The sequence below is a fragment of the Aulonocara stuartgranti genome, assembly GCF_965226115.1.
Source record: "Aulonocara stuartgranti genome assembly, chromosome: 17".
NCBI lineage: Eukaryota > Metazoa > Chordata > Actinopteri > Cichliformes > Cichlidae > Aulonocara > Aulonocara stuartgranti.
The window spans coordinates 11409495-11481583 of record NC_138953.1 but is presented as its reverse complement, the minus strand read 5'-3'; the positions used below and the strand labels follow the sequence as shown (position 1 = coordinate 11481583).

The 72089-nt window shown below is 40.4% G+C and overlaps 1 long non-coding RNA gene across 1 annotated transcript; it reads left to right on the top strand.

The window, feature by feature from the left end:
• The first annotated feature begins 21655 nt into the window (after positions 1-21655).
• Positions 21656-64927, top strand: LOC309692873. Its single transcript, XR_014272508.1, has 3 exons — positions 21656-21751; positions 55187-55294; positions 64631-64927. It is a non-coding gene; the product is annotated as an uncharacterized lncRNA (long non-coding RNA).
• The last annotated feature ends 7162 nt before the right edge of the window (positions 64928-72089 follow it).

Below are 72089 nucleotides of genomic sequence, written 5' to 3'. Positions count from 1 at the left end.
ACAATCATTTGCCAATGGGCCACATTTTTAAACACAAAAAATTTAATCATTACTTTTTTTGTTTGTTTTAGCTGTCGTGTTTTTCTCTAAAAAAAAAACATCTAGTAGAATATGATGAATATCTGCAGACACATCTACAAACATGTGTACACCAGCATAAATCCAAGTCCTGAAATGTAAGATTCTTGATCTGTTTCTGACTAATGTAAGAAGCAGAAGGAAGCCATTCTATAACACACAGTGTCCAAATGAGTTCTGAGGCCAACACCTTGGTTGCAGGCCAGTAACACCTATTGAGCATGTCTTTTAGGTGTGGGAGGAAATTAGAGCAACTTGGGAAAACCCACGCAGAAAAGAGTAGCACATGCAATTTCATACAGAGAGGGCTAGATCTTAGATCATTGGGCCTTGGTTGTGAGCCAAAAGCACCAACCACTGAAACACTATGCTGCCAAAAAAAAAAAAAAGAATACATAAACAGCATGGAGACAAAATCATGGCAATCCCCATAAGGGTTTTAAAAATGACTAAGATGTAAATAAATGTGCACCTTTGTCCGGATACATTCCAAAATAAAGTGTCAATTTCTTGGATGCACATTGTGCGTTGAGGCATGAGACATATGTTGTATACAGCTGGTGGGACTCCGGGGGATTTGTCTCCACCTTATGCACATCATAAAGTGTGTCCAATACAAACGAGACAGCTGCAAAGAGCAGCAGATTCACCATGGTGTACAAGATCAATAGGGTAACAATTCACAGGCACAACTGTCTCATCCATTTTCCTCTTTCCAAAAATGTCATCAGTATCAGGTGTCAATTGCTACTCCAGGCTGGTGAAATGTCTGCGTGATAGCTGGAATAGCGCATTTTTTTGCATATACACTGAACACTGATCCTCATAAAGCCACATTAATCTGGACGTGTTCTATAAATGAACACGTCAGAGGAGATTTGAAGATTAGTGAATGTTTCCTCTGTCAATTTGAATATTTGCAAGAGAAACAGAGATCGGTTTAATGATTTCTTTATGTTTGAGGAGCTTCGCATGTTCTCTCAACACCCACCACATCCTTCATCTGGTGTGACAGTTCTGCCAGGCCTATCCTGTTTAAATGCCACAGGACAGATTTCCTAATATAAGCTAATATAAACATTAGAGAAGATGTTTTTGGCAGCATCAGTCTTTGATTGAATGCCATTTAAACCCCTGAGTCAAAATGCTGAATCAGATGGGGGGTGGGACTTGGCAAAATTGGTACTGAAATTACCTTTGAGGATGGATGCTTCATTTGTACTTCTTCAGCAAGGCAGAGAGCAGCAGCGCCGTCCAAGAACACTTAAAATGCTCATGAACACACATATGGGTGTAAAGACTAGGGTTAGTCATTGACCAATATGGTCACAAACATTGAGGTGTCACTGCCTGCTAACTTCAATTGGCTCATGCTTGTAGCATATTGGTGAAGAGCCAGGATACATTCCAGCTCATAACAATGTTCCTCAAAATGATGGGACTTTATTCCCATGTGGGAGGGAGTCAAATGACAAGTATGTGCTTTGTGGTGGCCTCCATTTTATTTTGGTTTATAGAGCTGCTCCAAACAGATTCTGTCTCTGACTGCTTTGCTCACCACCAGACGAATATCAAACACACAGACACACACACACTCAAAAAAATGTATTAGCAGATGAAAATAGGCAAAAAAAAAAAGCCAGTTTAAAGGGACTACATCAAAAAAGTAGGTTTTTATTCTGAAGGTTTAGATGTTAATTAGAGACACTGTGGGGTTGAGCTCCCTGTTGATTCTTCTGTTTTCACAGGTGTCACATTTTTCATCAGACCTTATGACACAGGTTAGCACTTTGAAAACACGGGCTCCTGAGTGAACAGTAATTAGCACATTTGTCTCATGCTCAAGCTTCACTGTTTATGTTGTGACTCTGGCCTGTTTCTAATCTGCTGCAAAGCTGCTTTTGTTCTCATGTGTCGCGGCTGATCTTGCGCCACTTTTTGATTGTTTGTTTTCAAAGAACCACCAGAATGGCTTTTGTAGCTTCATTCAAAGTCATATATACTTTGGGCTGTACTTTGTATTGTGAATTGCTCACAGATAGAAACGTGGACTTGGGCTTAGTGCTGTTAAACAGCCCATCTATAAACATTGGGACAAAGAAAATATGATTCCATCACACACAGCAATCTTTCTAGACAGCATAAAAACCACGGAAATTCCTTGAACTCATAATCACGCAACAAACTTTCTTTGCACATGCAGATTTCAAAAGGAAAGCTGACCTTTTAAGTAGAATCTACAGAAAACTGGGGTCAGTCTTTAGCCAAAGAGACACTAGTTTGTTTTCTGTCTGTGTCAAGTTCAGTTAAATGTTTTTTAAGACAGGCATGATACAGTGTCCCTGATTCTCTGATGCAGCGTACACCCACAGGCAGCTAAATCTTCTGGGTCCCGTTAGTAACCTTTGGTGTAAAATAATTGTCTGGATGTTCAAGCTCCATACAAACTTTTGGATTAGACATACAACAGTGTGGAGGTAAACTATGTGAACCCACTCTCAGTTTTACTGTTGCATGGGTTACGCTGCTAAAACCTTCTTTAAACCTGCCACTTCATTAGCTGTGTTTAACAGTCAGATGTTTCCCTGAGTGATGGAGAGGGTGGGGTGGGGTGGAGGGGCTGACTATCACTAAGCGGAAATGTGATAATTGGTAAAGAGCTGGACTTTCAGGGAAACTGGCTGTGTTCCCTGTTTGGATCAATAATGCCTGCCCTAAGTTGAAGCTCATTCAGCCTGAACTGTTGAACGACTCTGCAATCGAATGACAGTTGGGTACAGTGTTGCATTCCAGTGGCTCAAAGGCTATGCGAACGCGAGCTGAACACGACTCCTCTGCTCTGCTAATCCAACTCTTTGTATGCGTGGAGAGGCTTCATGGCGATTCATGGCGACACAGAGCAGGAACCGCAGGAAAGCATATCACCTGTAGCAGAGGCTACAGTTTGACTCTGCCGTTGCCCATGTCCTGATTCACAGTGTAATCTCAGCAGATTCAAAGGATCAGAGGTCAGATGTGACATGATATTTGAATGCAAACCACAATGTGATAGAATACCCATATAAAGTATCATTTTCTAAATGAACTGAAGAAGAAGTTAAAGGGGCAAAGTAACATGATATTTAGAATCCTCACATATCATTACCTATGTGTCTATTTGTTACAATACAAACAATGTAAACAAGAAACAGCTTTAAATTGCTCTATATGGCATTATTTTAACTTTGACCTTCAGATCAATTTATTGACCTTGAAGGAGAGGTCAAATGTAACATGATATATTAAATCTTTATACGGTACTTTATACGATGACAGTCAGTGTTGGGAAGGTTACTTTTAAAATGTATTCCACTACAAATTACAGAATACACGCCTCAAAATGTATTCTGTAACGTATTCCGTTACGTTACTTAATGAGAGTAACATATTCTGAATACTTTGGATTACTTAACATATTATCATGCTTTTACAACTACATGAATGTACTATTGCTGTGATTTATTATTATTACTGAAGGTTACTCGCCATACCAATACCAACTCGATTTTTAAATCGTAATATAAATGAGTAACAGTAGGTGGACATTAGGTAAGGCTGCACTTTTTGCAGCGATCTTGTATGGAAAACTATTCCGCGCGTATATAAAACAGGTCCATGGCTCTGAACCGTAGTAAAGGGACCTCTGGCTAATACGTCAGGTTCCGTGTCGGGCTCGTAGCCGAAAACTAGCTTTACTTTGTTGTTTGGGTCAACTTTGCTAGCAAGAGACAGAGAGAGGCGTTGAAAGGCTGCTCCAACAGAACTTATTGTTTGGAGGAAAACACGAACACAGTGTACAGTCGAGTCTTAATAGCTTACTTACAACTGGGCTCGTCAGGCACTCTTTTTGGCTGCAGTGGTTATTATTATATTTACATGCTTCCAGCTCCCGTTTCTGGTCGGTGACAACTCGTACTTTTCCACTCTCCCTTTTCTCCCTCCTCGCACTCACAGAGACATAACGGGTATGGCGGTCCATTCTCCCTGCAGCACGGACTACACTGCCCATGAGGCTACATTGTTTAGGGCTATTCCTGTAACACTCTGACTATTGGCTTCATTTTAAATCATTTTTTGAATAATAATTTTTTAAAATATTTCTTCATTTCATTCTGCAGGCTGCAAGTAGAGGTGACATTGGCCGCGAGATTGAGACACAGGCATTAGAGCCTCTTAATGCGTGTTTTGTTTGGGTTTCCACCAGTGTGGAATTACCAAAAATAGAGAGGGCATAGCCTAACAGGAAAAGACCGCCGTGTAATTCTTTTATTTCAACAAAGTAACTGTATTCTGAATACCACCTTTTTAAACGGTAATACAGAATACAGTTACTCATATTTTGTATTTTAAATACGTAACGCCGGTACATGTATTCCGTTACTCCCCAACACCAGTAACAGTACACATCACACCATGGTGTTATAGTTTCTTAGTTATAAGTATTTTTTAAGACCTTGGAGAATGTAAGGCAAATTTTAATGGAATGTTAGCATGACCCGACACTACGTCCCCACAAAGTTTTATCAGAATTTATTAAAAAAACTTTTTGGGCTATTGTGTTTACAGAGAGAATGACATGCAAACACTAACAAAAACATAGCCTCCTTGGCGGAGGTAAAAATTCAGAAAGGAGATGATTTAGAACTGAACACAAGGTTCTTGTAATAATAGTCATCAATATTTTTAAGCAAAAAGAGTAACTTTAAAAGAACTGAGAACAAATACAATTTTATGCTTGTGGTTTGGGTTTATTCTTGTAAATGCTATAACTTGGTTAGAATAACCTAGTTAAGAAGCTCTGATAAAAAGGGAGCCTTGGGTTATGGTGACATTATTCTGTGAACAAATTCAAAGCAATACCATACAGGGAAAATAACACAGTGTAAGTCAAAGTGATTTTTTATATTTTTCCACATTGAACTGATGGTAATATTAGGTATTATTTTCTGTATCCAAAGCTTTATTCAGCTTCTGCAAGATGTGGCACATGCGCTAGCTTAAGGCTGAACTCCAGCTTTCAAATTTAAATTTAATTTCACACAACTGACAGATATTTGTCTTTATTTGGACATGTCATGGACCAAAGATTCTTTTGAAATCTCTCCACACACTCGTAAACCTGGCAGTATACGGTTGCCCTTGGTATACGGTTTCTGAAGAGTAGTTGTTACAGTAGCGTTTGTGCAGTTACACTGAATCAGAGGCCAAGCGAATGGTCACGCAAACCGCATTGAACCTCTGATGATTACATTTACAGCACTTAGACTAGAGTGGTTCTTCATGAATGTTCACGGACATAACAAAGGATACTTTCAACAGATCTGTAAAATAGCTAATGTAAAGAAGTATAATGTGGAGAGGTCATTGTACATGCTCAGACAGACAAAGCACATAGCATTACAGCACTGCATTGGTAACTTACCACAACCAGTTGAATTTGCCCTAAAATTCTCTGATTAATACCTGATGCACAGAAAGATATTTTAAAATATTATGAATACACATTTCTTTGCTGGTACAGGCTACAGTTTTCAGACTATGCAGTCTCACAGCAGTCTGTGAAATGCTAACAAAATTTATTGGTGTGACTGAACATGCACTTGGCAAGACAAGCTGTATGTTGTTTGAAAGAGTCATAGCGTGCCTTAACAGGTAGGACATAGTGACATAAATTACGTTTTACCTCTGTTAGTTTAGGTTTATGCAGACTACACAATATTTTTGACTGTTATGATGGTCAGTCACTGTGTCATATTAGGCAATCATATTCAATGGTGCTTAACGTCTTTGACAGCAAGTATATAGCCATCGGGAAAGAGAGGAAGCTTTCATAAAGAGAAAAGCTCTCATCCAACACCAGGGGGATCGGAGCCATATTGTGTAATCTGAATTTGAAATTAGGCATAAAAACTACTTTGTTAGCTTTAGAAAGTTGTACTATTTGGCTGAAGTACTACATTTACCACGTTTGAGAGTTCTATTTTCATTTCACTATTACCTGGATGGGGGAATCCTGTTTGAAGAAAAAAATAAATACAACAGGTATTTAAGGCACAAAACAGTTCAAACACATTCATTTTCAAGTCAACTGGGCAACTGTTGTTTGTGTACACAATCAAACAGGTCATAGATCACTAACAGACTGGACTTTTTCAAAATATGTCATACAGACACGTGTTGAGTGGCAGAGACAGCAGCAGTCTGTAATACTATACCATCAACTTGTAATGAGTTAATAAACAGTTCATAGAGAACCTCAAGAGACCAGTCATTCACCTGTGGTCATTGCTCAGCAACACCAAAAAGGGCAGATGCTGCACCAAATCTGATGTTCTGGAGGATTGTGATGGACCGAGCAGTGAAGGAAACTTAGGCACAGGTTAAAGTCCAAAAAATTATTTTTTATTTAACCCAAAAAACATAATTGGTTAACTCATGCAAAAAGAATCAAAATCTTGGGCCCATAAAAGAGGTCAAACTAACAAAACTCTACTCAAAGTTAACAACACAACTGATAACTCAAACAAACTGACCTAACTTAATGAGACAAAGGGGAAACTTAAATAGTGGCTGATCAGCCCACAAAAACAGGAAAAGGGGTAAAACACACAAAACCTAACTAAACCAAACATAATGAACTCCAATTCCCCCCCATGGTCCTGAGTTATGGCGTGAACCAATTTGTAGCCTTCCTTTAAAGCTCGCTCCGCCCCTTTTCCACCTCTTGGCTCCTTAATCAAGGGACTGGAACAGCTGCAACTAAGGTAACTCAGAAAACAAAAGATTAATCATACATAACAGTGTAAACTAACTAAATGTGCGCACTTATTTTAGAATGCAGTGTTATGTGGATATGTGAATTAACTCCAAACCAAAACCAGTTATTTATTGTCCTGTAAATAAATTCCTATATTTAAAGAAAGAAATGTGAATGCAATGTTACTTATAAGCCTCTACACTAACATGGTGGGTATTACCACTGTGTGGCTGTAAGTGCAGCCATCACAAGGATGAACTTTTATGTCTTGCATGCTGACATCTGAGGCCCACAGCACAATAAACTTTCTTCAGGCTGGTATATATAAACTGACAGGGGTTACCATAGTTAAATTTCAGTCCAATCCAAGTGCAACTGCAAAAATGTGTTTAAATTTTAATGTGTTGAATTTTGCAGGCTCTTTAGTAAGGCCTCAACAGTATACTTTCACTAAACATGACATTCTCTTAAAGTAAAGCATACAGGTTGAACCAGGGTTTGATTCTGGGACTGTCACAAAGATATTCACACACACTGCTCTACACAAAACAGAAGCCAATTATGCTACACTTCCCCATACACAATCATAACAAAAGGAACTGCTGCAGAACTGTAATATTTAACTGAAATGTATGTATGTTTAGAATTTTGGACATTAAAGCCACCGAATCCCTTAAAAGTTGGAAAAAAAACAATGGCTTGTATTTGCACATTCAGCAGGAAGTCAGTTAGTTCAGCCAGAGAAAGTCTCTAATGGGTGCTCTCCATGAGGCCAGATAAGCAGACGCCCAATAAAGCCAGAAAAACATTGGCGTATGGTCCTAGTATGTAATTGACGCTGGAACAACTGAGGCAGCATCTTGAAACACAGTATTCAGATTTCTTCAGGCGACACAGCCAAAGGAAAATGGGCTGTTAGTCACTTCATGTTGTCCTAATAAAAAAGACAGTCATTAATGAGTATGTTGACATGGGCATGAGGATCCTTGCTATGCGGCTTTGTGTCTTTTTTTTCGCTCTATCTTTTCTAAGAATGTGTATTAGATTCCTACTTGGAATGCAAGTACGAATCTAATCCCCACGTTCTTGCACAAAAACCTGTGGAGTTTACAAGCACCAACTGGCAATTTCCATATGCAAGTACAACTGAGGCACTTGACCTACTTGACCTTGTGCCCCTTTTATGTAATGCTTCTTTCACATTTTATTTTACTTTTTCATTGCCAAAATACAGAACTCGGCTTGTTCATCGCTCCAAAAGTTAGATGCTTTGTACTCAGCACAATGTTTGTGTTTACCTTGGTTCATGCCATGCATACACAGATAGGTGGCAGCGTTCAGAAATATAGATAAGATAGTATACAGTATCCTAGTTTCTTTCATAGCACTGTGGCTTTCATATGTGCCTTTCAAAATTGAGATAAGGCGTAACAAGGTTTTTTGAATTTCGATATGACCCATGCACAAAAACAAGATACTCCACACCAGCCACGCAAATGTCCATGTAAAGCAATTTCCAGCTTTCCAGTTATCAGACAGCCCCCCAGAAGAGAAAAATAGGCTGTCCTCCACTACATGCCAGTTACCATCACCCCCTTTGCTTAGCCAACATGTAAGATAGTTATTGCTCTAATGAACTACTCTGGATTTTTACCACTATTAGTAAAGCATGAAGTATAGCACTGCTTGGAAACACCACTTATGCTTTTTAATAGTGGGTCCCTCAAACTGACATTGGAAATAAGTTTTGATTAGGCAGACATTGTATAACCTTATCCAAATATCTTGTTCAGAATGCCAACTGAAATGACCCTGAAACTAACGACCAATGGATGGTTAGGTAGCTACTTAACGTTAGCTAATTAGCACACGCCGCTGCTTTGATAGTGAATAACGTCATGTCCTTCACCTCCCAAATGGCAGAAAGATTGAGTCATCCGGACTGAAAATACATACGATCATTCTGCTATAAAGGTGTATGTAGGGCTTGTCATACAGTTCAGTGGCCTATGTTGGAGCAGCGATGACTAAGACCTATGAATGCAAATCAAATGTCCTGCATTACCTGAAATCAGAGTCTGTTGAGCTGAAGGTATTTTTATCCATGTGCACAAAGAGATTTCTAATGATCAAACACAAGGTTAGAGAAGCTAAAAAATGAGGGCGATAACAAGCAAGAGATGACAAAGGGAAAACTAACTAAAGTGGAAGGTGAAAAGTGCCAATGTTACAACAAGCTTTTAAAAGTTACATAGCACAAGACACACTGCTGGCCTCGGGGCTATTCTCAACTCCAACACAGCAGCCTCAGACCGCAGCTGATGCTTTGCAGTGAAGCCTGTCATAGGTTCTCTGAGTTGGCTTCTGTGTTTCACTGAGGGGGCCTTTGTTGCATGTGGCATGAGGTAGCCTCAGTGCGGCAGTCTCGAAGAGAGCTCTGAGCTCCAGGCTTACTACATCCCCTCCCTGTTCTGAAGGCCTGACAGGCCTATTAGGACTGAACGAGGAGGAATTTGCCTTACCTTGGCAAAAGATCTCTCATAGCCCCTGACAGCTATGGCAGCCTGTCATGGCAGCTCACTGATGAGAACTCTGCAACCCCCTTCCCATGTCACCGCCACCGCTGCTGCCATCACCAGCCCTCCACTCTGCCTCTTCATTCCTTCATTTAGTATACTTTTTTTCTTTTTCTGACTGTAAGAACAACAAAATGGAAATATATAATACTAAGAGAACACTGGATCCACAAAGCAAAGAAATGGAGTGAGATGACTGATGGCAAGGGGTTGAAAAGCACATAAGGCAAGGCAATTTAGAAATTTAGATTCAATCTCCCTCTCTATTCGTGGAAACCCAAACTACACTACTGGCATCCAATTTTTTCTGGCTGTCATGCCATGTGAAATTGATCAATAGGAACTTGTCACCTCCAGCCGACAGGAGCGGAGAGAAGGAGCGACAGGTAACTCGACGCACAACAATCAGCGAACCCTGCGGAGACAGTTATTGTTTACTTGTTTTAGTTTGAAGTGTTTCACTATACTGGTCTCAAAGAGTTTGTAAAAAGCCCTTGAGACAGCCTCCTATAGTTAATAAAGATATCAGCATCAAACTCACAACACACCAAACTGCAAATAGCATGTGAGGCACTTTTATGACATTGAGCTGTTGGACACTTTCCTTCCCTCACAAAAAAACCCCAAAACACATGATGGTTGGTGATGATGTCAATTTACAGCTGAATTCAAAAAGTAACACTTTTGACAATCCCAGTATCAGACTTGTAAACGAACAGGGCAGACGGCCGATGATTAACCATGGGAAGTGAAACACAAGAATGCCAAGTATGAATAGCTCGCGGCCATCTGGTGGTGATGAGCAAGTGCCCCTTTCCCCTCCCTGGCCTGTCGACTGGGACCAGTGGAGACAGAAATCAGTCAGATGTAACTGATGTGGACATCAGGTGGAGGATCCACTTACAGCTCGTCTCGCCTGAGCTCCCTTTGACTGCTGGTGCACTCCGATACGCTGCCATGCCTCTGCAAGACAGTTCTATTTCTCCAGCCTCCTGAAGGTGTTCAGCAGTGACTAAACACTCCCAAATGACCTTATCAATTGTTTTATTATTTCAGGTGTGGAGGGGATGGTGGGAGACAAGGTGGCAGAAACACATTTTCAGCTCCCAAGATTTAGTAAGAATCCTGCCCACCCTGTGGGAGTTCGGCGCTCAGTGATTATGCAAAACCTCCAGACGTATCTCTGACTCGAAAGAAAGTGAACAAGGGCTTTGATCATGCTGCTGAGGTTACCTTGATTTCAAGGTCATTCTCTTAATCCATATTCTCCCTTTGTTCTTCATCATTCAAGGCCTGTAAGCACCATCTTTGCTGAATAAATTATCACAATGTGCGCAGTGAGATGTCAGAATACCCCCAGAAGAAGTGTGCACATGCAGATTTATTCCCACAGAGTCGGAGAATAGTCACAGCTTCAATTTTCCACCATCACATTGGGATCTTCCAGTGAAGGTGAAGAGGAAATACACTGGCATTCCTTCTGGGTAACAGGTGCTAGTTAACTTTCTACAGCTGCTCTGCTTGTGTTGCTCAATGCAAGCAATAGGGTAGTCAAAAAAATTGAGACCCAGATAGTAAAAGATACTAAAAATGCCCATCAGATTAGACAAAAGCAACAACACATCATCAAAACAACCATCACCTCACCAGCAGCTTTGTTAGTTGTTATTCACAACATTGAACAACATTTTATGAAGCATTTCAATAGCTCAAAAAAACTTAAACTTAGCTGTTTAAATTTGTGGAGTGGCTGTAGCTCAGTAGGCGGAGAAGGTCAACTAATTATAAGATTGATGGTTCGATCCCTGGCTTCTCCATTCTCCAGCCTGCATGTCCAAGTGTTTTTGTGCAAGATACTGAACTTGCTCATCTCAGTATGAATGTCTGCAATTCTCAGATAGAAAAAACTTAGGTCTGAGACATGAGACGTGTTTTGAGTGTTCAAGTAGAAAGACCATAAATAAGAACCAGTCTATTCACTGTAACTATTAGCATCTACCTGACCCACACTCTTTTATCATTTATGCAATGGCTAACTGCCAGAGCCATAACCCAGGATTTAAAATGACTGAATTCCAGATTTTTTTGTCCTAGTGGATCATATTTAACATGTACCAGATGTATAAAGCTGTCTATACTTTGTGTATTGTCATGACTGTGTGCAGGCATAAGCAGGCTCACAGAAGCAGAACTTAAACTCAAAAACCACAGCTTTATTGCTGCCAAAAAACTAAACAAAACCTAAACTGGGACAATTAGAAACAGTGCATGAAAACAGAACACTTAGGCCAGAATGAGGGATGACGCGACAACGAACGGGAACACACGCAGACACTAAATACAGGTGGGGAACAGGGCAGAGAGGAAACAACTGGGAAACACGTCAGGACCATGACATGTATAAAGAAAATGGAAGATGAAATGAAACACAATACTTTCCATCACAAATTAAAAGAACACAAAAGAACACCCTATAGTGGGGCCCATAACGCTGTAGGGTTTTTTTTGTTTGTTTTTTGTAAAAGCAGGAACCAATTAAAGCACTAAAAAATTACCAAGGTTGCAGCCTCTTTAGCTTCATAGCTGGCTACAGCCATGTCTATGGTCAATGATTAAAAAGTAACATTAATAACAGAGTTAGGCAACAAATGTAATTAGTCTGGCTCATCTATAATGTTAAGACAGCATTAACTCAACAGGATAAGACAAATTATTTGCGTCTAAAAAATGTTGTTTCCCTTAAAGTTTCAGATTGAAGCTGAGAAAAATCAACAAGCAACTAGAATGCAAAAGTTCCAGTTTACTTTATCAACTCTCTTTGATTAACAACAAATATATAGCACTGCCTCGGACAACCTAAAAATACAGTAGATAAATTTACACTACTAGATATTAAAATATTTGACTCACATTTTAAAGTGATGCTAGTGTATTACTGAGCACATTAGAGAACCTAACATTGTGTTATTTATGTTATTGTTTAGATTGCTCTAACATAAAAAAAAAATGCCTCTTAGTTTTTTGTCATTTTTTTCCCTCCATGTTATTGAAATTGTATTGGGTATTTTGTTATTGATCTTGAGTTTGAAATTTTAGTATTGTGAAAACCATATTAAAGGTCAAAATTGAATAGCATCTGACTTTTTTTCACTTCAGATGTATTGCCACCTGCTGGTTATTTTACAGAATGCAAACTTTAGTGCGTTGTTCATATTTGTCTACAGTTTATAGATTTGTCCTTAACATTGTTTTACAGGCTTTATTAATTATGGGTAAGATTATGATAAAACACTTTACTGTTGTGTTTAACCAAAAGAAATTGTAATATGATTACTGCCTATTTAAAAAAGTGATACCTAGTAAGTTAAAATACTAAGCCATTCATCACATCAAATTTCACACTGTGCTATGTGACGTCACACTATTAAATGGATTGGCACTAATAGTCATGCACAAGCATACATTTATGTACTTCCAGAGGCTTCATACACACAGTCACAGACATAGATACACACATTTACCTCAACCACACACTTGGATACATATAAAGTCATGACACATTCATCCAAAGAATGAATCCAAGCCCAGAGCAACTTGCTACAAACGCAAATCACACACACAAAAACTCCCACGCTGCTATTCATGTGTGGTATGAATAGATTTGCAATCCTATGTCACTGCAGTTCAAAGATAAAATGTTGCAAATGTACATAATTTTGGATTAAAGAGTGTTCTTTTTTTTACACTCATGGAAAACATTGCATATTTCTTGTTGTCATCTCTTAGCATTTATCTGTCATACACCAGTTTTGACCTGTAGCATAATAAATGTGAAATTACGACATTATTATCAGAAGCTAATCTGAGGATTTTGAGAGTGTTCAGATGCTAAATGAAAAGAAAAATCATTTTGTCATGGCTGAGATATAGTAATACAATCAATTTCATCATGAATACAGTAAAAGAGTTCTATATGGATTCTTCAGCACAAACTGCTGAACACTTAAAAATTCACAGCGGAATAGTTTAAGTGGCAATGTAATTAAAGGATCTTTGTAAGTTCCCATCTTTAAGTTTGAAGGTGATTGCAGTGGCTGTATATTTGCTGCTTCTAAGCAAAAAAGTGGAACTGTACCTCTTAATCTCTTGAATAACAAGTTCAAAAGAAAAAAAAATATTTACTTACTATCTTATGAGCTTTAGTTCATATACACAAGTGATTTCATGCACCCCAGGTTGTGTACCCTTCATGGAAAAGTCTACTGTTAGAACTAGAAATTAAGGGTCACATTTCCTACATGGAGCAAAATGTGACCACAATCTGTGCAATTTAAGGCAAGGTCACAAACTACGCGCTTTGGGTAATTTACTAACAGGACAGGTGCCACTTGTTAATTGTAAACAGAAAAACATAAAAATACACATTGTATTCGGAAAGAAGATATTTGGAACCATGAGAACTCTCCCTCAAGCTGACCGCCCACCTGGCCAATCTGAGTAATCAGATGGAATTAGTCACAGGGTGACCAAGAGCTGGATGGTGAATCTGGCAGAACTTCTGCATTGCTCTGTGGATAGAAGAGAAACTTCCAAAAGGTCAACCATTTGGCCAGATCCACAGTAAAAGGCCAATGACAGCCCGCCTGGAGTTTGTCTAAAAAAGACTAAAAGACTCTCAGATTGTGAGAAACAAAACAAAGGTTGAAGTCTTTATTCTGAATGCTAAGTGCCATGTCTGGAGGAAACCACCGGTACCTGTCATCACCTGGCGAATCCCATCCCTACAGTGAAGCATGATGGTGGCACTATCACACTGTGGGGATGTTTTTCAGCATCAAGAACAGGGAGACTTGTCAGAGTCAAGAGAAAGGTGAATGGAGAAACATAGAAACTCCTTGACGATAACTTACTCCAGAACACTGAGGGTTGGACTGGGCTAAAGGTTTATCATCCGACAGGACACAACCCAAAACACACAGCAAAGTGGTACGTGATTTCCTCCAGATGACACTTGGCATTCAGGCCAAAGAGCTCAATCTTTGTTTCATCAGATCACAGAATTTTGTTTCTCGTGGTCTGAGAGTCGTTTAGGTACCTTTCGGCAAATTCCAGGCAGGTTTTCATGTGCCTTTTACCGAGGAGTTGGTTCATTTTGGCAATTCTACCATACAGGACAATGTTGCAAAAAGATAACAAAGCAGTGGACCACTCTGTGAATGTCCTTGCGTGGCCCAGCCAGAGCACTGACATGAACCCGAGAGAACATTTCTTGAGAGATATGAAAATGTCTGCACACAAATGTTTCCTATCCCCAAGTAGAATTGGGGTAACTCCCCAAAACTAGGTGTGGCAAGCTTGTAGTGTCATACTAAAATATTTGAGGCTGTAATTGCTGCCAAAAGTACTTCAACAAATTGCTGCACATTAGCTGTGAATACTTATATACAATATATGTATGTATATTTTATTCTCCTTTTTTAGTAACACATTGCAACTGGCACATTAATGACACATCTGTGTCCACTCCTTTCATCTGCAGTAAATGATGATTCCTACAAAGAAGTGAAAGGTTAGGGGAAGCCCACTGCTGCTAGAAAGTCCATGTGAAATATTAATGAAGAGGAGCCTAGTATGATTCAGCCTATGTATTATTAATGATGACACTGGGAGAATCAAACTCGCTTCAAGCTAAACTGACATTTTAGGAATTCATATATATATATTACTTTAATTCTAATTACTTCTAAGTCTAATTTGTGGTTGGAAATGTAAGATACAGAAATCATACATCTATTTAAACACTGAGCAACAGAGAATTTATGAATTCAATGAAAACAGGTGGTGGCAAGACAATCTGGGGGGGATTTTTTGGTGTATTTTGTTTTCTAGAACTAATACCACAAATGTTAGATAAAACCCATTTGATTATGAAAACAATGTGTGGCTCAGGAATAACTCACATTATTTGGGTAACACCAAATATCCTAGATCAGGGGTGTCAAACTCAAATACACAGTGGGCCAAAATTCAAAACTGGAACAAAGTCGCGGGCTAACGTTAATATTTATTGAAATATATTTAATCCTCCAGATATAAGCATGAATCTTTTCTAATGGACTCAAACACGTTTTGCTGAAAAACTGAATATGGAACGAGCAAAGCTTAATACTAAACAATATATATATTAGCTGTATAATGCCAGTAGGCCAGCTCTATAATAATAATTTGGTATGGCTTCGCGGGCCAAATGTAATTAGGCTGCGGGCCAAATTTGGCCCGCGGGCCAGAGTTTGACACCTATGTCCTAGATTACAGGAATATAAATTAACCTGTATTGTGTTTAATGGATTTGTGACAGCAAATAAAGTCCATGCATAACAAGTTGCTTTTTGTTGAAACTTTTCAAACATTTTTTTTGTTGTTTTACTTGGGGTATGTTTGTATTTCCTGATGAGCAACTTTTTCAGCGTTGTCCAATATAATGATTTAGTTCTCAGCTCAGATAAAATAATTATTGTGGGTGATTTTAACATCTTTTTTTTTCTTTTTTTGTGTCCCGTTTGGATCTTTAGCCATCAGAATTGTTGTCTTAAGGCCAAGAAAGATGCCAAGCGGATTTATTTTACCAAGTGGATCATCATGGCCTTGCCATATTGGTCCATTTGATTGACCTTTATTATAATTATGAATTTATTTTATTTTCAGTTGCTACAAACGGGACAGACATGACTGGGGGACAGGACAGGGAGAAAGAATGAAAGAAAGAGAGGGAGAGAAAGAAAACCAAAGGGGAGAAGAGACGGTGAGAAGGGGGGAAAGAAAGAAAAAAAAAAAAACAAACAAAAAAAACAAAACACCTGGGTCACCTGTATGGAGAAAAAAAACAGAAGAGAAAGCAAACAACAAAGAGCAAAAAACGGCACCATCACAATAAACTAGCTAGCAGTAGATATCAGTAGATACTAAGTAATAAACGATATTGTGCAGCACGCAAGATAGACAGCGCACAATGTGCTTTGAGGCAGCAGCCAAGAAAGCTGTAGTCCGCGTCTGTGAATACCCATGTGTACACCTGTGTGTATACCTGTGTGGATCAGCATGCTTGCATTCCAAAGGTTTCTCCATGTAATGATCTGCTAGGGAGTGTGGGGGAGCCACAGCCCCGTCCTCCAGGGTATGAAGCAGGTATGGAGGAGATCAAAACTCCAGACATCCAGAGGCCCCCAGAACACAAGAGACCAAGGAAGACCAACAGAGGGGCAGCCGCGCCACTGTCCCAGTAAGAGCTGAGGAGAGTCCCAGATGAGGGCTCACTCAGCAGCCGCGGAGCAGAAGCCAGGGGGAGTTGCAGTGACGCGCCCGTGAGCTCCGCCGACAGCCAGCTGTGCCTGAGTGACCGACCCCAGGCCGAGAGGCCGGGGGCACCCCACCTCCGAAGTGGCCCGAGCGAGCCCCAGGCTCCAGGCCCCGATAAGCGGCCGCCAAGGAGTGAGCCGGTGTGTACCCGGACGCCCACCCCCAGACACAAAGAACCACCAACGCACCGATGTCTGAGGGAGTCCGCCACTGGCAGGGGAAGTGGTGGTGGGTGGAGATAGGCCTCCAAACCTTGGAGGGCCTGAGATGTCCCCAGAGAGGTGGCGCCTGACACCCAACCTGACACATAGACACAGACATACAGGCACACACAGATACAAACATCCATTCCCACCCTCATGCTCTCATATGCACTTACTCCACACTCAACCAACGTGGAGACAGACATAAAGAGACGCTGTACACATGATCACACTCCCCAAGCGTACTCTACAAACCGGGTCTAGGTACCCTTGCCCCTGGAGGGGGGAACTGCATCCAGACCCAGGTGGTGTTACCCTTTTCCCTGCGGTGGGGAGAGGCAGACCGCCCCGACTCCGCAGCAGCAGGGAGGCTCCACACTCCAGGCCCCACACTTTTAACATCCATGTAGATGCTAAAAATGACAGCCTCAACATGGCATTTAATCTGTTATTAGACTCAATTGGCTTCTCTCAAACTGTAAAAGAACCCACCCACCACTTAAATCACACTCTAGATCTTGTTTTAACATATGGCATAGAAACTGAACATTTAACAGTGTTTCCTGAAAACCCTCTCCTGTCTGATCATTTCCTGATAACATTTACATTTACAATAATTGATTACACAGCAGTGGAGAGTAGACTTTATCACAGTAGATGTCTTTCTGAAAGCACTGTAACTAAGTTTAAGAATATAATCCACCCACTGTTATCATCTTCAATGACCTGTACCAACATAGAGCAGAGCAGCTATCTGAACGCTACTCCAACAGAGGTCGATTATCTTGTTAATAATTTTACCTCCTCACTATGTACGGCTCTGGATACTGTAGCTCCTGTGAAAACTAAGGTCTCTAATCAGAAGTACCTGACTCCGTGGTATAATTCTCAAACACGTACCCTAAAGCAGATGACTCGTAAGCTGGAGAGGAAATGGCGTGTCACAAATTTAGAGGATCATCATTTAGCTTGGAGAAATAGTTTGCTGCTTTATAAGAAAGCCCTCCGCAAAGTCAGAACATCTTTCTATTCATCACTGATTGAAGAAAATAAGAACAACCCCAGGTTTCTCTTCAGCACTGTAGCCAGGCTGACAAAAAGTCAGAGCTCTTTTGAGCCAACCATCCCTTTAACGTTAACTAGTAATGACTTCATGAACTTCTTCACAAATAAAAGTTTTATCATTAGAGAAAAAATTACCAATAATCATCCCACAGATGTAATATTATCTACAGCTACTCTTAGTACCATTGAAGTTAAGTTAGACTCTTTTTCTCCAATTGATCTTTCTGAGTTAACTTCAATAATTACTTCCTCCAAACCATCAACATGTCTTTTAGACACTACAGCAAGAGTACTGACAGGGACTAGAAAAAGAGAGCATATTTCTCCTGTTTTGGCTTCCCTCCATTGGCTTCCTGTTAAATCCAGAATTGAATTCAAAATCCTGCTCCTCACATACAAGGTCTTAAATAATCAGGCCCCATCTTATCTTAATGACCTTGTAATACCATATCACCCTATTAGAGCACTTCGCTCTCGCACTGCAGACCTACTTGTTTTTCCTAGAGTATTTAAAAGTAGAATGGGAGGGAGAGCCTTCAGTTTTCAGGCCCCTCCTCTGTGGAACCAGCTTTGTGTTTGGATTTGGGAGACAGACACTATCTCTACTTTCAAGATTAGGGTTAAAACTTTCCTTTTTGCTAAAGCATATAGTTAGGGCTGGACCAGGTGACCCTGAATCCTCCCTTAGTTATGCTGCAATAGACGTAGGCTGCCGGGGATTCCCATGATGCATTGAGTTTTTCCTTTCCAGTCAGCTTTCTCGCTCACTATGTGTTAATAGACCTCTCTGCATTGAATCATATCTGTTATTAACCTCTGTCTCTCTTCCACAGCATGTCCTTTATCCTGTCTTCCTTCTCTCACCCCAACCGGTCGCAGCAGATGGCCGCCCCTCCCTGAGCCTGGTTCTGCCGGAGGTTTCTTCCTGTTAAAATGGAGTTTTTCCTTCCCACTGTCCCCAAAGTGCTTGCTCATAGGGGGTCATATGATTATTGGGTTTTTCTCTGTAGCGATGAAGCGCCTTGAGGCGATTTTTGTTTTGATTTGGCGCTATATAAATAAAATTGAATTGAATTGAATTGTATGTAAGATTGACTATCTCTGTGGGTGAGGTCACTGAAGCAGTTAAACAACTCCTTGGTGGCAGAGCCCCTCGGGGGGATGAGATCTGCCCTGAGTTCCTGAAGGCTCTGGATGTTGTAGGGCTGTCTTGGTTCACACGCCTCTGCACTGTTGCGTGGAGATCAAGGGTGGTAACTGTGGATTGGCAGACTGGTCTGGTGGTTCCTATCTTTAAGAAGGGTTTAAGGAGGGTGTGTTCCAACTATAAGGGGATCACACTCATCAGCCTCCCTGGGAAAGTCTATGCCAGAGTGCTGGAGAGGAGAGTCCGTTTGTTAGTCAAACCTCAGATACAAGAGGAACAATGCGGTTTTTGTCCTGATCGTGGAACACTGAACCAGCTCTTTATCTTCTCGAGGATACTTGAGGGTGGATGGGAGTTTGCCCAACCAGTCTACATGTGTTGTGTGAGCTAGGAGAAGGCATTCAACCGTGTCCCTCGGGCTGTCCTGTGGGAGATGTTTTGGGAGTATGGTGTGTCATTGCTACGTGCCATTCAATTCTTATACAACCGTTGCAAGCATAGCCAGCAATAAGTTGGACTCGTTCCCAGTGGGTGATGGACTCCACCAGGGCTGCCCTTTGTCACCGACTCTGTTCGTAATTTTTATGGACAAAATTTGTAAGCATAGCCAAGTGGCTTTCACGTGGGTGGTCTCAGAATCTCATCTCTGCTTTGTGCAGATGATGTGGTTCTTTTGGGTTTATCAGGTGATGGCCTCCAGCTCACACTGGAATTGTTCGCAGCCAAGTGTGAAGTGGTGGAAAAGAGAATCAGCACCTCCAAATCTGAGGCCATAGTCGTCAGCCGGAAAAGGGTGGAGTGCCCACTCCAGGTCAGGGACGAGTTCCTGCCCCAAATGGAGGAGTTTAAGTATCTCAGGGTCTTGCTCATGAGTGACGGGAGAAGGGAGAGAAGGGAGCGGGAGATCGACAAACGGATTGGTGGTGCAGCTGCAGTGATGCGGATACTGTACCGATCCATCGTGGTGAAGAGAGAGCTGAGTGTAAAAGTGAAAGTCTTAATTTATCGGTCGATCTACGTCCCTAACCTCAGCTATGAGCAAAAGAACGAGACTGCGGATACAAGCTGCGGAAATGAGCTTCCTTCGAAGGGTGGTTAGCCTCTCCCTCAGAGACAGGATGAGAAGTTCGGCCATCCGGGAGGGGGTCAAAGTAGAGTCGCTGCTCCTCCAGTTGAGATGGTTCGGACATCTGATAAGGATGCCTCCAAATACACTTTTAATATTTTTTTAGAGAATGCAAAATATAAGGATTTAATCTTAGTGTAAATTTTGTATTTATCTTGTATATTGGTTTTATTCTGATTTTTAGTGTTTATGTATGAGTGCAGTTTTGATTTGCATGATTTTATTCTGTTTATATTGCATGGTTTTTAGTGTTCTATTTTGACATGGTTTTAATCCACTGTGGACTGGCTGCGCATGGGACAAATTAGTTGATAGGGATCAACTGCTGAGGTATGGGTGTGTCCAGAGGTGGCCTATCGGCTGTGTAAAGACCTTTTAAAAGCAGGCTAGCTGAGCACTGGGAGGAGAGAGGCCTCAGATATGAGGAGGAATGTGTGAAGGCCAGGTGAAAAGAGGAACCCGCTGCCTGATTGTATGGGTGCGACGCCTAATCTGGAGACGGAACAGCCAGCATGACGTGGTAACTGTGAGTACAAGAAAATAATTATTATAATATGATGTGTTAAATTTGTTTAGATCAGAGGAATAAGGAAGGATTGGTCTGTTTTAGGTTGGCTTCGCTGTAGGCCTGAGAGTGTGTGTAATTGTTTAGAGGGAAAGGAATTTATGGACACTGGGGGTCTGCCTGCCATAAAAGGAGACAGGAAGCTACAGTTGGAGGTTGCTGATGCTGATGCTTGTACCTTTAATAAAACTCATAATTGTTATAAACTTAGAAGTAGGTTTGTAGGAGACTCTCCACCTTATCTGTAAATGTAAGACAACAAGGCCAATGGCCCAGTGGATGCAGAGTGGGGGTCTCAGTGTTTGTAATATGTTAACTGTGTTTTCTATGTTGTGTAGAGGAATTTGGTGTAGCTTGGGTGAGATTACTTTTATGACCGTCAGGAAGTCACGTATGCAGAGACACACACTCACACATCCACACGCACACTCACTCACCTGCACTCACAAAGACACACGGGTACGCGCATACACAGGCACTCACATGCTCGTGCACACATACAAACACAGAGTTTGCAGCACACCATGGGGGTGTGCTGCAAACACAGACAAAGGAGTGAAGATCTGCAGAGGGACACTGGCCTTGCACGTCTCCCCTTCTAGAAGATGCATGCTTAAATGAAGATGAATAAAGATGAATAAAGGTTTTGTGAAAATGACTACTGAGTCCGGTGCCGCCTCTGGATGCTTCGAGGAATAAAAAGAACCGGGGTGAAACTGATTTCGCAACAGTTTTGGTGCCGAAAACCCGGGATTCGCTCAAGGCTCAGAGAGGACGAATTGGCAGAGCTGAGATCGTGAAAACGAGGCGAACAGAGAGCTAGCTCAATCATTTAAAAGGTAGGCACCACCTGTTTATTTTCGAAGTGTGCAAATTGAATAAAGTTTAAATTATCTGTTCGCTAAGTTGAGCGTATCACAGTGTAAATTCACTCAGTAGAATAAAGAGGCGGCTAGGGCCCGTCCCAGTGCGACTAAAGCAAGAGACTTTTGCTAAGAACTTCAGTTTGATGTTTAGTGTGCCGTAAGAAAATCTCAGTGCGTTAAAGCAGGAGACGTTTGTTATGGATTTGTAAGTGGTGTTTCATCCGCGACGGTGTGTGATCCGTCTTAGTTATTAGGAAAAAAGTGGCAGTGTTGTGACCCGTCCCCGTGCGTTAAAGCAGGAAACGTGTGTTACTATTAGTAATTAGAAAGCGGGGTTTAAGGCCTCGTCACCGGCTGAGGGCCGTGTGTGTTCCGGGCTTGGTTGCCCCACCTATTCTCGGACATGGGAGTAGGACCTGTGGGACAGGAGATCCAGGCTGGTAACCTGGGGATTCGGAACTCCTAAATAACTAAGTCTGGGTTGAAGTCCCTGTCGCAGTCTGAAGTATGCATAAAAGCAGGATTGCTTTGGCCGGTTAGATTCCGAGCTGAGTTGAACCAGTGCCTGATGCAGAAAGAGGACTGTGTAATGTGTGTGAAAGCGCAGTTAGAGTTTGTGTCTTGTCCGAAGTAATAAAAAGAATTTGTGTGTGTTTGCGGTGTGTAGAAATCGCGGCAGGAGGCCATGTCACAAATTGTTGCAAACTGTGAAGTCAATTGGGGGGTTGAATTTGGTTTTATGTTTTGGGGAAGAGAAACCACGGTATCAAGTCCATGGCGCAGTTTGAATAATTTGTGAGGTGTACAAGAGCGGACGGCACCCGCTCTGTGTGCGGATCAGGGCGTTGTCCTGAATCAGCAGAGGAAGTGTCTCGCAGAAAGTTTGAATGGGACTGCGAGAAGTATGAGGTGTGTGAGCCAGCCTCAAGGGGCGGGTTCACAGGTGGAACAAAGGAGGAGTAAAATGTGTGTGTGTGTGAGAGAAAGAAAGGTGGGGGTGAGTGACCAGGCTGTGAGTGTGTGGGTGAATTCCTTGATGACAAAAAGGGAGACAAAGTACATCAGTTGATTTTCTGTGAAATAATAATAGTCAAGAAATCAAAGTGATCAAATAGGAGAAAATGAACTAAAATAAATAAAGAAAAATAAACAGTGGATTAGTGTTAAGTTAATGATAAATAAATTGATAAAATTAACAGTGACATTTAAAGGTGACCAAGTACTCAAGGATGATTGGAGAATTTGATCGTGGACTGCATGAGAACTGTTGGGGAGAAAGGAGAATGAGGTTGGAGGAGTGAGTTAACAGGTTAACCCTTTAAAGCCGGTCGGAGCGGACACGCTCCGTTTTGCATAACTATTTTAAAATCCCGGTAGCACTGCAACCACGTAAGCTAGCACAATAATTTTTTTTGCATATGAAACCAGAGGAGTTGTACTTACATCTTATGCCATCAGCTTGTCCTAAGTCACGGTTTCCTTCCACATATAGCTTTGCAAAAACTGCATAAAAAGCGCTTGCAGCAACAAAAATATAATATTCCAGAAAAACGCTTTGCCGATTCGATCAGCTGTTTGTAACACTTCCTACGTCCATCAGCACGAACTATCGCAGGTCCGCCATGTCCTGCCCGAAACCGGAAGTGACGTCATTTTGCGGAAATGTAGTTTTTTGTCTTCAGGGCCTTATGAGCCTATACTTGTGTTTTTAAAAGTTATGTTTGACTTTATGACTTTCTGTATAATTTCTGGGATGCTTAGGACTCATATTGAACTGCTGGAAATAGTTTATTTTGATGCATATGCTGTTATTTTGCAAATTTGCATCTTAATATTTATTTTCGTTTTTCCTGCAGTGTATAAAAATTGGTGTATTTCAAAAATAAAACTATAAAGAAACTCAAAATAAATTTCCTGTGATGGGAAACTATTTTTTGCAACTTTTTTGTATTTGCAGTTTTGAGGGATAAGCCTCTTAAATTTCTCTAACTAGAAATATATGTTAAAAAACAAAAACGATTTTCAATTTTTTTGTGCTTTATTGCACTTTTTTGAAATTCATGTAATTACTATGCAATTAATGCAGACATATTATTAAAATTTGGGCTATAATGGTTGTATTGATGCATAGCATCTTGAAATGCTCCCAAAAATGGCACTACAGCATGTAAAAATATAATATATGCTCTGACGGACTTGGTTCTATGGTCTTAAAGGGTTAATGTGTGGGTGGAAAACAATGGGGTAAAAAAGAAAAAAAGAAAAAAAAAGAAGAAAAAAGAAAATAAAAAGTGTGGAAGTGTGAGTGGGAAATTGTCTCCAACTGGGGGCAGCAGTGATACTACAGGTCACCTTCTTCCCCTGCTGGACACAAAAGAAAACATAAATCAGAGTGTTGTGGATGAAAATAATTAACAACAACATCAAGAAGATTTTTGTGTTTGCGGTTAAGAACAAATAAAAATTTCATTTTCGGGGTTTAAAGTCAGTAGAGTTCAAAACAAAATAAGTGGTGATGTGTTGCTTTAGCAGTGATTAAAATACATATGCAGTGACAGTGAATAATGAAAGTCACTCAGTCTGTCGATTACAGGTGGGGAACGGACCTGGATCAATTCTCCACGGGCAGCAGTCGGAAGAAAAATTATAGGTTAAGATCATTAGAAACACACAGCCCGAGTTTTTGGCTGAATTGTTTTGCAGCTTCCCATCCTCATCCTGAACAAGCAAGCTCCAAGGAAGCTAATCTCTCCTTGAAGACGAGGAGTGCAGTTCCAGAAGCACAACCATGAACATCAACAGTGGACAGCAGTCCAAGAGACAATACCAGAGTCCTGACCAGAGAGGTGCAGCAGCGCTGTGGGCAAACGGCATCAGAAAGAAGATCCATCATCTTGATTGGATGAATGGAGATGCATTTCCAGCAAGCTGCAACTTCACTGTGTGTGAAGGACTTTTGAAAAGACTGTCTGAGTTTGACATTTGCCATGTTGGGAGCGAGATGGCAATGAAAGAGACAGTGGGACAAAGAGATACACGGGACAAAGCTGAAGAGAACTGACTGCCACTGGACTGCAAAGTGGAAGAAGAGACCAAAGTGAAAGAAAGAGCAGGTGAGGACACAGAGGAATGCTGTTTTAGTGTGGGGAATCAAATTGGGTTAAGGAATCCGGGGAGACAAACGACTGCCTTGAAGTGGAGGACTGACACAGTGTCCAGACCACCACAAAAGGGGGAGGAAGACAAGCACTGAGGTATGCACGTGTACTGTTAGAAAAAATGGAAAGGTGACACCACACATGTGGTGTCACCTTTCCATTTTTGGGCGACCGTGGCTCAGGGGGTTGGGAATCGCATCTGTAACCGGAAGGTCGCCGGTTCGATCCCTGGGCTCTCTGTCCTGGTCGTTGTGTCCTTGGTCAAGACACTTTACCTTACTTGCCTACTGGTGTTGGCCAGAGGGGCCGATGGCGCGATATGGCAGCCTCGCTTCTGTCAGTCTGCCCCAGGGCAGCTGTGGCTACAACTGTAGCTTGCCTCCACCAGTGTGTGAATGTGAGAGTGAATGAATAGTGGTATTGTAAAGTGCTTTGGGTGCCTAGAAAAGCGCTATATAAATCCAATCCATTATTATTATTATGTACTAGAGGTAGCATAAAATCATACACAAAGTGGCACACATCAAAAGAGGGTATTTGTAGAAGGGGTTAACAACACACAGCATGGTTGCTGATGGTAACCTGCAAGCATTTGGGGTTTAGCTGTGCCTGACTATGACAGAGATTTTCATTTAGATGTTTCTGAAACAAAATTTGGAGTGAACGGAGTTTTGTTTCAGAAAAAAGGGGGAATGTGAATAAAAGGATACACAGAAATAGAAAATGCATTAACCCGACTAACACACACACACATGTAATGAAGCTCATTAGGATCAAACACAATTTTAAGTAGGCAATACTGTTACCATCATCCTGTCTGAGAAGTGATACATAGACAACTGAATTAGTATTATTTTGGGGAATATGACTGAATGATAGCAGGGGTGAACAGAATCCTGCAGCCAGAGTTAAAATGAGTGAAACTAGCAGATTTTTAGTTTTTTGTTTCTGATGTATGGGGAAGGTTTTACCGTGGCACACACCTGGGGACAAAGGAAGAAACTGATCATTTCAAAGAATATTGCGTTTGTGTGAAGCGTGTGGGATGGTTGGTGAAAGTTTTGGGGATTGGCTGAGGCATTTTTCTTTTTCACCAAGTTCTAGATTTGGTGTGTCTTTACTTTTTAGAGAAAGAATATTCTGGGACAAGTCCTAAGACCGGGCTTCTGTATTTTTATTTTTCATTTTGATCTGTTATTTTTATTTTATTTTATTTTTTGTTTTTGAACAGTGCACTGGGAGTTTTGTTTGAGAGTTTCTTTTCTTTAAGCAGATCTGCACGATGGGAATTAAAAGTGCTATACGACATGTCAATAAAATCGTTGCAAGTGAGTTTCTCCAAACTTACAATGGCCTCGGGAGAAAGCCACTTATTTGGGACAATGAGAGTCCCTGTCAAAAAGGATTCAGCGAGTTAATCCGATCTAAAGTTCTTCTTTTTCTTTTTGAAATGACGTCATTTTGCTGAGGGTGGAAATGAAATGCGACGATAGTTTCCACTATCAGCAAAGAAGTATTACAAAAGAATAGTTCAAATTTTTTAATTTTTGCAAGTTAAAAAGCAAGATTTGGAGCAGTTAAAAAAACTAATTGAGCTGATTCAAAGTCCTAAAAAGACATTTTGTCGCATTCACCAAAAAATGTTCCCTGTTGGAGTTGGAAGATTACAGGGTTATAATGGGAACTCTTTGGAATCAAATTCCTTGTTGTAATCGAAATAGCATCAGCTCAGTAATTGATTAATATCGCATCAAATCACAACAACAGTTTATTTTATGTACTTTGCCTTTTAATCTTGATTTTGATGCTTAGAAAGCCTGTTGTTTCAAATTGTGTGGGACTGCGGACTACAGGACCACTCCCAGCTGCCACACTGTGGTGGGACCAGGCCTATATTTGTATATTTGTACGACTGATAACACTCAGGTGGGATGTGGGCTAGAGTACCATAGAAGGTCCTTTACAATGAAGTCTTCTTTGTGAAGCAACTGAGTCCAAAATCAATGAGCCTTAAACGCGGGACATCTGTACTGGTTTCTATCAAGATATTCTCCAACTTAATGTCCTGGTAGAAGATGTTCTTGTTTTGAATCTGGAAAAAAGCAACGGCTGGCAGGGAAGAGACTAAAGCGAATGCAAAGAGAGAGATTGGGAAGCATTCTGACTTGGTTTAGAAAGATAGGTGGCCGGAAGGCAGTCTGTATGTGAGTAGGCTGGTTTCCGAGAGTGTTGCAGGCTGGATGGTGGAGAGTGGGCAGGCAGATAGGTTGAAGGTACATACTGTGATCCACAGATTGATTTCAGGCTTGGACTTGCACACAGTAATGATCCAGCTGCGACTCTTGCACTCCAGTAGGGACTAGAGGTAAGTATCTTGGCAACTCTGACAACCTAGGCAAACAACTAGGAGGAGACGAGAGAAGACATTAACCAAAAGAGACATTGGAGAACACAACAAACAGGAGGACCAATCAGGTGGTAAAACACTGCCACAGCTGCTCCTTTAATACGACCATGACTTACTAAAGGGCTCTGGTAATGGATAGATGACTATCATTGTGTTTGCACAATGTTTAAATGTCTTTTAAGTTTAGGTAACATGACCGACTGTGCTTGCCATATGATTTAAAGTCAACTTTATTAGCTGCATTAAAAAGGGATTTTAAGGAAACACTCAATGTATAAAGGCTAATTTGCACCATAGAGTTGTTCTCTCATAAACTGATATAGATGGAACACTTCTGTAAGTACAGAACGTTATGTCACCGGATTGCTTGGTTGGCTGGTGCGCAACCAACCAAACAAGCAATCCCCTCCACACTGTTCTCTTTTATAAAGTGCTTTACAAACTGCAACATTGTGGCTCACAGGTGGATTTTCGTCTTTTTAAGACATTTTTAAGAGCAGGGCTTCATGGTGTAAATTAGCCTTTATACATTGAGTGTTTCATTTCCACTTTAAGTGTCCTTCTGGTCTCTTGGCTGTCTGAGATGTAGTTATTACCTTTATTGCATTGACTCATATTTCTGACCATGTTTTTCACAACAACATTCCCAACATTATTTTGAGACTCTAAACATGACTTTTCATCAGTCTGCTCTGATATGTGCTGATTCAAAGGCAAAACGGTGGGGTGGTAGTCGTTTACGTTGGCCTGCATACCACAGGCCCAAGTTTGGGTCAAAATCTCATAGATGCTCACAGATCATTTCTAGGATTTTTTTAAAACATTTCATGCTTTTTCAAAATATGTGTCTGTTGTTTAGATGTAGAGATTAAAAACAGCTGGGTTAAGGTTGAATATTAAAACCTACTGCGTTAAAAAGTTGATTTGGGTTCAAATACAGTTGTTGCCACATTATTTCAAACTATGTTTCTCAGTTTCCATGGTGACTTCTCGCTGCTTTCTGTACACCAAATCCACGCTTCTGACCAGGGATATACTTCCTGCTGCATTACGTACATGCTTGTGCTCACTTGCTGACATGAAAAAAAAAAAAAAAAAAAAGAACAATCTGTGTTCATGAACTATGTCATGACCTGCTGTGAGACGGGGTCCTATCTTCAGATTTACAGCATGTCATGTCGGAAACTGTGAACTGCACTAACTTATGTGTAGGTGGTCCCAGTCCTCAGCACTTAAGAGTTTTACAGCAACTAATGATTATTATTACAAGAACAGCCCGATATTCAGACTGTTCCTATGTGCAAAAAAGGCTTGTTTAATCTATTAAATATAAATATATAATGTGACCTGATGACAGTTTTAGCAGGAGCAGTTTTGGCTTTATCTGATGCTTTTCTCCTCTCCCCTCCCCTCCCCCTGAACTAATGGAACTGAAGCATGTGTTTCAAAATCTGCAAATTCAGCACTGAGTGTGACTATGAATAATAAAAATGAGAAAATTAATGAAAAGTCACCACTGCTGTGTGCCTTTCAGCTCAATTGGGGCCAGAGAGACAGTGTATTTACAGATGTATAACAAAAAGAAATACTACAGTTTCACACTCCACTGCAGTACACACATGGGAACACACACAAAATCCACAAATCATCTTACTAGCTTATGCAATATTAAGAAGAGCAAAGCCTCCCCCTGGCTCACCTGTAGTTTGCACCCAGGCTTCAAGGTGAAAGGCTTGTGTGTCTGAATATACAGATGTATCCAGTCTGTATAACTTAATCAAAGCACGGGAAGTAATAATAAAAATAACAACAGGGAAAAAACTGTATATCAGAAGCCTAATTTGCAAAAGTACAACACTTTCTTATCAGGTCCAACATCTAATTCACTCTGAAAATTCATCATCCCACTATGCCAGGCCCATCGTTGTGTGAGCATGCGTGTCTGCCAGCACAGTCCACAGGCACAATATGTGTTTGTGTTCTCATCCAATCCAGCCAGATGTTGGCTTTTCTGAGTAGGAGGTGTGTGATGCTAGGCAATCCATGAAATATGGTGGGAGAAGAAAAAAAATCTATCAAATTTTATAACTGACATTCTCAGGTGTACAGCCGTGGAGAAACACATTGGCATTTTCCCCATTTGGATAAATGCGCTGGCATTTTCACCAGTTTTCGATCCAAAATACGCAATGTGTTCATTGATTAGGAAAAATGAAATGAATCAGTATGCTCAGCTAATATGACTGACTTCTGCTTGCATTGTCCTTTTAGAATCATTTCTTTCAAGCATTGTATTTGGTTTTGGTCTCAATGAAACTTTCCCCCATGACCACTAAATTACCAGAAATGTCTTCTGACTGAACCCCCTCATGGTTCTTCACTCACTTTTGATTTGAGCCAACTGTTGGTGTCAGGGATGTCAAAGATCCCTGAACCGGCCCACCAACAGGTCCAAATCAGCCTCATTGATGGCAATGTAAAGTGTGGGGAAAAAAAAGAAAAACACAGCCCTGGTCTATGGGATGGATTGAACTGCAGTTATAATAACTAATATTCAAATCAGTATTAACCTGTTGAGGTCTATGTCATCATCGTAACCCTAGATTTGTATTTTTTTTTAAATAAATTGCATATTCTGATAGCTTAGGATTAGAATGTGGATAGATGTTACATTACAACTTAGAAATCCAAGGGTAAACCCTAATGAATGGAGATCCTGTGATAAATCAATTTTCTTGTAGACTCCTGGTGGAGCATAAGTCTGCAACAACACCACGCCAACGGACTCTGTTCTGGGCCGTTCTCTTCAGCTGTGTCCACGTCATTCCGGCTGCCTTCACTTTGCTCTTGACAGATCTTCTCCACGTCTTTTTGGGTTTCCCCACTTTCCTTTTTCCTTGTGGGATCCAGTCTGGTGCTTGCCTTGTGACGTTGTCGAATGGTTTTCGAAGTGTGTGGCAAATCCAGCCCCTTTTTCTCTTCTTGATGAGATCCTGTGACAGTCCTGTCTATTTAGGGACAGGTTGTTTGAATATCCTAATTAATACTGAATGCACTGCAATAAAATTTTTCTTTGGATTTTGCACATCAGCTAAATTTCATACATGTCATTTCTTTAGTTTTCGGGAATACTTCACCAGGCTTATTGAAGGACATTCAAAGGTCTTCTTTGGACGTTGGCTGCCTTTTGTTCTTTTTTTCTGTCACTGCCAGGATTTTAATAGTTTTGCAATTTTCATTAGTTTTTATTTTTATTTAGTTTTGACTTCAGATTTTAAAATTTTATATCAGTTTTAATTCGTTTTTACCATTTGTTTGTTAGTTTAGTTTTTATTTTTTTGAAACTAATTAGTTTCAGTTTAGTTTTGATTAAGAATAATAAGAATAAGAATAACTGTATTTATCCCGAGGGAAATTCTTTTGTCATGTACATGCTCAAAGCAGCAGGAGAGACAGAGGAACAGATGAATAAGATATACAATATATACAATAAGAATAGTAGTATACAGTAACATACAGTAGGATAGTGCACGACATAGTATTAAATAACTCTAACGAAGTAATATATATAACTATATCCTGGATAATAAATAACTTAACTATCAGTGCAGGCGATTCTAGAAAGTGACATAGTATTGTGCAATAGAATAAAGGGAGTAGCAATGTATGATGGGGGGGATGAAACAAATATTCAATAAGGTACTGTTGGGTAATATTGCACGGTCTGAAAGGGAACAGAATAACATTGGTAATAGTCTCAGGAAAATCACCTACAGAGTGAGGAAGAGTTATACAGTCTTATTGCCACTGGCACAAAGGATTTACTGTGGCGGTCAGTTCTGCATTTTGGGGCAATGAGTCTTTTGCTGCATTTGCTCCAATGGTCCATCATGGGGGCGTGCATGGGGTGACAGGGGTTGTCCATGATAGAAAGAAGCTTTTTTTAGCATTCTCCTTTCAGACACCTCGTCCAGGTTCTCAAGTCTGACACCCAGGACAGAACCAGCATTTTTAATCAGTTTGTTCAGCCTGTTGGCATCAGCTGTCTTCACCCCACTTCCCCAGCACACATCTGCAAAGAACACAACGCTCTCCAACACCGAGTGATAGAATATGGTCAGCATTTTCCTACCAACATTGAAGGACCTAAGTCGCCTCAGTAGGAAAAGCCAACTCTGCCCTTTTTTGAAGATAGCATTGGTGTTCTTGGTCCAGTCCAGTTTACAGTCCAAGTGTACCCCCAGCTACCGGTAATCCTCAACGATCTCCACATCAGCCCCTCTGATAATGACAGGGTTAGGAGGAGGAGCCTGCCTCCTAAAGTCCATAATCAGTTCTTTTGTCTTTGTGATGTTAAGTTGATGTTAAGATTAGTTTCAGTTATAGTTTTAGTTTGCAATAATTAAGTGTAACAAAATCCCAGTTTCATCATATCAGTCATTCTCTTCTGCTTATCCTTGGGTATGTTGCTATTCCAGCTACCATACCCTGCACCCTGGAAAGGTCGGCAGTCTGTCGCGCAGGACTAACACGCAGAGACAGACAACTCACATTCCCACCTATGAGGAACCTATAGGTTCTTTAAAAAAATAAAAAATTAGGGCAGATGAACAACCATTGAACTATAAAAGATATATCTTGGCCCCAATGAGACTCTTGCAGCACTGGGTGTTCGTAATTTTGGTTCAAGTGAATTGTTAAACTTTTTGAAGGCAATTGACTCACACAGTTGTGTAGATATTCCAGTCTCAACAAACATATACACAAACGCTTCCTCTCGCTTGTGATGTTCCTGCGAATTGACCAACCAGCAGCCATCGGGTCACCGTTGGAAGCACTGCATTAATGTTGTCTTGCGATGCATCACGCTGCCTTGCCTGGGGTTAGCTTCTGTTTCTGGGGATGAGGGTTGGGCGTGCTCACAAGAAGGTTAGCCTTCTTGTGCGAGCTTTTCAAGTGCACTTTAAGCTTTGTGGGATTTTTTTCCCTTTAGAAATGTCCCGCATAATTTGTCTCTTTCCACTACGAGACACTTGCTTTGTCTAAAACACAGTCATATTCAAAGTAATCCCAAATTGGACTCTAGCGATTTCTCCCGACTTTTGCTGACATGATTCTGCGTGGGACGGAGCAGCAACACAGACGACTCGACTAACGTACTGCCACCTGCTGGCATAATGAGACACAGCAAGAAAAAAACCTGGAAGCTACACTTCATTTTCACCCTAGACTATTGTATGACACACACACATCAATTAAAACTAAACAATTTTTCGCTATAAATTCAGTTAATTTTAGTTAGTTTTGTGACCACTCATTACAGTTTTAGTTAGTTTAGTTAGTTAGTTTTGCAAAGTCTTGTTTTTATTTTTATTTCTGTTAACGAAAATGTTTTTTCACTTATAGTTTTCGTTATTTCATTAGTTTTCGTTAACGATAATAGCCCCTGAGAAACTCACTCTTGGACCTCGCTCCTGGCCTCCTCTGTACATATTGATGATGATTTGAAACAAAAATTCCAAATTTGTATTTATCCCTCTATAAGACCTGTTGCCAGTGACTCAGTTCAGTTCTTATGTAATTTGACATGCCTCCCAGTCTTCACTTAGACCATTTTGAAGGAAATTTCAGGGAAAAATAGATGGTCCAGATGCATCACTCAGGCTTTGTGTCAGGTCATTGCTGGATTTTTTCCTATTTTTTAAGCACATGACTTTCAGACAATGCATCTACTGTAGACCGTTCGTTTGGGCCTGACACTGAGACTTTTGTCCTGCACTTGTCAAATTTCTTTATTTTTTTTTAATTTTTAAAGACATGCTGAGACACACCACATTTCCAGCAAATAGCTTTTTTGTAATTAACCCTTTACAGCCGATCGGAGCGGGCACGCTCTGTTTTGCGTAACTATTTTTAAATCCCGGTAGCTCTGCAACCAAGTAAGCTAGCGCAATAATTTTTTTTGCATATGAAACTGGAGGAGTTGTACTTACATCTTATGCCATCAGCTTGTCCTAGGTCACAGTTTCCTTCCACATATAGCTTTGCAAAAACTGCATAAAAATCACTTGCAGCAACAAAAACATGATATTCCAGAAACACGCTTCGCCGATCCATCAGCTGTTTGTAACACTTCCTATGTCCATCAGCGCGAACTATCACATGACCGCATGACCTGCCCGAAACCGGAAGTGACGTCATTTTGCGGAAATGTAGTTTTTTACTATCGGGGCCTTATGAGCTTGTGTTTTACTTGTTATGTGTTTTAAAAAGTTATGTTTGACTTTATGACTTTCTGTGTCGTTTCTGGGATGCTTAGGACTCATATTGCACTGCTGGAAATAGTTTATTTTGATGCATATGCTGTTATTTTGCAAATTTGCACTATAATATTTATTTTCGTTTTTCCTGCAGTATATAAAAATTGGTGTATTTCAAAAATAAAACTATGAAGACACTCAAAATAAATTTCCTGTGGTGGGAAACTAGTTTGTGTAACTTTTTTGTATTTACAGTTTTGAGGGATAAGCCTCTTAAATTTCTCTAACTAGAAATATATGTTAAAAAAACAAAAACGATTTTCAATTTTTTTGTAGTTTATTGCACTTTTTTGCAATTTATGTAATTACTATGCACCTAATGCAGACATATTATTAAAGTTTGGGCTATAATGGTTGTATTGATGTATAGCAACTTGAAATGCTCCCAAAAATGGCTCCACAGCATGTAAAAATATAATATAAGCTCTGGCGAACTTGGTTCTATGGTAGGTCTTAAAGGGTTAACTTGTTGATGGAAAAATACTATTTAATACCAGTCAGGCTGTATAATCTGGCATTTTCTTAGGTTTGACAAAGGTAATAGGAAAACACCGTTTGTTTTTGGGACAGGCGTATGGTAACAAAATTGGTTCTTTGTTTGTTATGTGTAGATAAAACACTGATTCCGACTTTGAGTTTGATGCCCTTTATTTGTTTAAATGATTCATAGTTCAGTGTTACGTGGCTTCCCCTCAAGAATGGTCAGGTACAAGGCACTCAAAGGAATATTACTGAAAAAGCATCCAATGTCCAAAGAAAATCTCTAAAAGACTTTCAGAAATACAGAAGAAATATTGCTTAAGACCACCTTAAAGATTACAAGATCCCACTCCTTGGAAGGAAAATATAAAGAAATGTGGGGCTGTAGAATTTTGCACAGTATTGTATATCGTTACATACCAACCAAACCGACATTCAAATCAAAGCACAGCTGTATTTTGTGATAACTGCTAATAAGGAACTATTTCAGCATTTGAAAACCAAACCAAAGACGATGAGCATGGGGAGCATTAGCCAGCTAAGCATAAACACACAGTCTTTTTTGCTTTTCTCTCCTGTGTTTGAAATAAGGTACGAGTCTTGAGTTAAAGCTTCCCCAAAGATTACACTTCTGTGTTTTCTGTATTTATTGGTGCAGGCATGCTCTGCTTCTGCTAACTCTAATGTTATTTGCACTCCTATTCATTCTGGCGGTCTGCCACAATTCAGTTGACTTTCATTCATCAAAGGGCTGTCTGCATAGGCTACACAACTGAGCAATAAGATGTTATTGTGACCCAAATACTGTACCACCAGGTACCTTTCCAGAATTTTATTACACTGGAACCGACTGGCAGTGTTTCTATGAGATGATTTTATTATGAGGCACAAGAGTAAAGCGTGAAAGGCTCTTGAAAACCCAGTGTTCTTATAAAATCTGAGTTTTTCAGCTGTGAGAGTGCTTGACTTTCAAATAAAGGCTAACATTTACGTATGAAAATGTATTGATTTTCACCCTCTGCCTGCTAATGAGAAGAATAAAAATATATTATTAGGGTGAAGCTGAGGACATGTTTAGGAAAAAAAGGCTATTTGTCATCTCCTCTGACCTCTCTCCCTAATCAATGATTTCAATTTGTGCATTGATAAAAGAGAACAGGCTTAATGCAAGGACTAGACAAAATGCTTCAGGGGTCACATTAAAAATGCAAAGTGGGAGCTATCTCCAGCGCCCTCACTGGACGTTGTCCAAATATAATATTGTACCCCTGCAGCAATTATAGGGATCGCTGGAAGGGTGGCGACTGCAAGGAAATGAACTCAGGATCAATCTCAGCACTTATCAGGATATAAGTAAGTCGGCCGAGGTTCAAGGAGACTTCAGGAATCTATCTGGCACCTGACGCAGTGCAGCTCTGGCTGGGAGAGGACGACTGCCAGTCGGGACTCGACTTTTCAGCCCATTTAATTATGCTGCGTCTTTCCTTACACGTTCCTCAAATGTGAATTCAACTCACTTTCAAAGATTCATCAAGTGTCACTGATATACCTATTGTAAGTTTTAAAAGATGCATTGCTTTCCATACAGTCCTCCTCTTATGTATGCTGTAGCAGGGGCGCATAATCAGGTACTATGATACAATCTATTTTCAAAGTCAAAGGGTGATGTATATCTTATATTTAATTCTACTGGCACTCTATGCAGCTCATATTCCCACCACTGGCATCTGGCTTGCATTATAAATGGGAGCCGTCCCGCTTCGATCAGTTACAACAGTCAATAAACATTTAAGATTAATTTCTAAAAAAATGCGCGTTGACTGGCATGACATGATTGCTGTGATTTTCAGTCTGCCGAAATCAAATTTGCTTGGCATTTTTAATCATAACAATACCTATTATAGACCTGAGGGCGTCCACGGTTGTTAAGGATCTCTTAACACACCTCTCGATCTAAATCAATGTGGTACATTGTGATGTAAATTGCCATTTGGGCTTTGAGTTTTCCGCTCAGTGATTGAGAGTTCAGGCAGTCTGAATTATGTGCCAGGTCTTTCTAATGGTGGCTCATAATTTCACAGATCAATGAGCATTATCTATAGCAGTAAGAAAAAAAAAAGTTGAATTTGTAATGGGGCCAAACTCAATATTCTACACCCATTGTTCAGCAAGGACACGGCCTTTTGAATCCTGCTGTGCTGCCAAGTACCACCTTTGAAATAACCCACTTGTCTGATATTCCATCTGAATTGAGATTTTTCTTCGCCTCATTTCTGACACACTTAGTGTGCAGAACACTGAGGCTGAACTACCAAGAGGACAGCTGTGCCCAGGGGCCCGAAACCCCGGGGCCCAGGAAAGAAAGTTGACTAACCAACCTGCTATGCATACCACTGAAACACAGTCCACAGAGAGCAGATGGAATATAAGGTCAACAGGATTACTGCAGCGTTTTGGAAAATAAATATATATCTTTTTTACAGAGTTAGATGAGAAAACAGATATTACTGCACATGCCAGTTATATATTAAATGTGAAAATGGACCTTTAAAGGACTAAGCTTATTCAATATAAATAAAGACATGGGAAACAACCGTCTAAAGTTATAATAATGTGGCAAGCAACACTGATAATGTTACCAATAACCCCCACTGTCAAAAATAGCACATGAACTACGGGGGTGCTTGTTCTGTCAGGGTATGTGAATGAATCTGAAGTTAGAAGTGACCTATGTCTGAATGATGGAATACTATCACTTTAACACACTGATGGAGGACAGAGTTGTTATGTATCCAATTGTCTTCATCCTGACGACAGCTCTTCAGGAAGCCATTTATTCCTCAGCTTTCTATCTTTATGCAAAGTAAATCAACTTCTGACACCTTTTCTACTAAACAGACAATTCAGTTTAATTTATAAAGTGCCAAATCACAACAACAGTCACCCCAAGGCACTTTATATTGTAAGGTAAAGACCCTGCATACATCCAGAGAAATGATCAGACAGATTGTGTTGCAACAATTATTTTTAATCCATCATCATGATAGCCTCATAGTTAATTGCTCACATTAAAAAAGGCTGGTCATGGAATAAAAACTCCAAGAACAAGCACAGTGAAATTGTTGCTTTATTATCCTATTCTTTAAACTGTTCTTTTAGAAAGTTTAAAGAATATACTTAATCTTGCTATGTAATTCTTCAGGACCATCGATATTGGGGTTTATCTCTATTTAAAGCCCCCATGTTAATTGGATATGCCTGCTGGCTTTTGTGTGTAATCCAACCAATAAGCCCGCAAGCTAAATAATTACATCATCCAAGCATTTCCAGTTTTAAAGAGGACATGTTACAGTGTGATCATTTCCAGCTACATTCCTTATAACGTGCAAGTAGCTTTGCATGAGTTCAAAACAATCTTTATTTATCAGTTACTGGGCCGTGCACCTCCTCACCTCTGTCTGAAACAAGCTGTTTTAGCTCCTTTATCTTAGGTCAATCTCTATTCTGATTGGCTGCCCCGTACAAACAGAACAGAATAGAATAGCCGTTTATTTTGAAAGGCTGAACAGCAGGTGGGAGGGGGTGTCTGTTCTCACAGTTGTTGCTTTAGATCAGCGGTCCCCAACCTTTTTTGCGCCACGGACCGGTTTATGCCCGACAATATTTTCACAGACCGGCCTTTAAATACAACAAAATAAAACTAGTACCGGTACCGAAAAAAGAAGATTTATTCATAACACACGTGAAAAAACCAAGGAAAACCGAGTAAACGATAAAACCGATAACAAAATAACGCTGAAAACCGATAAAAACCCTGAAAACCATACATTTCACACCTGAGCCTCAACTCTCGCGACCCGGTACCAAACGACTCACGGACCGGTACCGGTCCGAGGCCCGGGGGTTGGGGACCACTGCTTTAGATGACCTGTGATATCACACAGAGCAAAAAGAAGATTTCTGACAGAGACCATTTAGAGCAGTCTGTGCTCTGAATGCCGTGTTCACACTGGCACTGCTATCTGATTGATACTAGCACGACAGACGTGATTACTTGTTTCTACCATCTTAGGTCAGAGGTTGACTTAACACTTTAGAGACAGACACATTTACATTCCAGGTCTCCAACAACAACAAAAAAAGTTTCAAAATACAAGATAGCTAAAAGGTGTGTTTTTTATTTTATTGACTAATTATTGTGGAAAATAAAAATCCCAGTGATTTAGTGGCCATTACATAATCTGTCTTTATAAGGTGAGAGTGTAGGTATCTGTATTGATCTCGACATTAATGGTCCTGTATTTATTGGATCAATACAAGCACCACCTCTGGGTCCACTTTTAGGTTTTGTTTCATTCACTGTTTGGTTAGGCTTATGCTGGGCAGACACTGTGCGATTTTTTTCAGTCGCGCGATTCAGCTCCTGCTCAAACTGTACGGTTGACTCGCAGGGGTTAGAAGTTCATAGGTCACGATGCAGGGTCTCACACTATACAGCCCGATGCTCTGATGCGACCTGAGTGCTCACACTGTGCGTCCATAAAATGAAGGTTAGAACAGAAATTCTGTCGCTCGCTCTCTCTCTCTGTCTTTCACTCACACAGACACGCACACCACCACCATCAACTTTGCTAAATTGCTAATGAAAAACATTGATCAGGCAGCTGTGATTGAGCAGCAGTGTAAATCCAACTATTTTCAAGGTTGTTGTGTCGTGATAATTTTGTGAGGCCACATCGAAAAGGCTCGGATGAGCTTTCCAAAGTTCTACAAGTTGTACCTCCATCGCTTGTGTCCAGATCACACGCTGCACAGCCGTGCTGCGCCGTCTTTTTCGCTGACATTTGTGTTTGCGCGTGCGCAGTGTGACAAACTGCGGTGACACCCTCGCGACCAAGCGATTGATGATCGGGAGCTCGTCGTGAGGTGTTAATCGCTTCTCGTTACCCCACGTATACTACACAATGCACGACGCACGATGAAGGCCAAAATCGGGCCGATCGCCAAAACGGTCGCACGACTCAAAAATCGGCTCAAAATGGGCCAAAAATCGCACAGTGTGAGCCCAGCATTAGCCACCAAAACTGTTTGGTTATGGTTCTGAAAAAAGCACACTTTCAGGTAACATACAGCCTTTAACAAAACGTTTGACAACACATTACAAAAGTTGTTTTTTTTTATGTTTAATCATCTTTTAACTTTAATGCATGAAAAGTAAACTGTTCTCTGGGGAAGAGACTGCTGCAGGGTTAGATGACCGAAACTATGACAAATACTTCTTAAACAGGGATCAGCTGCGCATGTTTGCCCGAGAATCATCTAAGAAGTTAATCCACCAGTTAGCAAGCAAAAGAAAGAGCTTTCCTGGTGATATTAATCTTTGCAACGTTCCAGCTCTCATGCTGTAGCTGCATTTATGCTGCTGCAAAGACGCTTTATTCACATATAGAACAGGTTTGTCGAGGCAACAAGGCCGGTGAAGGATTATGTTGCAAATGTGCAATTCATAACATCATAACTCAAAAGGATAGATACAGGTTACCATTCATGCAATCTGTAAACTCAGCACAACATTTAACAAGCTACAAAGGTGGCAAGATCCATCCCAGAATAACAGATGACTCCGAGCAGCCTTCTCATAAAGAGCTTAAAGAGCATGAAATTCAAACACAGGTAATAGAAGCCTGGCTGTATAATTATGCTCTTGTCTCATGCAGTGGTGCCTCCGTTTCTCTCTTTGCTCCAGGCCAGTTTGTGATCCAACAGGAGCTTCCAGAATAAGAAATGAGGAAGGGATCAGCAGTGTTGATGCAATTTGCAGCAGGCAAGTGCATTCATAGATATTTGCCCAAAAGACATGAATGGGTTAAGCTATTATGATCTGTGCGGGGCTGATAAACGGAGTCCTGCTGGGTACAGAGAAAAAGAAAACACCACTTTTTCTTTAAGGTATGTCTACACAGCCTACGGGGTGAGCATGCATAATCAGGGTGTAATTCAATTAATACGTTGCCTCCAAATATCCCGGGCGAAAAAGCTGCTATTTATTTGTAGTACGAGATGATAAACGGTGCGGCTCACTGAGCCGAAAACTGGATGGACAATAACTAAGATAAGATGAAATCGTTTATCGATTTGAGATGATGCTGAAAATTCAGATTTATGGACGCAGGAGGACTAATACTGGGCCCGGAAAGGACATCCATCACCACAGGCATCCACATGGCCCAATAATATGAGGCAGCTTTATGGACACATTATGAGCAAGCTGTCTTAGGGTTTTTAAAGCAACATCACTCAGGATGTCAAACCCATACTGGTGTGCATGTACTCACTATCCATTCCTCAAAGACGTCCATAGCAGCAATAATCTGCGGTTTAGACGGGCACGCCATCGTCCAATAATGCCCCAAAGCTCTGGACATTTGATGCACAATCGCCTTGTGAATTTGGCGGTAAATGCTGTAAGCCTTTCTGTTATCTTTCTTTCACATGCTGCCCCCCCTCTCTGAAACAATCCTTGTTAGTTAGAAGTCCCAAAGATGCCAGAGCAGAGAGAGAGAGAAGACGCATCAAAGTGCCAAGTATTGTGGTGGATGTCTGCAGACCCTGCTGGCTTCACAACCCAACCCTGTGTTCACGCCTACGCTGCCTCAAAAAGCAGCCACAGTAATTGCAGAGAGGCTATTGTTTTGGGTTTTTTTCCTCTTCTTGTTGTGCTTTTTTTTCTCCCCTAACTGCTTAAATAATTGTGTTGACAAATGGTTGGAGGAAATTTGAGACTTGAAGAGAGACCATGGGGTCAGATTGGAAATGACAGTCGCAGAAATTTGCATTGTTTCTAGCAGCGACTTGCCTTTTAAACGCCACAGCGTGTTGAATTTCAGCTTTCACAAAACTCCAGGTGCCTCTTCTTTACACTAGAAAAAAGGGCTTAACAAAGCGTGGCATTATCGCAATTTTATCGATGCCTCTAAGTCTTCAGACAGAGACAGCCTTTACTCTTGCGTTTCCAAGGAGGACAAAGACAGTTTCCGACAAAATTTCACAAACATCTGCTGTTTTTGTTTATTCCTCACAAACAAATTAGTGAAACATGAAAGCAGGACGCTTGTTTTTTCTGGGGGGGTTTAATTTAAAACACCCCAATATTTTTAACATATGGCAAAATTTTGACTGAAGGAAATTATATCAGCTGAAATCCATCAACGCGGCCCTCGAGGACAGGTCGAATGGGAATTAATGCTTTTAGCAAAGACTAAAAATTCAATTTGTGTTCTGTTAATCAAGTGCAAGAGTAAGATAAGTTTAGCCTCGGCATAAGGAGTATTGAAATTAGGCCTCCAGAGTTTTTTGAGCAACAACTTTACAGTCTAGGATTATAAACTCCAGAATGTCAGCTAAAAAGAAAAAAGACAAGCCCACACGCACACCTGCTGTGCACACCGAGCTGTTAAAATATATTGGAGCCAAACTCATGAGAGCTATAGATCTAATACGAAAACCACTCAGAAATTTATAGTGTAGCAAAATATATGCTGCTCATAAACCTGCGGCACCTATAAGTGCAATGTAAACAGTGGTGTTTGACTTGGAGATGGTCAATTGTGTCCTGCCTAGCTAAACAGAGCACAGCAGATCTTTGAGAGGTGCTTTTGGCATTATTATAAGCAGCCAGGGAGACGGGGGAAACATACTCATCCTTCATCATTTCAGGAGTCGAGCCCTGCCAGGTATTTAGAAAGCTTATTCCCTGCTGAGTTGCCCCGCAATTTAATCCAGAAGCTCCAGTCAGAGAAGACAGATGAATCGTGTCATCTTCCAAGAAGCAAGAGAGTTGAGTGATCTGAAATCTCAAGTCAAGAAATAAAGAGAGAGAAAAAAGCCCCTCATTTTGGTCTCTATAAGAGGGGATTAGGTCTAAGAGACATATCTCTAGGTGATAGCTCGTTCCAGTGATTTAAAAAGCTGCAAATTAAGAATTATATTATCTCATATCTAAATTATTTTAAAAAACCTAAAAGCCTTGGCTGTGACTATACGGTTTTTCACATGCACACTAACTATGAAGTTGGTGAGACAAGGCACATAGATAGATAGAAAGATCGATAGATAGACAGATATTTCAGCATTGCAGCAGCAAATTAACACTGATTACAAAACACGTAAAACACAGTCACACCTTAAATAATTGCTTTTAGAAAAAGTACACACGGTAATTAATAGTTATAAACTAAGAAAACCATAAAAAAATCAATGTGATTCAGTAGAGTCAAGTCACAACAACAGTCACCTTAAAGCAAAATTTGTGTGTGACAAAAACTTTTTAAAAGTTGTGCGCATGATTTTTTATTATTTTTTTTTGCTTTGTTTCCCTTCTTTTGTATCTTACAAGCAAAAAAAAGGAAAAAAATACAGTGTTGGCAACACACCGCCTGTGAAATCTCCTTGGAATAATACTGTAACTTATCAAACTACTTTTTAAAACGGAGACATAGCATGGCAATGTGCAAAAGAGATTAGGCAAATACAAATACAAACAGTGTATCCTACCTAACATACGGCCAAATAGCTCCAGGGCAAAAGTGCAGTGGTTTCACTCCACAACCCTTCTGCATTCCTTTGTGCAGTTTTCTGGCTATATTTTTCATTACATTAGCAAACCTCCTCCCCATTGGCATCCACAGGCACTTCATCCATCTCTTCCGCCCTCACAGTAAGACCACTTTGACTGCTTTCAAACAGTAAAACCGCACTTCTTGCTGTACAAAACGTACACCTTCAACAGTACAGCTGTCACAAAGAATTATGTTTGAGCAAAAAGAATGTGTAGCATAAATTCTTTATCAGCATTTGTAGTACAAGATATTTTGAGATAACTTTGGAATAATTTTTCAAAAGCGGTACAGAATGCTAGACGGCTCACTAAATTACAAAATATCTTTCCTTCACACAAATAAAGACTTTTCTAAAGTTAAATTACACAGAACTGAAAAGGTAAGCTAATTCAGAACAACCTCTAGTTGTTGTTTGAAACTGGTTTCCCACGGACTCCCATGTTTAAAATGGCCAGCTTCACATAATTAAAACATATATTTACTGTCTGGAGCAAAATGCTTTAATAGTTTTGGTCTCAATGTATAGTATTAACATTTTCACTGTCACCATTTTTGGCTTCAAAAATCTGAATGTGGTGGTAAAAGTGTTTTCAGAGTCCAAGATAACAAGCTTTCACATTGGTTCCTATAGGACCAGAGGTCTTTTTGTAACCACAGCTATCACCACCTGATGGCCTTCAGATAGAATTAAGGTTTAAGGAACTTCTGCATTGGCTTAATGTTTTGACTCAGAAGGCTCGGCCATGTTTTATATAGTCTGTAGCTTATGAATTCAGCTAAAGTTCAACATCAGTAACATCATAGCACTCACACAGCTGTAGAAACTCTGTCATGCTAGCTAGCACACAGTACGAGTTATTGTAACTGACTGTAAAAAGTCAGCACAACGAAAATAAACTACACCTAAACTTGGTTTATATCTGACCCAGATAGACTGCAGGTCATAACTTCTTACCTGAAGTTCAGTTCACCTGACACTCGAACTGGCGGCCGCCTCGGGTCTCTCCTCCTCCTGCCTCCCCTTCTCTTGTTGTGCCAAAAAATGATTTCCAATGTTTCCGTGTTATTTTTATGTGTAATATCGTAACGTATGCTGCTAAATAGACTTTGGTGAAGAGGTATTACAAAGGGGTTATATATAAAATTTAAAAATTTACCTGTTTCTCAATTATCTTTGCAACTGTGTTATTGTACTTACATTATAATCAATCATCTCCCTGTTGTCCACTTAAAATATGTTTACAGAACTATTTTTGCATTTGTTGCAATTTCAGCTGTCCTCTTGGCCACATTTAAAGTCAACAATGATTTTTTTTTAACTGCATAAATAAAGGATACATAAAAGTCACTTCCAAAAACTGATGGCTTCTACGTTGTTACAGGAACGTTGTTTGTTGCTCAAGATGATGTGATATCATTCATGAGTGATACATTTGACATATGTTTCAGATATTATAGACCAACAAGTTATTTATAGCAGTTTAAATACAAGCAATCAGTTTTTGGCAAATGCCGGAAATCTGTTTTTGGCAGACAATCACTTTTTGGCACAACACCCTCATCCACCTGCTGGCCTCTGTGGAAGCTCCACCACCAAACAACTTTGGTGGTGGAGCTTATTTTTACACATCGGCCAGCATCTGGCCAATCCACCACCTTTCATTGTTTATACCGTTACAAGAAAAACCCCCATCGGCCCATAAGAATGAAAAATCACCATCGGCCGACCGGGCCCGGTGGGCCGATGGCCAGTCCAGCTATGGTCGGTATGAGGGAAATTTCTTTTGCAGTTCGTCTGACTTGCGCTTTGGGATCTTTTAAACATCATTGGGCGTGTTGCTGCACGCTGTCTGTCCTGTCTGTGAGCGCAGAACAAGCGCTCACAAAGCAGCAGTTTGGGGATGACGTCACACACATGGGTCCTCTGTCAGAATATAGGAAAACCCGGACATTTTTATCATCTGCAATATCTCGAAATCCCCCCGGATAGAACGTGAAAAGAGGACATGTCCGGGGAAAAGATTACGGCTGGTCACCCAAATGATAATAGGAAAATTGATAAGAAGTTTATCATTCTGAAGTGTCTTTCATTTTCTTGTTGTTTACAATATTTTAAATTGTGTTTTTTTTATTTTGTTTTTGGGGATGCTTTATATGCAGTGTAATTCTTTGTTTTATCACTGAAGGTTAAAATTTCTTTCACTAAACCTGCCTGGACTGATTCGTCAAGTAACTTACGGATATTTGAGCGGCACTTTGCTCTGTTTCAGAGTTATGTACTGTAAATGTGGTTTAAACAACGCTTTAACACTGAAAACATCTAACCTGCTGTCATTGTCATTTTTCCAGGAAATCTGAGTGTGTGCGTGTAAAAGAAGTGCGGGCATTGTTCCATGTATTGCAAATTATTTAATTTCAACTTGATTCACTGTGATAAGAAAAAAATGTAGCCTAACTCCTGAAACGGATTAATTTAATCTCATTTTTATAGTCATGGCATTTAATGATATATATATATATATATATATATATATATATATATATATATATATACATATATATATATATATTAGTCATTTCATTGTATGATTTATATTCTGCACAGCTTATGTGAAAAGTGGCAGTCCTGGAAAAGAAAAAGAAAATTGCAGTACCTTGTTGTGGATTTATTAAATGGATGATGAAGGTATATAATGTGAGACCGCATTATTTAAACCAACAGCAGAGTCAGAGCGTGCTTGTTTAAGCTCCAGTCAGTAGATACAAAGAAACACTGATACTTAAGCTGTTGTTGCCATTTTAGCTGGGCAGTGGCAGCACTGCGGGGGAGATAAAAACTGAGCCACGGGGAGCAAACACTGACTGTGTATTCTCTAGGGGCCTTTTCCACAAAGTGAGCATAGTCAGGACTTCACAAGTTTTATAAAACCAAACAAAACAATGGTAATTTCTGACAACTGATCCCCCAAAGGTGGATTTTAATTACTGCCTATAACAGAGAGGATGTAGCAGTGTTCCAGTAAAGTGTTTAAAATGAGCTAATTACAAGTATAACACTCTGTTACGAACTTGTATGTCCGTGTGTTTGTTTGTGCAGGTGCTGTGTTTTTGTCTATGTTAATTTAGCTGTGCCAGGGCCCTGTTCCGATTGGTGCGTGGACTTACTGCCCCGGCGTGATTGGATCCAGCTGGAGGACCCGCCCAATAAAAGGAGGCTGGAGCGCTACAGCGGGAGAGGTCCTCGCAGTTCTCCTCATCACCCAGCAGTAGTCCTGTGGTAGCCGCTGGCTGCAGTATACGCGAGAATTGTAGAAGTGGAGTGGGTAGGGGTGAGCTGCCGTTTATTTTGATCACCCGTTTTCTCCTGTTTTTGAATTGGGGGCTCGTCCTCTGCCTTTTTCTGTGGGTTTTTGCGTGTGTTTGGTCTGTTGGCGGTTTTCTTGGGTGTGGGGGTGGTAGGTGTGTGGAATTATGGAGTTTTCTTTGGATGATTTTGTTACTTCGCCTTCGTGGGATAGAATTGTGAAGTGCAGGAAAGCGGATTTGCTTATCATTGCTAGTTGTTATGACGTTCAGGTGTCCTATGGTGCCCGCAAAGCGGTGGTTAGGGACGCTTTGTGTGCAGAGTTGGTGGAGCGAGGCGTTCTTCCTGCCCCGCAGGCAGCTGTAGAGCAGCCTGATGGCGGGGGTGTGAAGGTGGCTCCGGAGGCTGAGCCGGGGCCGGATCCCAAAGGGCCTGTTAACGTGCTACCAGCCGAGGCGGACTCTGATGCGGCTGAGGCGGGCTCTGACACAGCCGAGGCGGACCCTGATGCTGCTGGGGCGAAGCCTGAAGCAGCTGAGTCTGGTACGGCCGGGGAACCCCTGGCGGGGCGGTCTACGGAAGATCTCCGTTTGACCCTCCGTATTAGGGAGGTGGAAGCCCGTGCTAAAGAGCTTGAGGTACAAGCAATGCACCTCCGTGTCAGAGCTTTGGAGCTGGAGCGAAAGCCCTCCACATCTGCCTCTAGTCATCCTAGTACGTCCACCGCGGTCCCGACAGGTTTTGACATCACCAAACACGTTAAACTGGTTCCCCCATTTCGTGAGGCCGAAGTGGATTCCTATTTTAACGCTTTTGAGCGTATAGCGGCCGCGTTAAGTTGGCCGAAGGAATTTTGGCCGCTGCTGTTACAATGCAAATTGGTTGGCAAAGCCCAGGAGGTGTGTACCAGTTTATCAATTGAAGATAGCCTGGATTATGACGTCATGAAGAAGACTGTGTTGCAGGCATATGAGCTCGTCCCAGAAGCCTACCGTCAAAAATTTAGGAAGTGTGAAAAAACCGCCAATCAGACATTTGTGGAGTTTGCCCGTGAGAAAAGTCGCCTGTTTGAACGATGGTTGCAGGCCAGTAAAGCACAGGATTTCGAGGGGCTGAAAGAGCTTCTTTTGTTAGAGGAATTCAAAAAATGTTTGCCGGACCAAGTAGTCATTTATCTGAATGAGCAAAAGGTGACCTCACTTGCTAAAGCAGCAGTGATGGCTGATGAGTTTACTCTCACCCACAAAACTATATTTTCGGCCGCTGTCTCACAGAATATTAGGGTGGGACAGGAAAGGAAGATAAAGTCACCAAAGATAGGACTGAAAGATAGACAGGAGGATGGTGTTAATCGCGACTGTTTTTATTGTCGCGAACCCGGACATCTGATCGCTGTCTGTCCTGCGCTCCGGAGGAAAGAGCAGCGCAAAGGTTCTAGAAATCCAGCGGGCGTAGGTCTCATCAAAGTTGTCCCTTTGCCTAAATCGCATTCCACTCTCACCCGTGATTTGCACCATGTGGATGCAGAAATAGAGCCACGTTTTAAACCGTTCATCACGAAAGGCTTTGTTTCTGTGACGGGAGAAGAGGGGGACAAAGTGCCTGTTACTATTCTTCGGGACACAGGTGCGCATCAGTCGTTTATGTTGGATAGTGTACTACCATTGTCAGATAAGACTGCTTGTGATTCGGATGTGTTGGTTTGGGGAATTAAGATGAGCGTTCTTCGGGCGCCGTTACACAAAGTCCATTTACATTCGCCCGTGAAAACGGGGCATGTCAAAGTTGCGGTGAGTTCCCAGTTGCCGATTAAAGGGGTTTCGTTTATTTTAGGAAATGACTTGGCTGGTGGGACAGTTTTCCCACCGCCTGAAGTGGTGGAAACGCCTATTTCTTCTGTCACCGAGGTTGCCGCCCCTTTGTTAAATGTGTTTCCTGTTTGTGCAATCACTCGTGCGCAGTCACGCAAATTTGATGACGTTATGGATGTTGCTGACACGTTTATGGCGACGCCAGACGAGAGAATATCTCCCAGCCGTGAGAGTGACAGAACAAAAAGCGATGTGATGAAACTGATGCCAGAGCTGGATGAGAAATTGAATAGGGATGCATTGATAACCGCTCAGCAGAATGACTCATCACTGGCTCCCTGTTTTCTATCTGCAGCTAAGAGTGCAGGAAGTGAATCACCCACTTCTTATTTTTTGCAAGATGGAGTTCTTATGAGGAGGTGGTCCTCTGACCGGTGTGGTTTGTCTGGTGCTACGCAGGTGGTGGTGCCGAAGCCACATCGAGGGCAGGTGCTTAGCTTAGCGCATGATGCCAGCATGGCTGGACATCTTGGGGTGAACAAAACATATCATCGGGTGTTGCGCAACTTCTTTTGGCCAGGGTTGAAAGCTGATGTGGTGGCATATTGCCGTACCTGTACCACATGTCAGATGGCGGGGAAACCTAACCGACCTATTCCACCTGCTCCGTTACATCCTATTCCAGTAATAGGTGAGCCGTTTGAAAAAGTAATATTGGATTGTGTGGGTCCCCTGCCAAAAACCAAATCCGGACACCAATACATACTTACAATAATGTGTTCAGCAACAAGGTACCCAGAGGCAATTCCACTACGCACGCTGAAAGCAAAACCGGTGCTGAAAGCACTACTTAAATTTTTCTCTACTTTCGGACTTCCAAAGGTTGTTCAAACAGACCAAGGAACGAATTTCACCTCAAAAATGTTTGCACAGGTTGTGGAGGAGTTGCACATAAAACATGTAAAATCCAGTCCATACCACCCGGAAAGTCAAGGTGCTCTGGAAAGATTCCATCAAACCCTCAAAGCTATGCTGCGCAAGTTCTGCGCGGGGTCGGATAGAGAATGGGATGAGGGTCTGCCGTTATTGTTGTTTGCAGTCAGAGAAACCACTCAGGAATCCTTGGGATTCAGTCCGATGGATCTGGTGTTTGGACACGTGGTCCGCGGTCCCCTCCGCCTTCTGAAGGAGAGGTGGTTGTCAGAAACTTCTGAAACTCAGCATAATGTTCTGGATTATGTTAGCGGACTTCGGGAAAAGCTTCACCTTGCATGTCAGTTAGCTCGAGAGAATCTGTCACATACGCAAGCTAAAATGAAAACTCGCTATGATAAAAAAGCTGTTTGCAGAAGTTTTCAGCCGGGAGAGAAAGTGTTGGTGTTGTTGCCTGTGGTAGGGTCCAGCTTATCAGCTCAGTTCGCTGGCCCATATGTGGTGGAACAAAAACTCAGTGACAACAATTATGTGATCCAGACTCCAGACCGCCGGAGAAAGTCTAGGGTTTGTCATATTAATCTGTTAAAATCGTTTCACTCGAGGAGTCCTTCGGGTGCGCCGTCTCCAGTGTGTGCCGCTAGTACTGTTTCTCCCTATGAACCCTCTGATGACGGGCTACTCCAGAAAAGTGAAGCGCTGGGTAGCGGCCGGTTGAAAAATTCGGAGATCTTAAATGATTTAGACACACATTTAGTCCACCTGTCTGAACCCGCTCGAGCTGACATCACTGATCTGATAGCAAAGAACTTATCACTTTTTTCTGATCACCCTCGTCAAACTGCGGTCCTGTGCCACGATATTGATGTGGAAGGACATAAACCGATTAAGCAACATGCTTACCGAGTGAACCCAGTGAAAAGGGCGATAATGCAGAAGGAAGTTGACTATCTCTTAGAACACGGTTTAGCCTTTCCGAGCGCCAGCGCATGGAGATCGCCGTGTGTGCTAGTACCAAAATCCGACAACACTCCTCGGTTTTGTAATGATTACAGGAAGGTTAACGCTGTTACCAAACCTGATTCATTTCCTCTTCCTAGAATGGAGGATTGTATTGATAGAGTGGGATCGGCATCGTTTGTAACCAAACTTGATTTGTTAAAAGGTTACTGGCAAGTACCTTTAACTCCCCGAGCCTCTGAAATATCTGCTTTTGTTACACCGGACCATTTTCTCCAGTATACGGTTATGCCGTTTGGGTTGCGTAATGCACCCGCTACTTTCCAGCGCCTTATGGCCAAAGTACTGGCGGGCGTGAATAACTGCGATGCCTACCTGGACGATGTTGTCATTTACTCATCCACCTGGTCTGACCACTTACAAACACTCTCTCTTGTTTTCAGCCGTTTTCAGGAGGCCTCGCTTACGTTGAACCTAGCCAAATGTGAATTTGGCAGAGCCACCGTCACATATCTGGAAAAACAGGTGGGTCAGGGACAGATACTGCCGGTGACCGCGAAAATACAGGCGATCGTTGAGTTTCCAGTCCCACAAACGAGAAGGGCGCTGCGCCGATTTCTGGGAATGTGTGGTTATTATAGAGGGTTTTGTAAGAACTTTGCCACTGTCGTCGTTCCTCTCACCGATTTGATCAGTCCGAAGAAGCCTTTTGTGTGGACGCCTGTTTGTCAGACTGCCTTCGAGTCTGCGAAAGCATTACTGTGCAGTTCCCCTGTTCTTACGGCCCCGAATTTCATGTCCCCTTTCAAGCTCGAGGTTGACGCTAGTGCGGTTGGTGCAGGAGCTGTCCTTATGCAGGAGGACCATTGCGGCGTGGATCGCCCAATTTGTTACTTCTCAAAAAAATTCAACAAACATCAGATGAACTACAGTAGCATTGAAAAGGAAGCCCTTGCCTTGTTGTTAGCCCTACAACATTTCGAGGTGTATATCGGATCCAGCTCTATCCCTGTTCAAGTGTTCACTGACCATAACCCATTGGTTTTTCTCTCCCAGATGCAGAACTCAAATCAGAGACTTATGCGTTGGTCCCTTCTTTTGCAAGACTTCAACCTGCAGATCAGGCATAAGAAAGGGACGGAAAATGTCATCGCGGACGCCCTGTCGAGAGCAATTTTGTAGTCTAGGATTAAACACTAGAAGGATTGTTTAATTCTTATGGAAGGGGGTGTTACGAACTTGTATGTCCGTGTGTTTGTTTGTGCAGGTGCTGTGTTTTTGTCTATGTTAATTTAGCTGTGCCAGGGCCCTGTTCCGATTGGTGCGTGGACTTACTGCCCCGGCGTGATTGGATCCAGCTGGAGGACCCGCCCAATAAAAGGAGGCTGGAGCGCTACAGCGGGAGAGGTCCTCGCAGTTCTCCTCATCACCCAGCAGTAGTCCTGTGGTAGCCGCTGGCTGCAGTATACGCGAGAATTGTAGAAGTGGAGTGGGTAGGGGTGAGCTGCCGTTTATTTTGATCACCCGTTTTCTCCTGTTTTTGAGTTGGTTAAGGAGGTCAGACTCTGTCTTTATTTTGACTTTATTTTGGTGAGGTCAGGGGTGCGGGATTTGTGTAGGTTTGTTTTGTTTATTGTTTTGGCCTTGGCTCACCCTGAAGTGTTGACACTCCCGTTTTGGTTCTCTTTATTCACCTTGTAAATAAATCACTTCACATCTAACGGATTTGTTGCGTGTGACTGCTTGGGTCTTGGGGGGGAAGCGAGTGCCTCGCTCATGTTATGGCCTGGCCCTAGACGGGTCGTAACACACTCAAATTTAATTCTGGATACAGTGTGATTAAACATAATTTCCTAATAAATGATCAGACTACAGCGAGTTTGGTCATTTCTAATTTGGAAATCTAACACTGCAGATACTAAAAATATTGTACTACTTCAAATCTAGAGGAGGTTTGGCTTACAGACTTTGAACCTCTGGAGTCCAGGGTATAATTGGGCGTTTTTGACTACTTTTGATTTTACCTCTATATTTCACATTTACAAACTGTTTATCTTGCCTTGTTTGGTATCATTATTTTCAGCACAACCTCAAATATCTGAAATTGGAGGGTTTTTTTTTTTATTTTGAAATACTGTATTAGCATAATTGATCTAAGTTCAGACAAAAAACTTAAAATCAGATTAGATTTTTATTTACTATCAGCACTGGCTTTGAGGAGATTATGTATGCGTATCATTGTATCAGTGCATGCATGCACTGATACACTGATCACACTGAAAGTAGTTCATGGCTCTCAACAATATTGTTTAACTACTATAGAATTACAAGCCAGAACTTGAAATCATCATCCCAGGACCACCCAATTGTGGACCTTCCTTCCTGCCCAACATTTTTGAAATTTTTTTCATAAATTTGTTTTTAAAGTCACATAGATGAAAATATTTACTTATGAGTAGGAACAAGAATGTTTTTCTTTTTTCTTTTTTTTTTCAAAAACATGCACTATGATAAACCATCTGAAACTGAACTTCTGTTGAGACACTGGAAGGAAACATTGAGTTCACCTTCACCTGAAGTTAATTCAGAGATTTATATTGGCCCGTTGCACTGCACAAAATGTGTTTGAAATATGAAGCTAAATAAAAATAAATATATCACACTAAAGCTAAAAGTAAAAGCCACAAACACGAACCACACACACGTGTGACCTTCAGCCAAATGAATACAGTTTGTGTGTGTAGTGCTTTCTCTGTGTTTTCCTAATTCCTAATTGCTTTAGGTTACATATGTCTCAAATCGCAAAGCTAGCTATTGCTGTCTTTCACCACCATCACTCCCACAATGTCCCCCCCCCCCCCCCTCTTTCTAAGCAACCAAATGCCACTTGTTGGCATATAATTGTGTAATAGGGAAGGGGAGTCATGCTTTTTGTTTGTTTGCTAGGATGTACTTTATGCTTGCGAGTGGTTTACAAACTTTTCTTTTGTTTCTTCCTGCACTAAACGTGATGACGGTATTCAGGAAAAGGCATAGCATGAATTACTTATCATGATTTTACTTAGCATATCAGCACGATTAAAAAGACTGGTCTGAAGACCCCAGCCACAGATTTGAACCCATGGTGATTGTGCTAACCACCAAACCACCATGTTACCATGTTAATTGGTAACTTTATATTATGTTTTGCTATAAGTACAAGTGGTTGGTCGTCTCTCTGTGTTGAGCCTTTGATAAATTGAAAACCTGTCCAGTGTGTACCTTGGGTTTTGGCCTTTGACCCCAACTCCTGCACAACTGGGAACCTGAATCGGATAAGCAGAAGAAAATAACTGGATGGATACTTATTGTCTTTACAAACTTTCAATACAATAGATAGTAGTGTGTAGACATGAACACAAAAAGTGCAGTCCTGTGAACAAAGCCTAGACCTAAATACACCCAATGAAGTAGATTGTAAAACTGCTGCCCTTTAGGTGCAAAAACATTAAGTAATTTTACATGACTGTGCACATACACACACACACACACACACACACACACACACACACACACACACACACACACACACATATAACATTAGTTATCAAAAATATAAACATATCACAATGCAAACCACTGGTTTTATTGGTCAGGGGAAGGTAAATGTGAAATCTATTATCTGTTCACTCTTCAAAGTATCCTAAAGCGTCATGAAAACATCATGATATATACATTAAATGTTAATTAAAGGTTTAATTGTTTTAAATCACCCACTGCTGTAAAATCTAAAAACAAATGCAAGGAAAAAAGCTTTTTCCAAAGCCATTCACATTTCCAGTTGTAAAATGTCTGCAATTAAACAGCATGACCTAATAAACCAATGCAGTCTGCATTTTGCCCCTGGCATTTTCATTCACCAGATTTGTTGGCAAAAAAATAAAATAGTTCCATTTATTGAGAACGAGCACTGATGTGTATAAACAAAACCCTTTTAAGAGGAGGAATTTTCCAAGTCACTGAGTAGCTTCGCACATTGACCAGAAGAGGAAGAAGAGGCTGATTGATTATTTCGTTTAATTTCGCTGCCACACCTCCTCCCCATACCACTTCTCCTCCCCTCTCCTTTCCCTCTTGCCTTTTACACTTTCGCATGGTTTTCATCATTACTGTAAAACATACTGACACATCCAATTCCTCTTCATATCTGTGGCGAGCAATTTCAGTCACCACAGCTTTGTCCTCTCTAATCGCCAATAGAGTCACACTAAACTCCTCAAGCTTCTCCATCTCCATTCTGCTGTGAAGAGTCCATCCATTAGCCTTGCACCTCATTGCTCCCATCTCCTGACCCAGAAACCAGAGGAAAACAGTGAGGGCCTCATATTCATTCATTCAATGCTGTGGTGCGCTGGCACCCGTTATTGGCTTTTAGGCAATGTGCCTGCACTGCTTTGTGTTATTGATGAGATTTAAATTGTACCCGGGGACAGTGTTTTATGCTTTAGTGCATTAGAAGTCACTTGGCTGTGAGTGATGCCGAACCACTTTACACAGACCGCACATCACATTATTCAACAAAAGTTTGACTATTGGTTTTAGTTCAGCTAAGGTTTGATTTTCCATCCATTTTTTAGCCAGTGGGTCAGGTAGCAGCACTGCAATAATAAGTACTCAGCAAACACTTTGAGTTCAGCAGATTTAAGAAGCTTTATCCAACCTTTGAAGAAATTGCAGGACACACTAGACAGAAGATGACAGAGCTGTGTGTCTTCCCATAGGTGCCAAATGACTACAAGTAAGGTAAAACTGTTATATGGTCCAAAAATATTCTTATTACCGGACTGAAACAATAGCAACACATAGAATCTGACAAAACCTAAAAAGAGACTACTGTAGCAGTGATGCACTGTAGCAGCTGTTTTTAACAATGGGACAAAATAAATAAATCTGTTACTTATTTTTAGAAGAGTCGAGTAGCTCTTATTACGTGTATAGCCCAGCTGTGGCTGAGTGACTGCAGTCTTAGCACATAGATCGGAAAATGAAGACTGAAGCCACTGTAACCACTTTTACCACAAAGAGGCAAGAGAGACAAAATTAACTTCTATTTGGCTAAATGTGCTGTTATGTTATAATACTAAGTACAAGGAGTAGAAGTGAAGGTAAAAATTCTTTAGTAAGAATCGAAAAGCATGTTTGAATGATGAGTAAGAGCAAGGCAAAGCAAGCCCTACTATCTTTTCCTTGCATCTGTAATATCAATGACAAACCTCTCAACCATAGCTGGCCCGATGGTGATTTTTCGTTTTTATGGGCCAATGGGTTTTTTTCTTCGTTTTTTTCCCGTAACGGTATAAACACTGAAAGGTGGTAGATTGGCCAGATGCTGGGAGATGTGTAAAGATAACTCAATTGTTTGGTGGTGGCTTCCACAGATTCAGTAACATTAGCAAGTGGTGGAGGCCAGCAGATGCAACACGCTGGCAGGTGGATGAAGGAAAGGCAGGAGGAGCAGAGACCCGAGGCGGTGAACTGAACTTCAGGTAAGGAGTTATGACCTGCGGTCTATCTGTGTCAGATACAAACCAAGTTTAGGTGGAGTTTATTTTCGTTATGCTGACTTTTTACAGTCAGTTACAATAACTCGTACTGCGTACTAGCTAGCATGACAGAGTTTCTATACAGCTGGGCGGGTGCTATGATGTTAATGATGTTGAACTTGTTTTATCTTATTTTATTTATAAGGTTAGTTATTAGAGTTTCCAACCGTCCCATAAAAAACGGAATCGTCTCGTATTCAGAGAAAATATTACGCGTTTCGTATTGAGGTGAAAAGGAACACAGTTTGTCCCGGACTTCAGCTACAATGAAAAAGACACAAAGCTGGAGTTATTTTGTGTCTTTGCTGCACAGCTGCCTCTTCTCCTCTCATTCTACCCCCCCCCCCCCTCCTGTTTCTACTTCAATCATTAAACTGATCAATGATCTGCTGATCGGCTTTTCTCTCTTATTTATTTATCGCCCACTTTGCGCCAGAAAGAGGAAACCAGCGGATGTCGCACTAAACAACAGCAGCACGTTTAAGCTTGATCAGCTGTTGTTAGAATTTATTTAATATTAATATCTAGTATCAGCTGATGTTTGATCAGCTGAGCCACAGCTGTAAAAGCTTGCTGGTCATGATGTCGGTTTGGTTATCTGGTGAGAGGGAAACATGAAGATGATACTAGGAGATTTCCTTACTGAATCATCAGAGGTGAACAGATGATGGAGAAACAGGTTTACCTTTTAGGTGACATGAATGAGTTGAAGGGAAGTTATGAACTGTTTCTGAGAGACAAATAACACCAGGATCCTTTTTTAGACTGACAGCTGGTAACTGTGCAGGGGCGGATCTAGCAAAGTTTTTCCAGGGGCCCAGGTAGGGCATTAACAGTGAGAGGTGGGCACAAGGAAATACTTTTCTTTCTTTTTCTCATTTAAAATGTCTCGCTTTTAACAAATATCTTACAACAAACGTTTTCATCTGATGTAAAATATATAGAAATCCATTATTGTACATAGTAATTTTTTTTTAGGGTCCCATCATAATTTCTTCAGAAGTAGCTAAGTACTGTATATGATGCCAGTATTTTCCCACGTTTTCTAGATACTGTACCAGTACTGTGTATAAAATGCCATCAAAATGTCAATTAAGTTTTATTCTTTCTCACTGTTGTTGTTCACATGGTTGCAGTGCTACCGGGATTTATTTTTGGGAGCATTTCAAGTTGCTATACATCAATGCAACCATTACAGCCTAAATTTTAATAATATGAATGCATTAAGTGCATAGTAATTACATAAATTGCAAATAAAGTGCAATAAACTACAAAAAAATTTAAAAACGTTTTTGTTTTTTAACATATATTTCTGGTTAGAGAAATTTAAGAGGCTTATCCCTCAAAACCGCAAATACAAAAAAGTTGCACAAACTAGTTTCCCACCACAGGAAATTTATTTTGAGTGTCTTCATAGTTTTGTTTTTGAAATACACCAATTTTTATATACTGCAGAAAAAACGAAAATAAATATTATAGTGCAAATTTGCAAAAAAGCAGCATATACATCCAAGTAAACTATTTCCAGCAGTTCAATATGAGTCCTAAGCATCCCAGAAATGACACAGAAAGTCATAAAGTCAAACATAACTTTTAAAAACACCAGTATAAGCTCATGAGGCCTTGATGGTAAAAAAACAAAAAAAACAAACCTACATTTCCGCGAAAATGACGTCACTTCCGGTTTCGGGCAGGTCATGGCGGACATGCGATTCACGCTGATGGACGTAGGAAGTGTTATGAACAGCTGATTGGATCGGCAAAGCGAGTTTCTGGAATATTATGTTTTTGTTGCTGCAAGCGCTTTTTATGCAGTTTTTGCAAAGCTATATGTGGAAGGAAACCGTGACCTAGGACAAGCTGATGGCATAAGATGTAAGTACAACTCCTCCGGTTTCATATGCAAAAAAAAATATTGCGCTAGCTCACATAGTTGCAGTGCTACCGGGATTTAAAAATAGTCACGCAAAACGGAGCATGCCCGCTCTGACCGGTTTTAAAGGGTTAATGCGTATTTGAGTACACACAGCTGTTTTGAGTATCTGTTTGTACTCAAACACAGTGTAAGACGAATACCATTTACCTTAAATCTACAATAACTTTTGACCTTCTAGTTGTTCTAAATGTTATCACAACAGGCACTAATACACAGATGCGAGTGTTGCATCACTTTCCTCGTAAGCTAGCAAACAACAGTAACACAGCTCAGGAAGGATAAACACTATATAATTGCTAACTAGAGGCATCTTTAAAAATTCAGTCTTTCATTGGTATGTCTACTCTTTTTTCCTTTTCTTTATCCATCCATCCATTCACTTCCGCTTCCCTTTTCATGGTCGCAGGGGGTGCTGGAGCCTATCCCAGCTGTCATAGGGCAAGAGGTGGGGTACACCCTGGACTAGTCGCTAGTCTGTCGCAGGGCTAACACACAGAGACAGACAACCATTTGTGCTCACATTCACACCTATGGGCAATTTAGACTAATCAATTAACCTATCCCCACAGTCTTTCAACGGTGGAAGGAAGCCGGAGTACCCGGAGGGCAGAACATGCAAATTCCACACAGAAAGACCTAAGCCTAATGGTAGAATTTAACTCAGGACCTTCTTGCTGTGCGGCAATAGTGCTAACCACCATGCCACTGTGCTGCCTTTTGTTTATACAAACTATATTAACTATACAACATTCCTTTTTTTAACAAAGAGAAGGGTGGAAAGGAGTATTCATGAATATGTTCTTTGCCTGTGTTAGCAACTGGTCAATGGATTTAGTTTATTTACTTATGTGTGCTAACCTTATGGTCACAGCCATTATGCTTAATGTTTACTGGCAAATGCTTTTTATTCTCTTCCAGCTCCCAGTTTTTTGTCACTGTTTCTTTTTTATTTTTATATTAAAAACCATGTTTAAGCCACTGATAGTTAGCATCGCAGTTAACGCTAACAGCACTGTTACTGTACAAAATCCAAAACACTTCCCTTTTAACCTTCGATAAAACAGTTCACTTTTATGCTAGGAACATATAAAATTCTAAATGAGATAACTGGCACCTTGGTTTTGTTACATACTGAGCAAGTAGAAAGCTGACTGTTGTGAACCTCCATAAATCCCAAAGCTCTCCAAAGCCTTCTAGCGCTGGGTACCTAGCGCTACCTGTTAAATGCTTCTGTGCTTGTTTCATGATAATTCAAGGTTCAAGGGTTCAAGGTTCAAGGTTCTTTATTTGTCACATGCATAGTTATACAAGTATAACACACAGTGAAATGTAGCCTGACACACTCCTCGACATGTGCAAAAAAATTGGGGGGGGGGGGGGGGGGGGGTGTAGAGGAAGAACATTATATATATATATATATATATATATATGTATATATGTATATGTATATATGTATATGTATATATGTATATGTATATGTATATATATATGTATATATGTATATATGTATATATGTATATGTATATATATATATGTATATGTATGTATATATATGTATATATATGTATATGTATGTATATGTATGTATGTATATATATGTATATATATGTATATGTATATATATATATATACATATATATGTATACATATATATACATATATATACATATACATATATATGTATATGTATATATGTATATATATGTGTATATATATATATATACATATATATGTATATATGTATATGTATATATATGTATATGTGTATGTATATGTATATATATATGTGTATGTATATGTATATATATATGTGTATGTATGTATATATATACATACATACATACATACATACATACATACATACATACATACATTGGGTGAATGTGCAGTAGTAGCAGCAAGCAGGTGAATTCTGTACATTAATATGAATAGACATCTGACTATTTTACAGGATAGACAATATAAACATATTTAAAATTAAAGGAATTGAAATGTACATTGTGCCTTGGTTTAGTGTCTGGAAGAGTCCTGTCTCAGTCAATTATAGATGATGTGAGAGGGCGGGTGTGTGTGTTTAGGGCACGGATGGCTAGGGGATAGAAGCTCTTCTTGAGTCTCTCTGTCCTTGCCCGGAAGATGCGGAACCTTCTACCAGATTGCAGAAGTTGGAACAGTTTGTTGCCAGGATGGGACGGGTCCTTCAGTATCTGCGCTGCTCTAGTCCGGCATCTCCTGGTGTAGGTGTCCTGAAGCGGGGGGAGAGCAATCCTGCAGCAGCGTTCTGCTGTACGGATCACTCTCTGGAGAGCTTTTTGGTCCTTCACACAGCTGTTCCCAAACCACGATGTCATGTTCTGTGTGAGGATGCTCTCCACAGCGCCTGTATAGAAAATCCTGAGGATCTTTGGAGAGACCCTGAACTTCCTCAGTTGTCGTAGGTGATACAGGCGCTGCCTAGCCTTTTTGGTCTGGACCTGAATGTGGGCAGCCCATGTCAGGTCTGAGGAGATGTGGACACCAAGATACTTGAAGGACTGCACCCTCTCCACTGGATTTGTTATAATTTGTTATAAATCAAATCTGACTGAGCACAGGAAAATTCCAGACCTGGTGGGAGGATGTTGGTAGCAATCAAATTCAGATTTTAACCAAGCGACCTAAATGTCGTTTTTTTTTCTTTCTTCTATTTATACAAAGAACAAACACATTAGGTTCCATAATAAAAAGTTTAACTAAAATGCTATCTAATGTCTCTTTAATGATTCACAGCAAGTTTGATTCAAGGAAGGATATTTCTTAACGCAAATCTATATTATATTACTCTTTTAGTAACTCGCAGAGTTACCTGAGTAGAAATTAAATTGTGTAAAATCACGTATTGTGTATATATAACTGAAGTTATTCGCAGTAATCAAACAGAAACACTATCTTTCAGCTTTGTATCAGACTTTCTAATGTACTGACATCAGACCAGTGTTCACAAGTGCATCTTGCTGTGCTGTGGTCTGTTAATACAGGCTGCTAGCACTGTTCAAAAGCTAAACTCCAACTCTGAGGGGGGAAAAAAGAAAAGACCACAAGAGCTCCCCTCTTTCCATTGTTACTTCAGCTATTAGTCTGCTTTAAAGCCATGACTTTAAAGTTTTTGAAAGCTCTGCTGCTTGTGTGGAAGGCAGAGGTATGTGGTCTAATATGCCTCCAGTCAGGTCAAGTTGGGCAGCACTTAGCATAGGGGAAAAGCAGTAACCTGAAGTCTGTGGGACAGCTCTTAAACGGCTTCCTCTGGCTGTTCTCAGAAAGGCCTGTAGGTAAGTAGGTGGATCACTCACATCTTTCAGTGATGCCAGAATGGTAACCATTCACATTTTATTATGGTGTATCCATATAAATGGCCCACCCTGTACACCTGTCCCTATAGTTAGGTGTGATTAAATCTGATTATTTTCTCTGCTTGTTCTCTTATTATATTATATTGTTAGCCCTGGACTAGCAACCTGTCCTGGGTATACCCTACAACTCACCCCGTGACAGTTATGATAGGCCCTTCCACAGCAGGATGACAGGTTAAGAAAAAGAGTGGCTGTATTATTGTATTTTACTCCCTTGACTTGCAATATGTGTATTAAGTAATTAATATGTAGTAATTAAGTAATGCGTATTTGAGTACACACAGCTGTTTTGAGTATCTGTACGTACTCAAACACAGTGTAAGACGAATACCATTTACCTTAAATCTACAATAACTTTTGACCCTCTAGTTGTTCTAAAATGTTATCACAACAGGCACTAATACACAGATGTGAGTGTTGCATCACTTTCCTCGTAAGCTAGCAAACAACAGTAACACAGCTCAGGAAGGATAAACACTATATAATTGCTAACTAGGTGGCTGGCTCAGGAAGTAGAGTTTGTTTTACACTAATCAGACAGGTTGGTTGGGTATCCAGTCTGCCATTTGAAATTTCCTCAGGCAAGTTATTGAAGCCCAAAAACTCTAGCCCTGCCGTGTTGTGTTTGTGTGTGTATGGTAGTGGTGGTTGGGTGGTTCTCTATTAATGGATGTCAATGGGTACATGTAGCATCCTGCCGTGCGATTGCATTTGCCCCTAACCATTGGGAACCCTCATGTTAACTTTTATGGAGTGGAAAAAAGTTAGCGTTCATCCTCCAGCTTTACTGTTTATGTTATGCTAACATAGCTTTGTCACGCTAGCGATCACGTAGTACATCATTATATACCAGCTAGTCCAACTTCAGTAATCCTACAAACGTCATTGCTGTTTAGTTTTCTGTCTTCATTTATGTTGGAAACGATAGCAGAGCTGTATGTTTTAATTTGTTTCATAAATCTCTCAGTCAGAACATGTTAAATTATATTTAGATGGAAGCTAGCGAGCTAACTTCCTGCTAACTTCTAACTCCATTAAATGTCATCAATTCCATTTTCATGAAAAAAGTAGGACAGGGTGCAAAAAAGGCTTGAATCTTGCGAAGATATCTTATATTACTTATATTACTATCAAAATTAAGTTATCATGGACACTAATGGGTGATGGCAACATGAAGATGTAGCTATGGATACATATCAGTCAGTAAATCATGTCTGCGATGTTTGCTCAAGCAGAGAAGAAAGTTGTCCTGTTCGCGTGAAGTGACTTGTTGGTGAAACTTGGTACAATAAAGTGTGTAATGTGCTCAAGATGGAGACTTCACATTGTCCGGTGCCTGTTGGGTTTGACACTTTATTCTCCAGAGGTTAACAGCACTGAAGGAGAGCTGTATTGGATGCCAGCTTAACAGGAGTGCAATCTGGATTGGTATTTAAAAGATAATGGTAAGGCAAAAACCAATTAGCTTTGTGCTCTGTGGCTGCCACACGCTCACAGCTGTTGTCAGTGCAATTACAGGGTCACTACCGCTGCCAGGTAGAAGCCTATAGCTTGACACCAGCCAAGCTAGTTTTGCTGCAGAGCTAATTACAGAGATGATTATTGCTGAGCAGTGGATAACTTTTCCTTCAGAGTTTTAGTTTTGATTATTTGTTATCTTTTATCTCTAATAAACAGTACTTTAGCAATGTCCTCCTCCCCAGCATTTGCTGATCAGAGCAGAACCTCAATTAAGACTGGATCTAATTGTATGATAAGAAAGATAGATTTCATTGTTTTTGTGTTTTATCATGTTTCTTAAACCAAATTGAGAGTCTCATGAGGTTATGAGACACAAATTATTTGCAGGTCTATATTACAGTTACCAGATGCCAATTCTGGTTTCCTTCATTAAAGTCTCAGTTATTAGTCGCCTACACATCAACCACCCTCTATAATCTTAAAGGACTCACATGCCTAAAAAGAGATGCAGATTATCTAATACCACCGTAGCCCCTGTGGCTTTATGAGAAGACTGCATTGAGCAACTGTAACTTTTAAGAACCTGCTTCACTTTAGCATAGTTAAGTTATTCTGCATATGACATCATGCAAACATTTAAATATAGACAAAAGATTTCTACCATTAACAGTGATCTTTTTCAGCCTGGTCTCTTGGTATAATGTGAAAAAGTTAGTTAAAAAAAAAAACTAACTTAAATAAATGCAATTCAACTCAACTGTAATTCAGCTGTTTCATGCCTACATCATGCACAGTTAGGTCCATAAATTTTTAGACAGTGACACATTTTTTTTTAAAATTTTGCTTCTGTACACCACAGCAGACCATTTTAAGTCAAACAACAAAGATGGGATTGAAATACAGAGTTTTAGCTTTAATTTGATGGGTTTAACAAAAGTATGGCTGCCAGATGAACTAGACCACTACTCTTTACTGATGATGTGATGACTCATAGAAGTAGCAGGATGAAATCTGAAGCTTGCTATGCGATAATCTTAAATTATGCAGCTGCAGCTACAACACTGGTCAGACTGAGCTTCACAATGGAAATACACAATGACCCAATGAACACTGCAAGAGCAACCCAACAGTTTCTCAAGGGAAAGAAGTGGGATATTCTTCAATGGCCAAGTCAGTCTGATCTCAACTCAACAGAGCATGCTTTCCTGTAGATAGATGATGGACAGCTGTAATTACTAAACAAGTAATGCAATAATTTTGTTAAATTCTTGAATCAAAGCTGAAAGTTTGCGCTTTAAACACATCTTGACTTGATTTAAAATGCAATGTTGTGGTGTGCAAAATTATAACAAAAGAATAATTTTAAAGAAAAACAAAACAAAAAAACAACCTATGGACGTCACTGTTTGATGTTGCAAGCAAGAAAAATGAGCTTTTAAGAAGAGGCAGTTTTTGTTGTTGAACCATAACCATGATCTTTTTATAAATATAACCCAGTTTCTTTGATCCTAAACATCTCCTAAAATTAAGGGCTTCTGCAGCAGAAAACTTGACACATACTAACACCAACCCATCAACTCCTCCAACCTCCAGATGTCTACTTGATTGCCCTTTTAACTGCACAAGAAAAATAATGTGTACAAGGACATGTTAAATGTGATAATTTCTAACATCATTTAATTTAAGCAAAGCCGTTGCTTTATTACTATAGTCTTTTTTGTTTTAAATCTACAGTCATAACTGCCATTCTTCCCCCTCAATTGACTTTAACTATGACAAAATGAAGACTTTAAGGAACACCTCATGCATCTGTTCACCTTTGATTGGATTGAGGCTTGTGTTTCCATGGCTACCTGGTAAAGTCTAAGACTGATGAGCACTAAAACAGAAATAAGGCCTTCAGTCTGAATCCCGTGAAACCAAACTTTGAGAGTTGACAGCCAGCACACAAGGTGAACTTCCTACAATACGACACTTTGCAGGACAGTCCATCATTAACCAGAAGACAGCTTAATTAAAGGGATCAGAAGAAGATATGTGGAATATAGCTTGACATTTTAACTGCTCTTAAAAGTGCCTTCTTTTGGCATGGCTATAAGATGAACAAAGGTTATTACCAGGACATTAAGAAGGATAAAATGGTTTCAGAGACTCATCAGTTCACCACCATGGCTTTAATATATTCTCTGCCTTGTTATACATGGACTAAAAAGTCTCTAAATACCGCAAAATATAGAGCTTTTTCAAAATAGGCTTCAACTTTGACCATTGTTAAAGCTGTTCCACCCCTCTCTTTCCATGCCTTTCATCTACATCCATGCAAAAACACATTAGCGCTGATCTACAGGTGCAGATGGACACATACACAAAGAGCAAGAGAAAAACACTGTTTTATTTATTTTTTACCATTTAAGAGGCCAACCTAAAAGACTGTGAGTAATATTCGGCATATCTTTCCACATATTTGCATGTATTTCACATCCTCTCTTGCAGATGTACAGACACCCACACATGGCAGAACCAGCTGGCCATTAACAGCAGCAGGACTGTCCATAATGATTTCACCTGTCAAGTGTGATCCCGCCGCTGCAAACAGCAGAGTGCAATGGCCACCGGGAGTTTCAAGTCAGCGCTGACAAATGGTCAAGGTTGGCAGTGGATCAGGAGACTTGGGGCCTGTCTGACTTATCACTCTAGCAGCAGACACTATTACAGCCACTGGGTTTGTCTGCAGGCAGCTGTAGTCTCTCAGTCTTCTTCTCACTTGCTCACGCTGTCCCCCTCCTACTCCTTCTCCTCCTCCTACTCTGTCAGACGGTTTTTCTTTCTCCTTATCGCCTGCAATTCCAAACTGAAGTCAAAGATCCTTTATCGGAATGGCTCTTCAAAAATTAACAATACTGCCAAAACACGGGAACTTTTAAAAAGTGTACCCCAGTGAAAGATGACTGGGCATGCTTGCTTGCTTCTTGACAGCTCGCTTTACACTCATGCAATTGCACATATTTAAAATTGTAGCTGTTCAAATATGACCAGAGTTTTTTTTTTGTTTTGTTTTTTTTTCCTTTTTCCTTTGTGCAGCTTGGGCTGATCCTGACAAGGGCCTGAAAGTGTAAGAAAAATTTGTTTGTCTCGGCTTCTTTCTTTTTTCTTTTTTCTTTTTTTAATAAATCAAAAATTCATGGAGTGTGTAGCTTGTTCCACCCAAACACCTAGGATTTTAGACATCCTGCACTGGGACATTGGAAGCAAAGGTATGACGCTGGAAAACGTTTATTCCAGCAGACTTGTTCACTCGTCCCCTCGTGTTCATTTCCTTGTCTGAATAGATTTTATTGTTAGACCACTGGTTTCCTCAGACATGAGACCTGAAAGCTGCTTTTCTCATTGACCATGGCCGGTGGGAGCCAGTGAGGCATGTAATGGCATGCAGTAGGGAGACTAATGGAGGAAAGTGAGACTGTATGTAAATGCCTACAAGAAACTAGTAATGGTTTAAGTTTCAAAAAAAGAAGAGAAAGAAGAAGAAGAAAAAGAGTGAGTGATACTTTGGTGCCAGCGTGGGACTGAGATCTGAGAAATGCAGAAGCCAAAGAACTGATTTGACTTAAAGAGGAAATGGGTAAAAAACATGCTACAGGTTGACTATGACCACGCACTGTATATTAAAGATGGATGTAGCCATTGAGACATCCTCTATTAGTTTCTGGATGCAGCATTTGGAAGCCTTGAGAGTAGCTGGACATGAAGCAAGCTTGCTTAACAGGTTACAATAATACAGTCTAATGGCACAATACATAGAAACATATATCTCCTAAGTAACAGACTCATTAAATACTACAAATGTACTCACTAAAATTGACTCACAAACATCTTGGCACACAGTAAGCCATATTATTTGTCAGACAATTCCTTTAAAAATTATCTAAAAGGCATCAACAATACAGCGGTATAGCGCTGAGGCCCAATTCTTCATAACCTCAGTCGCATAATTTGCTTTTGAGATTCCTTTCATGTTACTGCTAAAACTATTGTTACAAAATTGTAAGTACTAAGCAGGTGAACAAATATTTTATGTAAAGATTGTATCTAGACATGGAGGGAAGACTTGCCTAAGTTCAAGCTGAGCATGAGAATCAGAAAGAAAGAGGATTTCAGTGAGCTTTGAATGGCTTTGAAACTCATGATCTACTGAGATTTAGTAACTCAACCAACTCTTTAATTTACAGATGGGTGAAAATGACTTGTTGATATGAGGTGTGAGAGGAGGAATGGCCAGGCTGCTTTGAGCTGATAAGGAGGCAGAAGAGCATCTGCGAACACCGGACACATTGAACAAACTTAAAGCAAATGTGCCACAGCAGTGGAAGACCAGACCAGGTGCCACTTCTGTCATCTAAAAACAGGAAATTAAGGCTACAATTCATACAGGCTCACTAAACCAATAGAAGATTCGAAAGATGTTGCGTTGAGTTGCCTGAGTATTGCTGCTGATCATGTTCAGCCCATTCAACTTAGCTCACAGTACCTAGTGACCTTCACAATCACCATATCTCAAGCCAATAGGAGCTTGAGAAAAGCCTTTAGGATATGATGGAATGGAAAAGTCCCATTATGAATGTGTATCTAATGAATCTGCAGCTGTGTGATGCTTTTGTGTTAATATGTCCCAAAATCTCTGTGGAAGGTTTGCGGCACCTAGTTGAATAAAGCAGTTCTGAAGGGAAAGATGTACGTAATGAAGAAGCCGGTGAGTGTGTGTCTTTTTGTGAGTCCACTTTTATCTAAGTGGCCCCACTCTCATGTTTCTATGCAACTGTTTTGTATAAATTGATTAAAGGGTCTAGGTTTATGAGCAATTTATAGAACAAGAGAAAATCTCACAAGTCTTTAGCTCATCTGGATGAAAATCACAGCACACTCTAAAATAAATTATCCAACACTGTCAACCAACACAACAAGCACAAATTCATTTGATGAAAGCAGAAGCCAAGAAAACAATGCAACAGTATTCTGAGCCTCACCTGTTGTACCAAAGCACCTTTTTCTTCTGCGCTGCTACAGATGTCTCCACCTTTGTGTGCTTCGGTCTATTGTATGTCTGTTTCTCAGTCCTCTCACTCGTTTTCCTTTTCTCTCTCTGTCTGTGTTTCCCTCTTTGTCATCCTCAGTCTGCATTGCTGTTTCTGATGTGATTCGTGCTTCTTTTTTTTTCAACAAAACATTTGTCTGGTCTTTCTTAGGTACACACGCACACAAAAAAGATTGCAGGTCTGTTTGCATGATGGCTATTCAGGGAATGCCAGATACCTATTCAATAGAGTTGTTGTAAAAAGGGAAAGGCTGTTGTTGTAAAGCATATTGTCAGTGAAAGAATGACAAATCCCTTTGTGATTGAAATACTGAAATACCTGTAGGAATTGTTGTACTTGTCAAATAATTCTCAGGTGAATATGGTCTATAATTGTTTTCTCTTTCTGATCACTAGCTTGGGGGGGGGCAGAAGCTGTTATGTCTGTCTCCCAGTAATTACACCAGCCATTTTCATTGGTCAAAGAAATATGATGGCCATTTCTCTACAGTGGAAAGTGTTTCTTTTACTATGAACAGACAAACTACTTTAAGGTGTAACACTCAGGTTAAGGCAGAAACGTTATAAGAGGCAGATATGGTTCCACGTTATCAACATGCAGTAGCAACCAGAAAGACTTACCGCTTGAAGGACTTTGATCAAAGTCTTGCAAAAGTCCTTGACTTTTTTATCATAGCTAAAAGTCAAATGACACAGTTATAAGAGACTTTTGCACATGGTAGCATTTCAGAGGCAGTTAATAATTGTTTTATATAGCTATAAAAGTTCATTCAGCAGCCTTTTACAGTGATTTACTGCTGAGTAGTTCTGTAGTATCCTGCATTTGCAACTTCTTTTGTGAGGCAATTCTGCTATGTCATTCCTCCAATCTTTGTGACAGGGTCATGTGGAGGCATGGCCTTCAGCTTACCCCAGCAAGCAGTGGGCAAATGCCAGTAAAAACGCCTGAATTGCTGTGAAATTCATTGTTTTCATCCTAATGAGCTATTTTGAAGTTCAACTCCACCAGACCTGAATGTGTGAATAAAGAACTCTGCACAGAGAGGTTGCAGTCAGGTTAGTAACCTGTGAGTTCTTGATGTGAAGCAACTAATGACTAAGCCACCATGCTACCCATCAATAAGTCATTGCCTCATTAACTTTGAGACATTATAAGCATTACTATGAACTAATGACTCCATGCCAAGATTGTTAGCGGCCCTTTTTGAGCTTTTACATTTTGCATTGTTTGCTACCAGGTCATAAATGGCAGGACACTTCTCAGTCTCGCTAATGAAAAGGGCTTGAAGTTAGTTTAAAAAAGGACACATGCACACAAGCAAGCAGTTCAATTTTATTTATATAGCACAAAATTTACAAAAACAGTTGTTTCAAAGCCCTGTATATTGTAAGGCAAAGACCCTACAATAATACAAAGTAAACAGAGAAAACTCCAACATATGACCCCATGTCAGCAAGCACTGACAACAGTGGGAAGGAAAAACTTCCTTTCAATTGGAAGAAATCTCTAGCAGAACTAGGTTTAGGAAGGTGTGGCCATCTGCCATCATTTGGGTGTGATGGGAGGAAGACAGGACAAAGAAATGGTGTGGAAGAGAGCCAGAGATTAATAATGGGCAACTGCAACTGACAAATAAAGGCTATCTCATCATCATCATCATCATCATCATCATCATCATCATAACTAATAATTAAATGCAGAAAAGTGTATAAAGACAATGTTCAACACAAATGGATAGAAAAGTTTTTCCACCATATTCTTAGTTACCAAAAGAATACAATGTGGTGTGAGTGACAGCAGGGATGTTACTTGAATAAAATAAAGAGTAGTGAATATTTCGGCCTGTTAGTCTGAAGTCTAACTGTTACTTACTATATGACACAGGTGTCGAACTCCAGGTCTCAAGGGCCACTGTCCTGCTTGTTTTCCAATTAGCCTGCCCTTGTAGCTTCTTATGGGCAAAGCATACCTGATCCAGGTAATCAGCAGCAGGTAGAGCATGGATATCTCAAAAACAAGCAGGAGGCTGGGCCTTGAGGACTGGAGTTTGACACCCCTGCTATATGATATGTAACATAAAAGCACTACAGTCACACTAAAGAAAATGATAGTTGGAGACCATGGCATGACCAAAAATATTGCAACTGTGTGGAGTGAACTTTCACTCATGTAGTCTTTAAAATGGTTGCTTGGAAGATGGGGATCAGCTCTGTGAACACTCACACACAGTCAGCTGCTCCACCCAAAGTGAATTTATTGCATCAAGACAGCAACAAAACGGTAAGAGGACTCAGTTTGCCGTCAGACTGCAATTGAAAGGGGGTCAAGGTAGTAATTATACTTGATCTGTTTGTATCGTAATCAACTCAAACTTTGTTGTTGTCTGTTGCTAAGCCATTGCTGTTTACACACAGAAATTCTCATAAACTAATTGAATTTTTCCTTTTATGTAGGGCTGTGACCATAATACAACCTGTTGGCAACCAGCTGAGTTGATGGAGTTGTTTTAATGAGACATGTCAGACCACCAGCTTTTCTAAGTTACAAGGAGGTCACCATCCTATTTTTTTTTTTTTTACAATAGTGGGTCTGCGTCATTGTCCTCAATTTTGTATAGCACTCTAATGATACTGCACCTATTGTACATAATATGTAATTTTAGATAAAAAAATACTTTTGGGCATACTTCTCTCTTATGGGCCTCAAAGGTAATGGCCAGTTGGTGCAAAAGTATTTAATATCTCATGTTGGTAAGATATGCTTCTGTTGACTTCCATTGTGCACCACTGATTTAAGCACATCATAAGTCTTTAGCTTGTAAACATTGAGACTTGACAGTTTCCACTCCTGTGCAACCATGTAGAATTGGTTATGTAACAGTGTAATATAACGGTTTTATAAATTGCATATTAAACAGTACTGCAGCAGCAAACTTCTTGTTTGGTAATGATAGAGAGGCCTAACGGTGTCCAAAACAGAAAATAATAACCACCTCCCCTGTGTGTTTTGTAATCTTTCTGTGCTCTTGAGTTCCACCCTCGAAATTGTTGGTCTTCCAAAGCTATAAAGAAGGGGGAGCGAAATGAAAAGGTAAAGGTGAGATAAAATAGTGTGGTCCTAAAGGTTCAGCAAAAAATGTGTTGTTAATAACTTAATAGCTGATCAGACAGTCACCTGTGCGATGACATGACAAATAACAAACTGAGCGCAGTGATTTTTTCGGGTAGAGTCGTGCTCAGTCTACAATCCTGACAAATCTCAATCCTGACAGATCATGTTATTGAGTTAGCCTGTCTATAGTTGCATCTCAAAGCTGTTCACAATCCACACGCAGTGTTTGGCTAAATCAGTGGCACACATGCCATCAGTATCTGCTCTCTTCTGTATGTGGTCCTGCTGCTGGAGAACTGCAATAAATTTATTTTTTTAATTATAGTGGTCCTGACTTTAATACAAATATTGCTAGTTGTACTAGGGACAGCCCTAGAGAACACAAATGTTTACTGTCAGGAAGACAAAAGAATGTTTCATTTGTTATTTGTTAAAAATGCAGTGTTGAGCAAGTAAGTATACCAATTTTCTTCTCTTCCCCCCTCTTCACTCCATTTAGCCATTACAATAAAAGGATGGCCAGCTTCTCAGTCTGGTTACGCTGGGCGGTTTCTTCTAAAAAGGGATTTCTTTCTTTTGCCAAGTGTTTGTTCATGTCAAATTGCTTGTTATCTGTATTGCCATAGGGTATTTCGTGACATTATAGAGAACTATAAAATATATATGTGTGTGTATATACGTATACATGTAGTCAGTCCATTGTCCAGTTAATTTTGAGCCTCTGAAAATATCACTGTAATTCCTCAACAACCAATGCAATACTTCTGTAAAAGGAAAATGGAAAGTCTGCACTTTAAGCACAATGTTTGATTTAAAATCCACTGTGGAGGCGTGTAGAAATTTTGTGCAACTTTAATTTCAATTTCATTAAAAAAAGATTACAAAAACAGTGTATTTGCTGTATACTTTTGTGTTTGTTCGGCTTAAAACTTCCTTGACACTAAAATCATATTTCTTCTCCCATGTCAAGTATAATTACCTAAACATTAAACTTCAGGTGAAATTCTGCACAAATAAGTATAAAACCCAGCGCTTAAATATTTCCATCGTTTCAGTTAATATTTAGTAAATCCACCTTCGACAGCAATTACAGCACAAGTCTGTGTGAAGAGTTTCTATCAGTTTTCCACATCTGGAAAACTTTACTCCCATTCTTGTCTGCTGTAAAAATAGACGCGCCTGAGTGAAAATCTAAGGCTGTCTGCTGTTGATATCAAAGCCTTTAGAAGGACATGGAAAGATTAAAACCAAGCCACTGTGACCACTGTGGTCTTCTTGAGCGAGACAAAGCAGTGCAAGGTCAAATTAGATCAGATGAGAAGCCAGTTACAGCCAGATCAGCTCCGATACAAGTGGCACCTGTAGAGCTGAAAGCTGTCAGGATTAGAGCAGCGCAGAGGAACAAGAGCATCATCAGGCCAAAGAAAAAACAGTTAGACAATTATATTGCAAGCTATGTGACAAAATTGGGTTTAATAACTTATGTGGTTATTTTTCTACAATAAAAGGGTAAAAATCTGAATACCTTTTAGTTTTCTCCATCAGGATGATACAAAGCAAGTATAAATTTTTAACTTGTGAAAGCGATCATTAGACACACTTTACTAGGCATAACTCCCTACTATTGGATTCAACAAGGTGCTGAAAACATTCCTCAGACATTGTGGTCCATATCGACATGATAGCATCACACAGCCACTCCAGATTTGTCAGCAGCACATCCATAGTGTGAAATCCTCCCCCTCAAC